The 70705-nt window shown below is 40.9% G+C and overlaps 6 protein-coding genes and 1 long non-coding RNA gene across 12 annotated transcripts; 4 read left to right on the forward strand and 3 right to left on the reverse strand.

Annotated features, from left to right (window-relative positions):
* Positions 1–922: 922 nt before the first annotated feature.
* On the forward strand, positions 923–3358 carry LOC109192284 (mitogen-activated protein kinase kinase 5-like). The gene is made up of 2 exons (XM_019342857.1): positions 923–1756; positions 3278–3358. Exons 1-2 carry the CDS (start codon positions 923–925, stop codon positions 3356–3358), a joined length of 915 nt encoding a protein of 304 aa, XP_019198402.1.
* Positions 3334–4779, forward strand: LOC109192612 (caffeoylshikimate esterase-like). Its single transcript, XM_019343324.1, has 2 exons — positions 3334–4127; positions 4220–4779. Exons 1-2 carry the CDS (start codon positions 3372–3374, stop codon positions 4559–4561), a joined length of 1098 nt encoding a protein of 365 aa, XP_019198869.1. The 5' UTR covers positions 3334–3371; the 3' UTR covers positions 4562–4779.
* A 2117-nt stretch (positions 4780–6896) lies between these two features.
* LOC109192242 lies at positions 6897–11250 on the forward strand. 4 transcript variants are annotated; one of them, XM_019342811.1, is made up of 4 exons: positions 6897–7042; positions 7289–7311; positions 8658–9695; positions 9976–11250. In XM_019342811.1, exons 3-4 carry the CDS (start codon positions 8775–8777, stop codon positions 10753–10755), a joined length of 1701 nt encoding a protein of 566 aa, XP_019198356.1. In that variant the 5' UTR covers positions 6897–7042; positions 7289–7311; positions 8658–8774; the 3' UTR covers positions 10756–11250. The 4 variants fall into 4 exon arrangements, with proteins under 4 accessions (XP_019198356.1, XP_019198357.1, XP_019198359.1 ...); XM_019342814.1 differs by having other exon boundaries at positions 6950–7042; positions 7270–7311; XM_019342812.1 differs by lacking the exon at positions 7289–7311.
* Positions 11251–38315: 27065 nt separating this feature from the next.
* On the forward strand, positions 38316–43609 carry LOC109192578 (patatin-like protein 6). 2 transcript variants are annotated; one of them, XM_019343273.1, is made up of 3 exons: positions 38316–39785; positions 41438–41750; positions 43149–43609. In XM_019343273.1, exons 1-2 carry the CDS (start codon positions 38631–38633, stop codon positions 41720–41722), a joined length of 1440 nt encoding a protein of 479 aa, XP_019198818.1. In that variant the 5' UTR covers positions 38316–38630; the 3' UTR covers positions 41723–41750; positions 43149–43609. The 2 variants fall into 2 exon arrangements, with proteins under 2 accessions (XP_019198818.1, XP_019198817.1); XM_019343272.1 differs by having other exon boundaries at positions 38317–39785; positions 43144–43609.
* A 6285-nt stretch (positions 43610–49894) lies between these two features.
* Positions 49895–55480, reverse strand: LOC109192403 (chorismate synthase 1, chloroplastic). Its single transcript, XM_019343026.1, has 13 exons — positions 55245–55480; positions 54892–55042; positions 54688–54764; positions 54535–54593; positions 53875–53958; positions 53663–53755; positions 53096–53176; positions 52797–52928; positions 52522–52624; positions 51885–51979; positions 51716–51781; positions 50430–50514; positions 49895–50339 (listed from the first exon to the last, which is right to left on the reverse strand). The coding sequence occupies exons 1-13, from the start codon at positions 55381–55383 to the stop codon at positions 50188–50190; spliced, it is 1317 nt and encodes a 438-aa protein (XP_019198571.1). The 5' UTR covers positions 55384–55480; the 3' UTR covers positions 49895–50187.
* A 10486-nt stretch (positions 55481–65966) lies between these two features.
* LOC109192408 lies at positions 65967–69399 on the reverse strand. Of its 2 annotated transcripts, none has more exons than XM_019343033.1 (4): positions 69275–69399; positions 67865–68050; positions 67642–67681; positions 65967–66225 (listed from the first exon to the last, which is right to left on the reverse strand). In XM_019343033.1, the coding sequence occupies exons 1-4, from the start codon at positions 69275–69277 to the stop codon at positions 66137–66139; spliced, it is 318 nt and encodes a 105-aa protein (XP_019198578.1). In that variant the 5' UTR covers positions 69278–69399; the 3' UTR covers positions 65967–66136. The 2 variants fall into 2 exon arrangements, with proteins under 2 accessions (XP_019198578.1, XP_019198579.1); XM_019343034.1 differs by lacking the exon at positions 69275–69399 and adding an exon at positions 69023–69191.
* LOC109192409 lies at positions 67140–67635 on the reverse strand. Its single transcript, XR_002056095.1, has 2 exons — positions 67475–67635; positions 67140–67325 (listed from the first exon to the last, which is right to left on the reverse strand). It is a non-coding gene; the product is annotated as an uncharacterized LOC109192409 (long non-coding RNA).
* Positions 69400–70705: the final 1306 nt, after the last annotated feature.

The raw sequence follows: 70705 nt of genomic DNA on the forward strand, positions 1-70705 counted from the left end.
ATATATAGGTAAAATCTCACGATGAGCGCCTATGCCTATATATCCGAGACGGCGTCCTGTTCTTGAAATTAAAGAGAGCGAGTCCTGGTTGGTTCTTTCGCTACTCACCGACGCTCAGATTCCCAGATTCGCTCAGAGTTCGCTACCTCTTCATCTCCTGATTTCTTGGTACGCATTTCCTATCCTACATTTATTTTAATTTGTAAATGCATTGCGTATGGTGTCTTTAGCGTGCATGCTAGGTTCTGTTGTGTGTTTCTACGATTTCTGACAACTCCGCCTTCCTCATTGATTGTCACCGGTGAAGCGCTCTTTCACTACTCACCGACGCTCAGATTCCCAGATTCGCTCATAGTTCGCTAGCTCTTCAATTCATCTCCTGATTTCTTGGTACGCATTTCCTACATTAATTTTAATTTGTAAATGCAGTACGTTGTTGTGTGTGGTGTCTTTAGCGTGCATGCTAGGTGCTGTTGTGTGTTTCTACGGTTTTGATTGTCACCGGTGAAGTTTGCGTCTCTTTAATATTTAGCCGCACTGTAGAGACCGGCCGGCGTTTATGGCGCCGGCTTGTCCGGCCGGGACTTCGCCAACAAGAACGGAACGCCGCATGCATGCGTCTAAGGTTTCAAGAACCAAAGACAATTTCGCCGCCCCGACGAGGGGACGATGTAATCATAGTAGTCGTCGACGTACGCCGGTGCTCTCTATGATTCACATGTTTAATTTGTAGCTCTCTATCACTATCTTTCAACTTACCAATCACTTGCTGTTAAAGTGAATATTGTTTGCTATCAATGCATATTGGTCACAGACTAATTCCCTTTTTCTTTTTCTTTTTATTTTTTTCTTGTCACAGTGAGCCATGGACGTATTCGGTCCACCCCGACCCCCACCTGAATACCAACCCCGGTGCCATGAAATGGAACTTGGGGAACGTCTCACCGGGAAGGTTACTATAGTTCGCAAAAGGAGGGCCGATGGTGATATGCAGTACATCCTGAAGACAACGCATACCAATTGCTTGGAAGAGCCAACAAACAATGACGAGCTACAAATTCTTCAGCTGGTTGGACGACACCAAAACCTAATTAGAAAGCACCATTCTAACAAAAACTGGTACAATGGCAATACACAGATTCTCCTGGAGTACATCAATGGCCGGTCCCTTAATGGACTACATATTCAGGACGAGGTCCAATTATCGAGGGTCGCAAATCAGATTTTGGAGGCTCTAACTCATATCCACAAGAAATCAATAGCACATATGGCTATTCAACCCGATCACGTGTTGGTGAACCCGAACATGACTGTGAAGCTGTGCAGCTTTGGGCACTCGAAGATCATAGAGGCTGCCATGTGTCGTGTTATCCCCTCCTTGGAGCGGGCGGCAGTCAGGCCTGCCCTACCGAATCACGGGGCTCAATATTTGAGCCCCGAGGCAATACAGGCTGCCAGCTCCAGAAGGGGATTGAATGCCCTAAATCTTTTTCAACAAGATGTTTGGGGTACGGGAATGGTTGTGTGGGAGCTGTTTGTAGGCCACTACCCACTCGCCCAGGTTGATTTTAGTGCTAATCTAGACACTATTCATAGGGCTATTACTGATTCCCTCCCGCTGCAGGAGGTGCCCGGAGCTACGGAGGAGTTAATTGACTTCCTCAATTCTTGCCTGAACGTAAATGCCCAGGAAAGAAGCACCGTAGCAACCTTACACAGCATGCTTTTGTTACTCAGCCGGCAAATGCAAATGCCGGTAATGCAAATTAGGATTAGTATACACTATATAGTTGTTCAAGTTGTAAGTACATTGTATAGTTGTTCAAGTTGTAAGTACATTGTATAGTTGTTCAAGTTGTAAGATAGTTGGTACATTGTAACTACAAAATTCAGTTCCTATACTTCTTTAGCATGTTGATGTTCTGTTATATTTGTTCGAGCATTCAAATTCCTAATTTTAGAAGATCTAACCGACTATAGTGGTTTTTCTCAATTTCGTCCTAAACGACTTTGGTGACCTAATATAGTCCCAGACTTTTGTGTTTTGCTCAATTTAGTCCTCCGTTTATTATTTTGTCAAATTGGTGTTAAATAAAGGGACAATTCAATATTATCAATATTGATCTCTCTTTACTTTTAACCTGCGAAGTGAGAAATCCATCTTTCTTGTACGAATTACACCTATAATTACTCTTAGACCTACGAATCAAATTTTATATTCGCAGGTTTAGGAGGGATTCTGGGAGTAATTCGTAAAAAAAAAAAAAAAAAAAAAAAAAAGATTTCGCACTTTACATGTCTATGAGTAAAGAGATGTCAATATTAAAATTACTGAATTGCCTATTTATTTAACAACAAATGGACCGAATAACAAATGAGGGACTAAATTGATCAAAAATACAAAAGTCTGGGACTAAATTGGGTAAAAACACGAAACTCTGGGACTACATTAAGTCACCAAAGCCGTTTAGGACGAAATTGAGAAAAACCACTATAGTTAAGGACAATTTTGGGTATTAACTCCATTTGATGCAATTGAAAGTCAAACTGCAAAATTGAGAATGAGCAATAATTGAGGAGCATTTTGACAAAAAAATTGTTATAATTATATATATACTCATGTCCCATTTTATCTGTATACTTACTATTTATTGGGTCAAACTAACTTCTTCTTTATTTATTTCTTTAGTATTTTTTACTTATTTTTAAATTTGATTTTTTTTTTGTGTTTAATAATACTTTTAGTGTATTTTCTAAATATATAAATTTTGTATAAAAATATTAAACTTAATATTATGAAAAATTAGATTAAAAATAACTTCAGTTAAGCCTTGTTAACGGAACTAAGACACATAAAATGGGACGGAAGTAGTACAATTTAATATTTCATCTAAATAACAGTCGATAGTAATATACCAAAAATTAAGATCGACCAACACCCTAAGTGAAAGAGTAAAACGTACTGAGAAAAGAATATAAGATATCAAAATAATACTGTATCACTTTTAAAAAAATAAACTTTTCTATTAACAACAAATTAAAAATTTTGTTTTAAATTAAAAGCTCAACTCAAGAAAAATCAATCACAACTAAAATTACAAACTCAATGAACTATAAACCAAACCACAACCTAATAGTCAAGTATAACTATGAAATTCATGTTCTCGATCATTTAATTTGTGGATTATGATTATGGGATTTTCCCTATTTTGTATTAACAAAAAAAATGAAATTGAGTGTAAACTAGAATGGTGAATTCATAATTTTGATATAATAGACACCAAGATTTATCATTGTTGCAAACTTGAAGGATCAAAGTGAAATAAGTAATTCTGAGAATACAGTCAGTAGTGAGTAGATGGGAATGGCTAATGAGTAATGAGTGTCTCCAACGAGAAACTACCAAACGTCATCTCTCCTTTCTTATATCATCTCTTTCCCTGAATTCTCATCTGTCTGTACATTCGCCGGAGATGAACCCTAGTATGAAGCATCCGGTGGCAGAGGCGAACGAGGAGAGTCCATTTGGCTCACTGAGTGCCGACGAGTTCTACTTGCGCCACTCGGTGAGTCACGGCTCCGAGTTCGTCACCAATTCTCGCGGTCTCAAGCTGTTCACCCAGTGGTGGACCCCGCTCCCTCCGGCGAAGGTGATTGGCGCCGTCTGCGTCGTCCACGGCTTCACCGGCGACTCCAACTGGCTGATCCAGCTCACCGCCGTGCACATCGCGAAGCAAGGGTTCGCCGTCTGCGCCATCGACCACCAGGGCCACGGCTACACCGAGGGGGGGCTGAAGGCTCACATACCGGACATAAACCCCGTCGTCGACGACTGCGTAGCGTTCTTCGACTCGTTCCGTGACCGCCACGTGCCGCCGGAGCTGCCTTCGTTCCTCTACGCCGAGTCTCTCGGCGGCGCGATTGCTCTGCTCATAACGCTCCGCCGCGGCGATTCCGCCCCGAAACGGCGCTTCGACGGCGTCGTTTTGAACGGGGCCATGTGCGGCATCAGCGATAAGTTCAAGCCGCCATGGCCGCTGGAGCATTTCCTTGACATTGCCGCGTACTTAATCCCGACTTGGCACGTGGTCCCCACGCGCGGCTCCATTCCCGACGTCTCATTCAAGGTCAGATTTGATATTTTCCTTTTCCGCCATTAAATTCCGTTTTAGAGTACTCATCGAATTTGCTTTCCAATTTCCGTCACGTACGAATGAAGGAGGAATGGAAGAGGAAACTGGCGATAGCAAGCCCCACTAGGACCATGGCGAGGCCGCGAGCAGCGACGGCGCGTGAGCTGTTGAGGGTGTGCAGGGATCTGCAAGCGAGGTTCGAAGAAGTGGAAGTCCCGTTCCTGATCATTCACGGCGGGGAAGACGTCGTCTGCGACCCGGCGTGCGTGGAAGAGCTGTACCGACGCGCCGCCAGCAAGGACAAGACTCTGAATATATATCCCGGAATGTGGCACCAACTGGTGGGCGAGCCGGAGGAGAACGTGGAGCGCGTGTTTGGAGACGTTATACAGTGGCTCAGAACCAGAGCCGGAAACCCCACCAGTTAACACACACGCCGCCGTGCTCCGCCGGCGGAGCATATGGCGCAATTAAATGGAAGTTGGGGGTAATTAGTTGGGCAGTATTGAATAAAGTGGATGGTAGTTGGGAGTCTTTTAGTTACGACTTTCCTTTTTAACTCTTTTATATTATAATATAATTTGTATGGACTACTCCCCATTAATCTCCATTTAACAAGTGTTAATGCGCCAAGCTGTTCAGATTACATATAGTGATTTGGCATGAGATCGAGTCTCAGTGAATGAGAAAGTATGTATGAACAACAGTGTTGCAAGGCCCGATTAATCGCTCTAGGTGGTCCCCAAACCTCTAAAGAGACATAGCGATTTTTTCAACCTTGGTGAATAGATACTACAATCTAATAGAGTCAGTAGTACTTTAAAAAGAAAAAAAAAGTGTTAATGTGATTTCTACCCTATAATTTATTATATTAACATTTAGACCCCACTATTTAAAAGATCACTCTCAACTCTCAAATGCCATGACAACAGTTAACACTTAGCAATCGGAGAATTGTATTAAAAATAGAAAATTTTCATTTTTAAAATTCAAAATTACTGAAAAAAAAACATATATTGCATTGCAGGGACGGAGCCAAAGGGGGGCAGCTGCCCCCATCACCCCACCCCAACCCCATATATAGTTTTTGTATGCATATATGTATATATAGTACATGTTTTAGTATTAGTATAAAAAAAAAACTATAAAGTGATAATAAGAAGTGAGTTAGATTAGGCAGTAGAGTATATATTTAGCCATAATGAGGTTAAGAGTTCAAATCTTGCTATCAATGTAGTTTTACAATTCTTTTTACTCATTGCCCTATGACTTTAACACAATCACATTTTTAACCGAATTTCTGGCTCCGTCCCTGTTGCATTGTAATAGAGCCACTAATACTCAAGATCAATTTTTTTTTTTTTTAAATTACTCGTTTTTGAATTAAAATTTTAGTTTTCTTTTTTGAATGCTAAAATTTTAGTTTTCAATTTAGTTTTTTCTTATATTAATAGTATGGATTCAATCTTTTAATTATCACTGCACCATAGATGTCACCACAATTTAATTTCGATCCTGGATGTGTGATCCTTAATTCGATAGTTTATGAAATTAGAATTGAAACTTTATCGAAAATGTTTGATTATGGTTTTGCATACTTGAAGTTTAAGTTTAAGAATCAAAGCTGATATAGGTTTCTTTACTCTTTTTTTGTTTTGTTTTGTTTTGTTTTGTTTTTTTTTTGTTGTTTTTTTTTTTTTGTTTTGTTTTTTGCATTGTGTTTTAAAGACTTATCAACACTAAAATTCTTTATTATCTTATTGAGATTTTAATAAAACTAAAAGCATGAACACATAACTCTTATCTTTACTTTGTGACATTTTTTAAGTCTCATAGTTTTATCCTTGGTAGCCGCACTGTTGTTGATGGCCACCTTATCATAACCAATCTCTTTCACCCATGAAAGAGCTTCTTTCACCGCTAGAGCTTTCTCCAAACGGATCGTTTAAATACTCTTCATGTAAACTATAATATAAAATAGTTATTTTATTATTTATCAAAATAATATTAACACAATTTGAACTCATTTCATCAAGTAATTAATAAATCTAAAGATGCATATAAAAATATACTTAAACCTCCTATATTATATCATGGGTTAAAAGACATCGTAATTAAATAAATTATGGGAATTTTTATATAATTATATAACCATGCTGCTTTAATCTTTTGTGTTAGGGTGCATGGAGGCGGGAGGAACGTAATCCACCACTTTTGTAACATTTGAATTATTGAAGGGATGAAGAATCGTGGATGTAAAAATAATTAAATGGTTAAATTCACTATTGTATGTAATTAGTGTTGATTTGCTTTGGCTTCGAGCTCTTAAATTAGTTCGCAAATGAACCATTTAACCATTGGAGAAGCACTCCAAAAGAGAAATTGGATATAATGGCGTGTTTGGAAACCCGAGTTCGGGTTCTTAGTGTTTGGTAAGAGAGAAAAAATAGAAGTCAATGGAAAATGAGGGTAAAGTCAATGAAAAATATGAGTGTTTTTTGAAAAATATTTTTTTATTTTTTTTTATTTTTTGAAAAGTCATTTTCCCGAGACAACTTATTCTTCTAAATCAAGTCTTTCAGAACCAATCTGCTATTCGACGTCGACGTTCGCTAACCTGCCAGGTCATCGTCATCGCCATCGCCACCGCCACCACCTTACTGCCAGCTGCCGTCGCACCCCAAAAATATGAAATTTGTTGGGTTTATGGACATATTTAATCATTTTTCAATTAATTTTATTATGTGTTAAATGAAAAAAAAAAAAAAAAAGGCATGGCATGCACGTACTAATGTAACTATACTATATTATATGACATTAACAAACAGAATGAAGCTTTTACCAACATCCCAGTGCCCACCAACTCCAAGATCGGAGACAAAAGTGGCAAGCCACTGCAAAAATTGGAGGTACATGAAACACAAATCCCCTGAATTTTTTTATTATTTTTAAAATTTTTCTTTGTCTAATTTCCATTTCTACTCCCACCCACACTTTTTTTTATCGGCATTTTTTAAAACTCTTGACATTTTACGGTAATATATAGAGCAAGAAATGCCATTTCGTTGGGTTGTAACTGTTCTTGATTGATTCTCTCATTCTTGATTTTGCATATAATAAACAAACCCATTTCCGGGTTTTCTCTTCTGATCCAGCATTTTCACCGTACGAGTTAAAGGTAATCCTTTTACCTCTCCCTCATTCTTCAATGTGTTCGTGTTTTGCGAATTAGAATGGGAATATAGGTATATAAGGTATATTAATCTCAGATGTTTAATTCTATTACTCGATTTGCCAATGCCTTTTTTTTTCCAGTTTCATACCTCCATAGTAAGATTTAGTGTTCGATCTCTTTTTGTTCTTTAATCATAAGGGATTTGTGCCATGAAAAAATGCAGTTATGGTGTTTGATTTTGATTATAGATGGCTAAATCAGTTAAATCTGTAATGGAGGATATGTGTATCTGACAAATTTCTCATGGCTAAATGAAACAGAGATGGTGTGTGTGTTTGATTGCATTTTGTAATATGATTTAGAGCTTCTTTCTAGATCTCAATTTTACAAATTTTTGGGTTGTTCCATGATTGCGAATTTGGGAAAAGTTTGTGCCTTTTCTTTGTTTAGTAATTACCTTTCCCAAATGATAATAGATGATATTTTATACATTACAGAAGGAGTATCATTATTGGCCTCCCAGAATGAAGTAAAAGGCTATGCATTGAGCATTAGTGACTTAAACAAAATTTACAACTTAATTGACCTCTCAGAAGGTGTTTTGTCTCAGCTCTTAATCCATCCTTAGCCTTCTTTGTTTTTGATGAAAACCAAAGATCAATCTCCAAAAGCTTTAAGCTTTTTCCTTCCCCCACTGCATCTCCTTCCTTTCATTGAAGTCTTTACTTTAGTGGTCAGGGAAAGCGTAATCTTGCCCATATTGTTCATCAATCCCTACGCGGTCTAATCTAAATTCTTTATGTTGTTAGACAGCTTCTAGAGTCTATCAACTGGAACTAGATGATAGATAATGTGGTTGTTTTATTCACCAATAAGTGCTTCCAATTTGAAACGAAAAGTTCATAGCCTATTCTACTTCTTGATGTGCGGATTTATGTTGGATGCTTGTAAATGCATGTCAACTAGCATCATGGTTGCAGTAGGCGCCAGGTGCTAGTCAGGCAGCAGAGTAGTGCCTAGCGCCTAGACGGCTGACTAAAAAAACAAAATAGTGCACCTATGTGGGTGTATGTCATATTATATATATATAATGAAAAAAAATTAGCAAGGCCGAGTCGGCCGAGTTAGGCGCCTAGGCGGCCGGCACCCTAGAGGGGTGCTTAGGGCCTAGGCCGATTTTTGCAACAGTGGTCAGCATGTAAACTATTCTTTCCATGCTGACAGTTGTCTGGTTTCATTCTTGAAGATCATATAATGATGTTTCCTTGAAATAACTATGGGTGTTTTAAAGCATTTTCTTCCATTCATTCTCTGCTGGCGCAATTGATGCCTTTATTTATTGTTTTCAGACTCCATTTTATTCTGGTACTGAACATGATGCAAGAATCTCAAAGCACAAACCCCCCTGCGAGCACGGACCCCCCTGCGAGCACGGACCCCCCTGCAAGCACGGACCCCCAGCGAGCATGGATCCCCCTGCAAGTGATGCTGACAAACCAGCAACAATTGAAGAGGTGAAAGAGGAAGGTCCAATGTTTCCCTGCAACCTTTTCGATACAGAAATGGTTCACAAGATAGCACAAGAATTCCTTACAGGATTATCCTCTGCCTGTGTTGACAACACGACAGGTGGCATATTCAAGAGCCCTGGTTCAGTGGCTGTTGATATTAGACGAGAAATGGTGGACTATCTTGTCCACAGAAGTGAAACGTTTGTTGCTGAATCCATTGTCTTGGAAGGGGATGCCAATACCGAAGCACCTACTGATGCTTTCGATATTATCTCTGATATTATTGATGAATTCGCACATTCAAAAAGGAATTTTTTTAGCCGTGTCTCGGGATGGGTTCTGAGTGATAGGAGAGAAGATAGGATAGACGATTTTGTGCAGGAGATGGAAACGAACGGGTTTTGGTTGATCGGGCGGAGGGAGGCGGTTGCACAAACTTTGCTTAGAAACGTCGACTTCAAGAACACCTACCATTGCAGTATGAAGTATAGGTCTGACGAAGAGCTGCAACAACATCTTCCCTCTTGCAATTTCAGGGTTATGAACTGTGACCACGAGGGATGTAATGTTATATTCATTGCAGGACGTGCCGAAGAACATGACTCTTCCTGTCCTTTCAAAATAATCCCATGCGAGCAGAAATGCCCGGAAACCATAATGAGGCGGGATATGGACAGGCATTGCATTACTACTTGTCAAATGAAGCTCGTGAACTGCCCCTTTTATCCGGTAGGTTGTCAATCTACAGTTCCACAGTGCAATATACCTCAACACCGGACCGAGAACCTACAGGCTCACTTGGTCTGCATCTTAAAACTTGTTCACAAGGAAGCTTCTCCCGAAGCCCTGAATAAAAGGGCAGAACAACTGTTGGAGGTGAGTTTTGAGTGTCATACTTATTCGTTTCCCTCTTCCCTTCCTACTAAGTTACCATTTCAGGAAATAAAATACTCCGTAAGCACATTCTTTCCCCTTCTCATTTCCTTTACGGCTTTTGTTAGTTATTTGATTTGATTGCAAGATAGATAGAACTGTTATTATGATCCTGAGAAGTGTTATATTGTTTTTGGCAAATATGTGCATGTTTTATGGAGGACCAACAAAATTTTTGTCTTGCCTTCACTGGTGGATTTATATTCTTTATTCTTACAAACAGGCATCGCCTCGTGCGAAATTAGCAGCTTCTCGGGATGCAAGAGCTTTAACATTTGCAATTAAGGATCTTGAAGGGAAGCTTGGGCCAATAGTGGAAGAAGTGAAGCCAGTTGCAGAGGAAGAAAACACAACAGCTAACAATGAGGAGAGCACTGCTGAGTCCACTGAGAATGCCGCCAAGGATGGAGAATCAACTCTTAAAACTGAAGAGTCACCCGCAAAGCATAATGACCTCACATCTTTAGAAAGCAAGGCGGAGCCTAATGAATCACTTGCCAAGGCCGAAAACGCTCCAAATGAATCACTTGCCAAGGCTGAAAACACTCCAAATGAGTCACTTGCCAAGGCTGAAAACGCTCCAAATGAGTCACTTGCCAAGGGTGAAAACGCTCCAAATGAGTCACTTGCCAAGGCTGAAAACGCTCCAAATGAATCACTTGCCAAGGCTGAAAATGCTCGAGAAGCACCCTCAGAAAACGAGGATACTACAAATAAACAGTCTGATACAGAGGGTTCAGAGCCAATAGTAAAGAGAGAAGAGAAGAGCACTGATTTGGCTGCTCAGGGAGATGCGGGAGTAGTGGAGTCTCCGGTGTCACCCAAGGAACAGAATGCCTCTACTGCTTTACCCCGTGAGGTAGAGTCACCTGCAAAAGCTTTGGACTCTCCGAAAGCTACCACTGAAAATGAGGGGCCCACAGTTCTTCAATCTGAGAAAGAAAAGATCTCAGAGTCTGCCCAAGAAGAAGAAAACCCCAAAGAACAATCTAGTGAAAACTAGATGCACGTGGAGCCATATAATCCAATGGGATGGAGAGAATTGAAGAGTTGCATAGGTACAACTTCTAACAGGGAAGATAATATTATGCGTCATAGGCTTGTAGAAGGAACTTCTCCATGCCACAAGGAAAAACGGAGCAGCTTTAGGTTCTGTTTCATAGCTTTGCTCTGAAGCCTTGGACTTAGGATATATCCCGAAAGCAGAGTGTGCCGAACCAGTTAACTTAGTTTGTCACCTGGGAGAGAGACCTAGAAGCTAATCTCAGAATTATTTCCCTGCTGTAAAAAGATTTTTTTTGTTTTGTTTTGTTTTATTTTGTTTTATCCAGTTTTCTTCGTCAAAATGAGATGGTGTCCATCAACACTTGCAGATTTGTCGTTTGGCTGTGTCTACACACTACCTGTGGTTTTATCTTTTTTTTTTTTGCTTCCCATATATCATCCATTTATGTATTTGTAAACATTTATCCAATTAATGGATGCGAGATTTTGCTCATTTCTTTAATTTGGTTTGCCTGAATTTTACTTGTTTTTCTAGATGTACTGTAGTTGCAATAAGGCATTGTTTTATATGATTCTTGATTTATATGTTAAGTGGTATTTTGACATCTTTGCTTCTGCTTCTCTTTTTAACCAGCCAAATTCGAAGACTGACAGGGTTAACCGGAAGTGACTCATCTTCTTGGAGAATGGAGAAGGCGTGTTTGAGATGCAGATTGCTTTCAGCAGATAAAAGACCATTTCTATGGTGGTCTGCCAGGTTAGCTCTTTACATTGATGGCCATGATTAATCATTGTTGAAAACTTGTCTTTTCGTCCCTTTGAAAGGCACACCAAGAACTAGCATCGAGTGTTTGGCTGATATAGAGATCTTGTTTAGACCAATATTCCTAGTATATTACCGTTAATTAAGATGACACTGTCAACCTTAAACGTGGTCTACAATGCTCTTCCACATTGTTGGATTTTGTCATTTCTGTTTGTTCCATTTGTGCATTCCTCGTTTATATCATTGCTTCCATTGTCATTATTGGTTCGTTTGAGATAAATTTGCAGTTTCACATTCTTTGCGGTATTCTCTCAGAACAAATTTGATCATCACTAACCACCATGCAGAAGCTCTACTTGTTCGGTCTGTTGGTACAGTTTCTCATATTCACACACTTCAGTGTCCATGCACAGCCTGCGCCATCCCCTGGCCCACACTCCCCCGCTCGTATTCCTCCCACCAATAACCCAACTTTACCGCCATCCCCTCCCCCAGGCTCCCCAGCTCCTACTCCTCCCACCCCTAAACCAACTTCATCGCCACATTCGGGTCCTAAACAAGAGACACCACCGGAATCTGGAAGCTCGAGTGGGTTGAGTGGAGGACAGAAGGCCGGGATTGTGATAGGAGTATTTGCTGCAGCTGGTGCTGGGTGGGTTGGATGGAGGATATACAAGAAGCGTAGAGGGAATATAAGGCGGGCACGGTTTGGATATCAAGCCAGGAGAGATGTGCAGCTGTGAGAACTGGAAATTGGAACAATTCTTGCCCATTTTTTTTTTTCCTTTGTAGTTTGTACCACCAGAAGAAAAGAAACATAGCAGCCAGAGGTCCTGAGATCATTCTTGCAAATGTTTGGTTTTGTATTCTTTCCATCTTTTGATACTTGAAGAAATGCATTTCCTTTAATTCTTTTCTGCACTTTTGTATACGCACCTGATATATCTGCACCTAGGGATGTCAATTGTATTCGTATTTGACGGGGAACTCGACTCCCCGTTCGACGAGGAAGGGAACATGGACAAAAGTAGGGGATTGGGGATGAGTGATGGGGGCAGGGATATATATATATATATATATATATATATATATATATACACATATATACACACACGTGTGTGTGTGTTTTTTTTTTTAATTGTAAAATATTTAATAGTATTTTAAATTGAAGATTAATATATATGAGTTATTTTTTTTTAATTTTTAATCTTTTTTATATAAGTTACAGGTGGAGTAGGGGATTTCCCATTTCAAAATAATTCCGTGGAATGGGGATGAGGAGATGTTTTCCTTTCCCGGTACAGATGGCGAGGGGAATGGGAAATGGGGGAGAAAGTTGGGGGTGGAGATGGAGGGTCCGCCCCGCCCTATTAACATCTCTGTTTGCACTCCGTAGAATGAAACTAATCTAGTCGAGTTTTGGTCAGTTTTATTTGAGACAACTCTCCTGCATTATGTATGCATTGGTAGTTGTCATTGGGGTTTTGTGTTGCCAAACAGATTAGCGATATTGAGGACAATAACGTCAAAGGGAAGGACGACATTCCCTTCCCGGTAACTCAACATTCAAATCTCCTGATCACGAATCCTAGTAATATTTTATTCCTCCTCGGAAAAATCACCCGCATTAATGATAGACCTTGTATACATAGTGTTAGTGTGTTTGTTGTTTATGCCTAGTGAGACCCTAAGACAATCCGTTTCAATAATGACGCCTTTAGTTTTGAGTCACGAGAAGGCCTCTTTACAAGATAAGGTTTTGACATGAAACGCATCCCGGGGCATAACAGTAATCCACTTTGTGCTGCCACAAATGCTCCAGTCTCGTCTCGAAACCCACCTTGGAATCTTGGATTTATCATTCTTCCCAAACTCTTGGATTTATCATGGAAGAGTGCATCATCAACATTACACTTGAGAAAGCTCATTGGCAGGGAAGCGAAATTGGAACTTCCACCAAACTGCAGCGCGACTTACTTTCGCCTTTGAGTTCAAATTAAGCAAATTTGAAAATTTGAGTATTGATTTGTTTTTTTCTTTGAAAGTTATAAATGGCACATTTTTAGTAGTTAGGGACCATTTTTTTTTAATAAGGAAAACTTATAGTCACTATCTAATGGTGTACACAGGATAAACTTTATTTATGTGTAATAGTCTACAAATTACAGTGAAGAAGTAAATCGCACTAAGAAGATCTTATGCGATGGACTCGACCATGAGAATGTTGACAAAAATCAAACTTGTGAGCTGATAATCATGTTGGGTGGGAAGTGAGGGGTTTGCTTCTTTTTTTTTTTTTTTTTTTTTTAAATGTAAGTATTTGTTAAGAAAGAAAAGGATAACCCATTACTACTTTTCTTAGCTTGTTTGATTGGATGGAAAATATTTATCAAAAGGAGTCAATCCCCTAAACTTTGGGAAAATGCTTTTTGTTTGGTTCATTGAAATTTATTTTCAGAAGGAAGTACAATTCCTCATATTATTCATGCCATCATCTTTTTGACACGTTTATGCCACATAATATTCATGTCGATACCAACGTTTCAAATTAGCCACATCATATGCCAACTCAAAAATTCGGTTGATTCTCCTGGTAAGCGATTGGCAAATAAGGCGAATTACATAATTTTTTAGTGTTAAATGTTTAAATTGTACTCCTCCTCCTCTATTTCATTTTATCTGTCCTATTGAGGTCAAATCAATTCTTTTTTTTTTTTGTATTATATACTTATTTTTAAATTTAATTTTTTGTATTTAATAGTACTTTTAATATAGTTTCTAAATATATAAATTTTGTATACCAATACTAAACTTAATATTATGAAAAAATAATTAAAATAACTTCAGTCAAGCCTCGTTAACCGAATCAGACACATAAAATAAAACGAAGGGAGTACATTTTTTTTCCAACGAGAAAAACCACATTCACTACTCAGAGTGTTACTGGGTAAATATAGTTTTTATATAATAATTTGCAACTCACAAAAAAGATATAATCAACTGCATTATGAAAACTCCATGCGATGAGCTCAACTGAAAGAATTTTACAGGGCGTTTGGTTGGAGGGATTTTAAATTCCCTTCCCACTTAATTCCACCTAATTCCAAAGGCCATTAAATTCCGTAGTTTGGTTGGAGGGAATTGCAATTTCCCCATTTTCATGGAATTAAAATCTCATGTCCCCCTGGTATTTTAATTCCTGGGAAAAAAAGATAGTGATGAGTCAACATTACCCCTTCCTTTTTTAACTTAAAATTAATGTCTAACAACAATAATGGACATTTTTGACTTTATACTACTTATTCCCTTTCAATTCCCATGTATACCAAACATTGGAATTGAAATTCCCAATAATTCTATTCCTGTCAACCAAACACTGGAATTTAAATTCCCACTTTATTCACAGTAATTCAACTCCCATGAAATTACAATTCTTTTCCCACATAATTCACCCCCTCCAACCAAATGCCCTGTTAATTGTATAAATTTTTTGATCAATAATCTAATTATACAAGTTATTAAAATTCAATGACTTATTTAATACCCATTCCTGTTTTATCACTAGAATACATATAACATTAAACATTTAATTTCTAAGCGAAAGTTACACTTTTCGTCCTTAAGTTATAAGGTAATTGTAGAATTCGTCCCTAAGTGTTGGTCAAATTACACTTTTCGTCTCTAAGTTATTATTGAAGTTGCACTTTTCGTTCCTTTACTAATAAAACATTAAGGACAAAATTTACAATTTTAGTATAACTCAGGGACGAAAAGTGAGCACGAAATGATAAAAATTACAACCAATAATAACTTAGAGACAAAAAGTGAGCATGATCAATACTTATGTACGAATTCTACAATTACCTTATAACTTAGGGATGAAAAGTGCAATTTCTTTTCAATTTGGATTCTAACTTTCAACCATTTCTAGTTTTCTACCTAATTAGTTTGATCTAATACTTACTCCCTTTATACATTTGAGGTCGGTAGAAGAAGACGGGCTCCCAGCCCACGATCCACACACGTATTGGTCCAACTGTCCATCTTTGGGCCACTCACTCATCGCTATCTGGGCCATGGGCCCCATTAAATTAGGACTCATATTCAACCATAATAAAGCGGAGGATAGTCGGTTTGTCTTGTCTGCAATATTAATGTTTCATTCATATGATCACTCCGACGTCTGATGCGTTAACTCTCTACAAATCCCCGCCAATAAAAGACAAAATTTATTACCTTAAAAGCCCACACTTCAATTCACTAAAATTATTGATAGATAATAAATCATTCTTTCAAAAGGGTATGTAAATCAGGTAACTTAACTGAACATGAACCACAAAGGCTAGACGGTGTTAACTGTGCACAAAGGAATCCCCCTCACTTTGAGGTTGCTCCTACACTGCCGCGAGTGAGACTCGATCCTTGGTCATTCTTTCAAAGTTTCACCTCTATAACCAGTTGAGCTGCCCATGCGGGTTTGATAGATAAATCATAATAACTCAGCGTTCACTAGTTGAAAAAGTCCGTACTTACTATTTAGTATTGACAAGGAGCTATGTTGGTTTTAGGGTTTTTGGGTCCAGAGAAGTCTAACACAACCTTGGTTGGTGGATATACCTTTCAATAAAGTTATCTAAAATATTAGGGAATGGATAATTTTAGTAAACGTGTCTCTCTATTCTCTGGGCATGGACTCGCCTGTTTTACATCTCGGAGGGGCCTTTATATAGTAGACCCTCCTTTAATTCGGGCTTTAAGTACAATAAATTGGGCTTTGATGGCTAATTACATCGGAGGGCCGTTGAGCTGCTGTTACTGGGCCTCCCAACGGCTCTTTGACCGGCTTCTTCAATGCTTCTTTAAATGCCCTTTAACGGCTCTTTGTCACTTTCGCCAAGTCTTCGTCCCGACATTGGAGTCGGCTCGTCTACTCGACTCGGTCGGATCTTCTTTCGGGTTTTATTACTTTCTGGGCTTCCGCCCTTTTTTCTGTAGGCCGCATCTTATTCTCTTTGGGCTTCCCAATTCTTCTTGGGCCGGGGTCCACACCCCATCAACTACTTTCACAAAAGAGTGAGACTCTTACATTGTGATCTCTTCTATTCCTCAAGACTGCTACACATGTATTTATTTTTTTATTTGCCTGCATGGGCAGCTCAGTTGGTCACAATGGTGAAATTTGGGAAGAGTGACATGTCGTGTGACTTAAAAGTTGACTTAATTCACAAAAGGAACAAGGTTCAAATTGGCCACTAAACGTAACCTGAAAATGCAATTAGGCCACTGATAAAAAAAATGCAATTAGACCACTGAACACTCTAAATGTATGCAATTTCACCGGATAGCAGGTTACCATCAATTTTAGTAGGTTACCTTTTTACGTGGCAGCTGAGTTGACATTTTTAATAATTTAAAAATAAATAAATAAAAATTAAACGACCAACACCCCGTCGTTTTTTTTTTAAAATTATTATTACAATTTATTAAAAATTATTAAAAGTGCCAACTCAGCTGCCACGTAAGCAGGTAACCTACTATCATGTGAAATTGCATACATTTAGAGTGTTCAGTGGTTTAATTGTATTTTTTTTTGGTTCAGTAACATAATTGCATTTTTAGGTTACGTTCCGTGATCAATTTGAACCTCATTCTTTCACAAAATTATTGTAAGTTAATTGTATGTTGTAATTTTGATAATATGACATGTAAATACAATTTTTAAAGTGAAGAAGTATGTATTTCGTCGTGCTGGGCTATTCACTTGCCGACGTCCGACGATTGCGTCCCTTTGTCGTGTGACTGTCATAGTCTTTCAAACCGCACCGTTGATTACGGGGACCGAATTTGTCGGTAATGGTTCGCTACCGTTGGAATTTTGACTGACTCACTTTCAATTAGGTGATGACTTTGAATTCACCAAAATTATCCATTGCCGGAAAACAAAATGCCCTATAAATTGCATGAGCCACCACTTGGTTTTTCAGAAATACAATTTTAGCCCCAAAAGTTTACTTTCGGAATGTGTGATTCATTAAGATTTTATCATATATATATATGTATGAGACTAGTATTTCATATGTACGATGCGCAAAAATATATGTCCAATATTAATATTTAATGTTAAAATCTTAGTTATATATATATATATATATATATATATATATATATATATATATATATATATATATATATATATATATATATTGATGGGGTGAGAACCCCGGCCCAAGAGATAGGGGCCCAAAGAAGGTAGAGGTGGGCCAGCAACGAGGAGCCCAAGGAGTGATCAGGTCGAGTCCGGGAGTCGGCCAAGGCCCAAGCCCAGGAAAGGACCTGGCTCGAGGAGCCGTTGAAGGCATTAAAGAGGTGACTTTAAAGGAGAACCGTTGAAGCATTAAAGGCCGGGCACAGTCGGGCGGTTACGAGCCTAAAAGAGCCGTTGGTTGACCGAGTAATGGCATCCAACGGCTCCATCCCTTGATTAGCCTTGAAGTCGGCCGTTAAAGGGCCTTTAAGTCGAATGAGGAGGAGCCACTATATAAAGGCTCCTCCATTCTTGTAATAGGCAGGCATTTCCGGACACCCGGGAGAGAGTGAAAAATAACAAAGAGTTCCTGAAGTACTACCGTGATCTTTGAAAGTAGGCATTACTGTTACTAAGAGGTGTATCCTCCGACCAAAGGTTGTGTTGGACCTCCTTGGGCCCGAAAACCCTAAAACCATCACTGGCGCCATCTGTGGGGACTGAAACAAAGAGTCGCGTGTCCTCTTGAGCGAGGCGAGTCCGAAGAACAATAGCCGAATCAGGCATGGCAGGAAGCGAGGAACAGTCGAGCCGCCAAAACAACGAGCGAGAAGCCGACTTGAGAAATCAGCTGAATAGGAGAAATGCTCGAAGCCAAGAAAACGAGGCGACACCGCCGCCTACGCCGCAAAGGAATCCGCAAATACCACAAGTGCTGCTCACCCCGGAGCAGTTGCGCGCAATCGGGCGCGCCTGTGCGGAAGCGAGTCTGGGAGCGAGAGAACAGTCGCACACTCGCCAGCCGCAACGCGAGTTGCAACCGGCTCAGGGGCCGGACAACCGTCGAGTGAGTCGGCGGGCGGAGAGCCAGCCGGTGCAATCCGTTCATTCCCGGCTGGGTCCAAGCACCGGACGACGGTCGGCAAGGGAACGATTAGGCCGGAGGGAGCCCGGTCGCGCCCCGCTAGTCGCCCGCGACCAACACGCCACACGGGAAAAGAGTCGAACCAAAAGGGCCCGGACTGAGACTCGCCGCGTGGAGCAACTCCCTCGCAACCCCGTCCGACCGGCTGAGTCTGAAGTTGGTGAAAGCACGGAATCCACGGGGAATCGCACCTTGGAAAGGGTCGAAGTGGCCAATTTAGTACAAGAGGTACGAGATCTGAAAGAAAGGATGGAGGGAAAATCCAAATCCCCGGGGCGTACGTTGCTGACAGCCTTGCCCTTTTCGGACGAGGTCATGGCCTTCAAGATACCGGGCGACTTCAAGTTCCCGGAGCAAGCCACATTTGACGGATCAGGCGACCCGCGAGAACACCTATTGAGTTATCAAGCTAAGATGCAAGTCTTAGGAGTGCGGGACCCGGTCATGTGCCGTGCCTTCTTACCCACGTTGAAGGGGCCCGCCCAAAGGTGGCTTGTAGGCCAGCCCTCGGGGTCGATCCACAGCTTCGAAGAGCTGGCAGACCGCTTCATGAGCCATTATGCCGCTAACATCAAGCCACAGAAGGATCTGACGCACTTAGGCGACATCCATCAGGATGAGGGCGAGTCCCTGAAAGCCTATCTGGCTCGCTGGCAAAAGGAGATCCAGTCGATAGAAGAAGTGGAGGACCAAACCGCGCTCACCTTCTTCATTGAGTCCCTGCGATCCGGACAGCTGTACCGGGACCTAAGGGACAACCGCCCGGCGACATATGCGGAGGCTATCCAGATGGCCAACAGGAGGGCTAACATAGAGCAGGCCATAAAGCATAAACGGCAGCGCGAGGTCGGTGGGGCTGCCGGCGGAAAAAGGACGCGGGCAGAAACGAGAGAAAGGCGTTTGGACACGGCCCGGCGGCCCGAAGTCAGACGACCGTATGACCGTCCCATCGTTCACACCTATCGACCGGCTCCAGAGCGACCAGTCCACGAAGTGCAGGCGGTCGCCCCGCCTCTGCCCCCGTCGGTTAGCGACCGTGCGGCGGACGAGGATGCGGGTAAGACTTCTAAATATTGTCGCTATCACAAATCTTATACTCACAGCACGGAAGAATGCTACTATCTAAAGAAGATCATGGAGGGGATCATCCAGCACGGAACACCGCCCCCTAACCAATGGAAGCGAAGGTCGGCCGGTCGGGGAGGCGAGGTAACCGCCGCCGACGCGGAGAACAGCCGAGGTAAGCAGCCGGCTTCCGAGGAAGATGAGGCCCAATGGCGCCAGAAGCCGGTCATTAACATGATAGTCGGCGGGCCAGAAGGCGGCGATTCCGCGAACACCCGAAAAGCCTGGGCTCGGCAGCTGTATGTCGGAACAGTCTATGGCCGAGAGGAGAGCTCCAAAAAGGTATGCCGGGAGCCCATTGTGTTCACTGATAAGGACCTGCCGGCTGGGGAGACCCCGCACCGGGATGCGCTGGTCATCGCAATGGACGTCAACGGCGTGGTCGTTCGCCGAATCCTGGTCGACACCGGGAGCAGTGTCAACGTATTGTACCTGGAGACCTTTACCAAGATGGGGTTAACCCGGGAACAGCTCAGACCCGTGAACACCCCACTCGCCGGTTTCACTGGCAACTCGGTAGAAGCGGAAGGGTCCATCACTCTCCCTGTCGAAGTCGGCAGCTATCCGGACGTGCAACAGTTGAGCATGAAATTTATCGTGGTCGATCTAGCATGCTCACACAACGCCATACTCGGCCGCCCGGGTTTGGAAGACCTCGGAGCCTTGATCTCCATCGAGCATTTGTGCCTGAAGTTCCGCACGCCGAACGGAATAGGAACGGTGCGTTGTGACCGCAAGGTCGCCCGCGACTGCTACCTGCAAGCATGTAGAGGAATGGGCAAGCGCGGGATGCATGTCCATGAGATCACCGAGAGACCCCCTAAGAAAACAGTGATACCGCGCCCAGAGCCGGCCGTCGAGCTAGAGGAAGTCGAGGTGGACCCCGCACAGCCAAGCAGGCGAGTGAGGATCGGAGTCGGCCTTTCGGAGAAGTTGAAAGGGGCAATCACGAGAGTACTCCAAGAGCACCGGCTGGTCTTCGCCAGGGGCCCAGAAGATATGCCCGGCGTAGATCGATCGGTCATATCGCATCGACTCGCCGTAGACCCGGAGCACCGGCCGGTTGTGCAAAAGAAACGGTATTTGGCCAACGATCGGAGGGAGTTTGTGAAGAAAGAGGTCAGCACGCTGTTAGCAGCTGGACACGTCCGTGAGGTCAAGTACCCGGAATGGTTGGCTAACGTGGTCCTTGTGCCCAAGCCCTCGACGTGGCGAATGTGTGTAGACTACACGGATCTTAACAAAGCATGCCCAAAGGATCCGTTTCCTCTGCCCCGAATCGACCAGCTAGTCGACGAGACGGCCGGGTCAGCGTTGCTCAGTTTCATGGATGCCTTCAGAGGGTACCATCAGATATTCATGCACCCGGCGGACGAGGAGAAGACAGCCTTCCTAACTCCGGACGGAGTTTATTGCTATCGAGTCATGCCGTTCGGACTCAAAAATGCCGGGGCCACGTACACCCGAATGGTCGCCCGACTATTCCAGCACCTGCTCGGAAAGTCAATGGCCGCGTACGTCGATGACATGCTCGTCAAAAGTCGAGAGGAGGACCAGCACGCGGGAGATTTGGCCGACTGCTTCAAAGTGATGATAAAGTACAATATCCGATTGAACCCCAAGAAGTGCGCGTTCGCCGTCCAAGGCGGTAAGTTCTTGGGCTACATGGTCACCAAGCGAGGCATCGAGCCTAACCCAGAGAAAGTGCAAGCCATTCTCGATATGCAGCCTCCTACTACCATCAAGGACCTACAACGCTTGACGGGGCGACTGGCCGCTCTCAGCCGCTTTCTGAGCAAATCAGCGGATAAAACTGTGCCTTTCTTCGAAGCCATGAAGAAGAAGGAGGGATTCGCTTGGACTAGCGAATGCCAACAGTCGTTCGAGGAGTTAAAACGATACCTGTCGACTCCCCCAGTACTGTCTACCCCCCAGGGGGGCGAACCGCTACTGTTGTACCTCGCTGCCTCGGCCAAAGCGGTAAGTTCGGTGTTGGTTCGAGAGGAGGACCGAGTCCAGCACCCGGTTTATTATGTAAGCCGCTCGCTAAAAGCTGCCGAGACACGGTACACCGCCCTGGAAAATATCGTGTATGCCCTGGCGGTCACCGTGCGCAAGTTGGCGCCTTACTTCCAAGCCCATACCGTCCGGGTCCTGACGGATCAACCGCTCGGTAGCGTACTGCGGAACCCCTTGTCTTCCGGCCGGCTAGTGAAATGGGCCGTCGAGCTGACTCAATACGGAATCGAGTACCAACCCAGGCCCTCCATTAAGGGCCAAGCTCTGGCCGACTTCCTGGTCGAGTGTACGGCGAGCGAGGAGGAAAAGGAAAGCGCCTCGGAGAGCAATCCGGGTGAATGGTGGGAGATGCATGCAGACGGGGCCTCGAGCCGACAGCACTGCGGAGGCGGCGTCGTGCTCATCACTCCGGAAGGATTTCGGCTGTATTACGCCTTGAAATACCTGTTCTCTGCGTCGAACAACGAAGCTGAGTACGAAGCAGTATTGAACGGTCTCCGACTCGCCAAGGACCTGGGAGTCGAGCGAATACGAATTAAAACCGACTCCCGCCTAGTGGTTGGGCAGATCTCGGGCACGTGCGAAGCTAAGAACGCGCGGATGGCGTTGTACAAAGAGTGCGCCATCAAGATGTTGGAGGGGTTTGAAGCCTATGAAATAGAATACATATCCAGGGCGGACAATGCGGAGGCCGACATCCTGTCTAAAATCGCCTTGGACGGAGTGCCGGACCGCCTAATCAAGATTTGCCAGAAAGAGGAGCTAGTCGGCCGAGTGTCGAAATGGCGCCGCTAAACGTCCAGCAAGTAAACATCGAAGAGTGGGATCGAGAGAAAAACCCGGAGATGTTCTGGATAGAGGACATCCGGCGATTCAAGGAAACGGGCGAATTGCCAGAGGACCCGTCAGCCGCCGCGAAGGTTCGGCGGAAAGCCCCCTCCTTCCGGATCATAGACGGAAACCTGTACAAACAGTCGTTCGGAGGACCCCTGCTGAAATGCCTACTCAAGCCAGAGGCCGAGAAAGTAATGGATGAAGCCCATAGAGGAATCTGCGCTGCGCACCAGGGTGCTCACACGCTCGCCCGAAAATTAGTCGTCCAGGGATACTACTGGCCGACCATGATGCGAGACTGTATTGAACGGATGTCCAAATGTGGCGTTTGTCAGGCGTTCGCCAGGAAGGAGACTCGGCCAGCCACCTTCTACACACCGGTCACCACGGCCATTCCCTTCGCTAAATGGGGGATAGACCTGTTGGGACCGCTACCCATCGCCCCGGGAGGATTGAAGTTTTGCGTCGTAGCCATCGATTACTTCACCAAGTGGGTCGAGGCGGAACCCCTGGCCACCATCACCGAGTACCAATGTCGACGTTTCCTGTGGAAAAAAGTGATCTGTCGCTATGGATTGCCCGAGCACATCGTCAGCGATAACGGGCGGCAGTTTGATTGCCAGGCGTTCGCTGATTTCTGCCGTCGGCACGGTATTAAGCATACTAAGGTGTCGGTGGCCTACCCCCAAGCGAATGGACAGGTGGAGAACGTGAACCGAACCCTGGTAGATGGGATCCGAAAGAAGCTCGAGGACGTCCGAGGAAGTTGGGCGGACGAGCTTGATCGAGTCCTTTGGGCCTATCGCACTACCCAACGGCGAGCGACGGGGGAGAGTCCGTTCTCGCTCGCTTACGGCTTTGAGGCCAAGGTTCCCGTCGAAGTGGTCGAACCCACCCACTGGGTTCGCACCTACTCGGACGCAGCGAATGAGGAGAGCCTACGTATTGAGAAAAATTTCCTAGAGGAAAGAAGGGAAGCCGCGGGTGCACGAATGGCCGAATACCAGCAGGCAGTGAAAAGATACCGTGATCGCAGAACTCGCCCGCGAACCTTCCAGGTCGGCGACCTAGTGCTACGGGACCGACAAGCTAGCCAGCCCACCGAAGGAGGCAAGCTCGCGGTCAAGTGGGAAGGACCGTACCGCATCGCGGCCGTAGTACGGACTGGAACTTACAAATTAGAGACCATGGAAGGCAAACTTATAGACCGTATATGGAATGCTACGCACCTGAAAAGGTTCTATCAGTAGTCAATGATAGGCCATGTATGAACTCAAGGATTCCGAGAAATCTGAATAAAGAGCATGGGTTGCAGCCAATCGTCCCCTGCGACTCGGCAAGTATATATAGAAACGCCGGGGCACTGACCCTGAACCGTTTCTGAGAACAGAAAAAGCCTAAAGAGTCGCCTCGACTGAGGGACTCGGCGAGAGAAAGATAGGAAACAAGGGCCCAGACCCTTAGACGTTTCCGTGAAAAAGCCAAAGAGGAGTCGCCTCGAGTGAGCGACTCGGCAAGTATATATAGAAACGCCGGGGCACTGACCCTGAACCGTTTCTGAGAACAGAAAAAGCCTAAAGAGTCGCCTCGACTGAGGGGCTCGGCGAGAGAAAGATAGGAAACAAGGGCCCAGACCCTTAGACGTTTCCGTGAAAAAGCCAAAGAGGAGTCGCCTCGAGTGAGCGACTCGGCAAGTATATATAGAAACGTCGGGGCACTGACCCTGAACCGTTTCTGAGAACAGAAAAAGCCTAAAGAGTCGCCTCGACTGAGGGACTCGGCGAGAGAAAGATAGGAAACAAGGGCCCAGACCCTTAGACGTTTCCGTGAAAAAGCCAAAGAGGAGTCGCCTCGAGTGAGCGGCTCGGCAAGTATATATAGAAACGCCGGGGCACTGACCCTGAACCGTTTCTGAGAACAGAAAAAGCCTAAAGAGTCGCCTCGACTGAGGGACTCGGCGAGAGAAAGATAGGAAACAAGGGCCCAGACCCTTAGACGTTTCCGTGAAAAAGCCAAAGAGGAGTCGCCTCGAGTGAGCGACTCGGCAAGTATATATAGAAACGCCGGGGCACTGACCCTGAACCGTTTCTGAGAACAGAAAAAGCCTAAAGAGTCGCCTCGACTGAGGGACTCGGCGAGAGAAAGATAGGAAACAAGGGCCCAGACCCTTAGACGTTTCCGTGAAAAAGCCAAAGAGGAGTCGCCTCGAGTGAGCGACTCGGCAAGTATATATAGAAACGCCGGGGCATTGACCCTGAACCGTTTCTGAGAACAGAAAAAGCCTAAAGAGTCGCCTCGACTGAGGGACTCGGCGAGAGAAAGATAGGAAACAAGGGCCCAGACCCTTAGACGTTTCCGTGAAAAAGCCAAAGAGGAGTCGCCTCGAGTGAGCGACTCGACAAGTATATATAGAAACGCCGGGGCACTGACCCTGAACCGTTTCTGAGAACAGAAAAAGCCTAAAGAGTCGCCTCGACTGAGGGACTCGGCGAGAGAAAGATAGGAAACAAGGGCCCAGACCCTTAGACGTTTCCGTGAAAAAGCCAAAGAGGAGTCGCCTCGAGTGAGTGACTCGACAAGTATATATAGAAACGCCGGGGCACTGACCCTGAGCCGTTTCTGAGAACAGAAAAAGCCTAAAGAGTCGCCTCGACTGAGGGACTCGGCGAGAGAAAGATAGGAAACAAGGGCCCAGACCCTTAGACGTTTCCGAGAAAAAAGCCTACAGGAGTCGCCTCGACTGAGGGACTCGGCGAGTATTGAGGAAAATGATGGGGCACTGACCCTAAACTGTCGAGCTTAAGATAACGTAAGAAGAAGAAAGGAATTTCATTATAGAGGCCCGAAAAGGAGGCCAGCCTTTACAAAAGGGGAGGGCTATCCCCAAACAAAACCGCCCTACACTACGGGGGAGGGAGTGTCGACATCAATCCCTTCAACTTGGGCCCCTGCCGTTGATCCAGTCAGGGGAGCAGAAGAGGGGTCCTCAGTCGGAAGAGAGGACTCGGCAAGCTCGGGAGGTGTCGCTGAAGGAAGAGTCGCCGGATCAGAAGCTGCCGGGAGAAACGCCAGATCCACCGCCGCCGACTGTCCCTCAGTCGCCGGAAGAGCATCTATCACGGGCTTGAGGCCCCAGCTCTCGGGGGTAAAAGAGGGGTCGCGGACCAGCAGGGCAGAATGGATCTCTGTCTGCGCCTCGCGGAAGCCGAGACGATAGTCGCGTTCGCCCAAGTCTAGGAGAAACTCGTCGCCATCTGGCGTCGACAGCCACTCCTTAGCGATTTCTTTCTGGCGAGCCTTTATCGCCGCCTTCACCTCTGCCTCGAAGGCGGCCGACTTCTTGTACTCCTCGACGGAGGTCGCTGCAATGGTCGCCACCTTGTCTTGCTCCTCCTCCCACTGGCGAGTAACCCTCAGCATTTCGGCGGTGTGCACCTCCACCACCTTGAGATGCTTCGCCTGCTCTTCCTGAAGGGCCTCCTCCGCCTGGTGCAGCTTGTTGGACATAGACCGCATGTCGGTCCAATAGTTCTGTAGCCGCTTACTCATCTCCATCTGGAAGGTGAGGTTCTGCGAAACAGGACGCGAATCAGGTAATGAAAGAAAAGGGGCAAAGGGAAGGCCAGGCAGAAAATACTTACGCGGTACGATTGGCGCAGTGAGGCCTCGAGGATGTACCCATCCCCCAGGGCACGAGTCGCCTCCACGTCCTTAGGCAGCAGGACGTCAGTACACCACTTGCGAACGGAGGAAGTGCCCATCCAGATTTGAGCATCCTCCTCTACCTCATGGCACAGCCGGACCCTCTTGGGAGCCGACTCGTCAGTCTGAGCCGCCGGACGCTTAGAGCCGGAGCTCTCTGTCTGAGGGGGAGGTGGCTGTCGATTGGGCGACACCACTGGCGATGGAGTCAGATCCACCACGTTCTGAGGAGGAGGAGGAGTCGGCCTGGGAGCCGGAGACGGCAAAGAAGAAGAGGCGGCAGCGGTACCAGAGGAGCGTTGGAGCAGTCGACGCCTCATTTTTTCGGCCCTGTCTGCCATTTCAGGAGTCGGTGCAAACGCCTCGTCGGAGCTGGAGGAGTCGGAGTCGTAGGGACCTGTAAAAAGGAAAGAAGAAAGCGTGAGGTATGCCGAATCGGAATATGGCGAGGTAGGAACAGGAGGAAGGGTCACGAAGACTACCTACAGTGGCCGCACCCTCCGGCAGCAAGCCACGCTTGGCCATGGCCCGGACTCGGGACCAGTACTTGACGGAGTACGGCCCGAAGCCCTTCAAGAACTCGCCGCCCAAGACCGCATCGTCGGAAGGAATGGCACGACGAGGACAAGGCTTGAACAGAGCAGCCGGCCACAGGGTCGGAAAAGTGAAAGAAGAATGGGCGGGACGAATAAAGAAATAAAGGAGCTTCCAATCCTTGATAGAATCGGACAACCCCTCGAAAAGCTGTCGCCCCGGGCGAGCGGCGACTTGAACGAAGCCCGGCGAGTGCGAGCCGACCTTGTTTACGGTAAAGAGATACCGGAACAGGTCGAGGTCTGGCTCGCACAACCACCAGTGGCAGAGATTAATGAAGCTGGTGAGGAGCCGGTGGGAGTTAGGTGCTAGTTGGCCCGGAACCAAGTTGTAATGACGATAAAAAAGAGAGAGAAAGGGACACGGAGGGACTCGGAAGCCAAAGGCAACCGAGTGCAAATGAATGCCGACGCAGCCCTCGGGTGGGTCGTAAATTTGCCGGCCCTCCGGAGCAAGGACTATGGCCGAGGGCCCCAGAAGATACCGGGCCATCTCCAGATCCGCCGCGGTAGCAACGGACGGTGGCCCGGAGGGACGGACGATCGGGTCAAACTTGCCCCGCGGCCGTATAACGCCGCCCGGCAAAGCCGCCACCGTCGTTAAGGGCGCGGGGCTCAGCGGAGTAACCGCCCCCGAAGAAGAGGGGGTCGGAGGAACAGAAGACGTCGATGGAACATCCGAGGGAAGTTCCGTACGACGAAGAGAAGACGCCAATAGGGCATCCGCTGGAAGCTCCACACGACGGGGAGAAGAGGAAGACGAAGAAGGGGAAGAAGAGGAGGGAGAAGTCGCCTCGGTATTGTCGACCGAGTAACGACGAGAAGAAGAAGAATGCGAGGAAGAAGACATTACCTAGAAAAGCGAAGGAAATTGGAGGAGAAACAGGGTGGCCGGAGAAGCTCGAAGTTGAAACTGTAAAAGGAAGACTGGAGAAGAAAAGGGGAAGAAAGACGAGGCAGCTATTTGAAGGGCAAGAATGTCAAAGGGCGGCCACGTGCCACCTTCTCATTGGAAGAGCCGGAGGTGACGAGACATGAAGGGACGCCGCATTTAATGCCTCGAAAGGCGGGGCGACGGTTTAGGTCTAGGGTTAGCTCGCAGACGGCGCGTCTACCCTAGACTAGGGTCGGACGTCACATGACCCGGCCTACTAAGCCAAAAACCTGTAAGTGGGCCATGGCCTCTGAGCCCACGAGATACGAGCTGGAAACCTTTAGAGGCCACCTGGTAGAACTCGGCTCGTCAAATGACATCGGTCGAGCTCGCGAAGAAATTCCGGTCGCAGAGTCGGCGACCGGATTCGGCAACTCCCTCAACAGGAGGGTCTCGCCACAAGCAAGGCAGGGGGGTCAGTCTCATAAATCCAAAGACGAGCGACAAAACAGTAAGAAATCGCGAGGTCAGATAAGAAAAGCGTGCTGTTTATTCGAATTGATACGGGGATTACAAGGCCCGGGACTCGGCCGGGGCGAACTACAAACACAAAAAAAAAAAAAAAAAAAAAAAAAACTGGAGAGGAGGAGAAACAAAGTCACGGCTTGGCCTCCTTCCCTGTCGACGAGCGGGCAGTCGGAGGACCCTCCAGAAAGTACTGGGGGTGGAATGGTAGAGGACTCGGCTCAGGCTCTGGCACCTCGTCCAGATACACGGCCGGCTTCCCATCGTCAATCATCCGTAAGGGCCTCTCCAGAGCACTCGGCGACATGGCGACGCCAAAAAGCGGAGGGACCTCCCACACCTCTTCCTCCTCGGGAGCTGGGTTCCCGACCTCCGGACCAGAATCCTCCACCACGGGCTCCATCTCCACATCGATGGTCTCCTTGCACATCAGGTCCAGCATGTCCGGAGGCACCACGATAGGGTCTGAAGCCGAGTCGCCCACCAGACGACCTCCGTTAGCCAACCTTTTCTGCCTCAGATGCTCCAAGCGCGCATGCTCCTTGTTGCGGATGGACCAACGACGATCACCATCTCTGAAACTCATAGCGCCGTGCTTTCACCAAAGAAAAGGTATTCCGATTTGCATCAATTATGAAGGGTCCTTATATAGCCCAGGGTGGGCAAATATCCAGGCGATAATTACGGGGGATTTGTGTAACTGAACCAGATTGGACGGATGATGAGAATCTTTGTCAGAGATTGGTTCCATCAGATCCGCCCGGGAAGAGTGAGATTCGCACGCCAACGGAAAAGATTTTGATTCACCCGAGTTATGGGGAATCTTGCAGGTGTCAGACTGAAAAGGGTCTGACGATGAGATCGACTCCCTAACCAGTCTTCCGAATGAGCACGCAACAAAACGCGACAAAACACAAGTCAAAAATAGTGCTTTTATTATTACGGAAAAGGAGGATACAAGTAGCCAGGAGCTTATTACAAATTAGAGACATGCTCCTAAAAGGATTCCTCCGAGATAGGGCTGACCCCGGAACATAGAAGTCACTCGCCAGGCGAAGGGGAGTCGCCTCCAAAGAATCCCCCCAATGGTCCAGGGGGAGAGGGGCAGAACGAGTCCCAGAAAGCCGGCATGAGCGGCGGCGGAATGGGTTCCTCGTCATCCGGATACGCCTCCAGATAGCGGGCGTAATCCTCGTCGTCCATGAGACCCGTGATCGGCCCGTCCAGGTCGTCCAGCGGGATGGAAAAGGTCATTTTGAAGGTCAATTGTTCAGGGATGGCCACCTCCACAAAGGATCCGTCCTGAGAAGTCACCCTGGCGGTCGCTGGAGTCGACGGACGAGGCAAAGGCGGCGCGACTTCTCGACGTGGAGGGGTCGGCGGCTGAGAGGTTGATGAAGTGGCACCCACAGGGGATCTCCGAGGAGTCGGACGAGAAACCTTCTTCTTGCTTCCCCCCTCGGGGCGAGTCCGTTTAGAAGGCAGCGGACGCCAAGGAGACCCGAAGTCAATTCGCTTCCCTTTTAAAGGAGAGCGACCCATGATGAACTCGTGAGGATAAGAGAGAAGGAAGGAGGCCATTTATAGGTGCCAAGCCTGGATGAGAGAATCCAAACGGATTCGTAAGATCCGCTGATGACTCGGACGTTACGGGAGCTATTAAGGGCACGGATACGGCAATTAAAAGGGATAAGCGGGTACTACTTTTCCAAACCCAGATGGGAGGACCGGGTATGGAAAAGTGAGGGACTAGTTGATGGGGTGAGAACCCCGGCCCAAGAGATAGGGGCCCAAAGAAGGTAGAGGTGGGCCAGCAACGAGGAGCCCAAGGAGTGATCAGGTCGAGTCCGGGAGTCGGCCAAGGCCCAAGCCCAGGAAAGGACCTGGCTCGAGGAGCCGTTGAAGGCATTAAAGAGGTGACTTTAAAGGAGAACCGTTGAAGCATTAAAGGCCGGGCCCAGTCGGGCGGTTACGAGCCTAAAAGAGCCGTTGGTTGACCGAGTAATGGCATCCAACGGCTCCATCCCTTGATTAGCCTTGAAGTCGGCCGTTAAAGGGCCTTTAAGTCGAATGAGGAGGAGCCACTATATAAAGGCTCCTCCATTCTTGTAATAGGCAGGCATTTCCGGACACCCGGGAGAGAGTGAAAAATAACAAAGAGTTCCTGAAGTACTACCGTGATCTTTGAAAGTAGGCATTACTGTTACTAAGAGGTGTATCCTCCGACCAAAGGTTGTGTTGGACCTCCTTGGGCCCGAAAACCCTAAAACCATCATATATATATATATATATAAATTGTAGAATTATATTCATATTAATATTAATGAAGTAAGAATTATAGAAATGATATATTACTAAATATAACTATGGTAACATTTAATTAAATCTAAATAAAATCAAACTTACCAATTGAAGAATGTAAGAAAAAGATATTGTGTATGCATGCGCATGGTAATAATAATGTGAAAGATAACAGAAGTTATAACGGCAGGGATATTTTTGTCCAAATAATTATGTAGTACAACAATTATAGCACAAGGTATAAAAAAAGTTAACAGAAAAAACGGACATAAAACCAGGGACATAACCTGGATTGAAGTTTATTATGTTTTTAGATTAGATATATTTCATTTAAATTTGCTCTACTAACTTATAGGGACTAATTGATATGATTGTAATCAGTAATTGAAAAAAAAATTATAAATGATAAAAATTTACACATTAGTCTAATACTATGATTTATGAATTATTTAAAAAAGTAATATATATGCCAAGTAACTTGTGCTCAGATGACATGTAGTGACTTCTCTTATATGGAAAGTCATGAGATCAAGCCTAAGTAGAGGCGTTGTTAATTCTTTTTAATTTAAAAATGGTTAACTGAAATCTATCAATTTATCAACTTTTTATTGATTTGTGCATATGTTAAATACATGTCGTGCTATAAATCACATGTGAATTAACTTTTTTTATGATAGACTATAGGTATTCAATCATGATATTTTAATTTGACAACTAGCTAGAGCATCACTTTAGGTGAAATATATCATGCTTAACAAATTTAATCATTATCCTTAGTGGTTTTATAATGAGCTTTTGTTGTATATAGGTATTCATAAATATTTTTGGCATATTTTCTGAAGTACTACCTAACAAATTAAAGTTTTCAAAGTACTTTCTAATACATTAATGGGGCGTTTGGTTGATCGATTGTTAGATTACCTTAGATAATGTTAGATTATTGATAATATTAAATTTTTGTGTTTGATTAAAATTGATGTATGTAATATAAATATGTTTGGTTGAAGAGTTATTTTTTATGATATACTCCGAATAATAGTTATTTTACTTTAATAACCTTAACCTATTTTTATGTATTTCAATAAATTTTAAAGTTAAAACAAATAAATAAGAGCAAATATCAATTTTAGTCTCACGAGTATTAGCAAAATGACAGTTTTGATCCACGTGTTTAATTCATACCAATTTTCGTCCACGACTATTGTTTTAATACCAATTTTCATCCACCACTATTGTTTTAGTGTCAAAATTCATCACACTGGTAACCCCCTCCATTCAATACATGTCAAGATCTAAAAATTTTAATGATTATTTTCAACTTAAGATCCCAATTTGAGCATGGATAAAGGAATTTAAACTCTAAGGTTATCCCAATTCGCAGTTCTCCTTCTCATCCTACCTTAATTAGGGAGCTGCGTTACACTTAGTAGAAGGTCGTTGTGCAATTATCGTAACCGTTACCATTATACTGTATAAAAGAGAGCCCATGTAACAAGTATGGGGGGACCTACTCTGATTTCTATACTAAAACTATAGCAACACAATTACCTTTATTCACTTATATAATAACATTTACTACCGCTCATTCTAGACAAGGAAATAAGTGTCATGCTCATCATCATGGTGTAGCGGTTACTTACCATTATGAGACTTAGTATAAGTAGAAGGCTCCTTGCTGAGCAGGGACACTCGAATTTTCGGTACTAAAACTATAGCAATACAATTTACGTTGTTTCACCTATACAATAATATTATCCGGTTACTACCATCAATCAGGTATAGGGAAGAGGCTAACTCCAGCAGCTCTGACAGTGAACCTTATGAACTTATGAAGATTTGTGCGAATATTGATCGAGCAACGAAGTACAAAAATGCCATCGAACAATCTGTCATGTCCTCGAGTGAGAGGTCGCGACTCGACTCCTTGAGTGAGGTCTCGACTCGGTCAATTTTTTTGGTTTTGGACTTCTTAGTGGTCAGGAAAGCGGCTGGATTGGACGATTCAAGAGCTTTCATGGTCTCAAGCTTCTTGGAGGCTTTATCGATGATGGATTTCAAAGACTTGTAAGAGGCGGTAGGTGGTAGATTAGTAGCCATGAGATAGCTTCGCAGATTACGACAGTGTAGATTGAGATGCCGACGACAGTGAGATTGTTGGAGAAAGTTGTAGACGCGAAAGAATGTCAAGTAGGATAAAAAATATATATATAAATAACAAATCGATTGTTAACCTGTTAAAAATGCTAATTGCTATTTTTGTAGGTTCATGAATGAATTTAGAACTTATTTAATGATCTATTTGTACCTTTCTTTTGTTAATATCTACTTGGTCGAGCTTGTTGAATAGAGTTTGCATAATAATCAATTACAATAAAGTCAAATACTTAAAGAAATATATTTTTGATGGAGAATGTTGCATACTCAAAATTAGAGGAAAATGTCAAATAAACTTAAAAGCTCCACGAGTTGTGTCTTACACACTTGAAAGCCTTAGAAGGAACTATGATTTCTTGAACACTTTGATTCTATAAGTTGTTTACTAATGAGCCACATAAGGGGTATTTATACCCATTCAACCTCCTTAATGGATGGTGGAGATCTAGTAACTACATTCAACCTAAGGTTCTAGAATATTTCATACATCTCTATTACTATACAATTGTCATATATATGTGATGGGGATATGGGACCTGGGGGTCCATTTTATTGGCATATTGACCCAAGGGGAAGTGGTGATGATAGGAGATTGGTCCAAGTCCTATTGGGCTAAGAAGACAAGGGGGCGTGGTGGCCCAAAACGGAGGAGAGAGAAAGATTTCCGGGGCACAAACCGCGGGCGGCCGGTCGGTGGTGGACCGGCGGGATGGCCCACCAGACTCCCGGCGGCGAGGCGTGGCCGGGGGGGGGTGCGCCACCGGTCGTGCCGGCAACGCCCCACCACCGCGGCCAGTGAAGGCCACTGGCCTTGGGTAGGTAAAAGGCAAAAAAAGGTGCTGCTGCTGCCAATGGGATTTGAACCCCTGACCTCCTGCATAATAAGCGCATGCCTAACCATCAGCCCACGCCAACCATTATATATTAAGGTGTGACAAATATATATGAGCGATATTTGCGGGCAGGGCAACCTCCACCACCGGCCATGGCCGACCGGCGACTGGCCGGCGGGGGGTCCCGCCGGAGACCTCAGGCCGAGGCGCGGCCAGATGGGGGCAGTGCACCCCCCAGATTGTCAACGGCACCCCCCCCCCCCTTTCCCGAGGGGGTGCTGGGCGGGTGCGCCGAGCATGATGGACCGGGATGGTATGCGCGAGAGTCATGGAAGTATGACGAACGTGCCCGCTTGCGTAGCGATAAATGGGGAAGTGGGGATGGATTGCATGGGACACGTGGACGCTAGAGGAGGAGGGAGGCTTGCTATAAATAGGGGCCCTGGATCTTTGGCTAAGGGCAACTCAGACACGACGGGCACACTAGTTCAGTGGTCTTAGTCTCAAGCTCTCAATTATTCCAGTCAGGTTCGATTCTCAGTAGCAACATTGTTAGCTATAGCCCTTCTTCTGGGCCTGTACCTCGGGCTTTGTACGCATTGTTTTGGGCCTAGCGCCCCGGGTAATAAAGTCAGTACTTTCCTACCCCCGTCCTATGTTCCTATACCCGGTTTATGGTGGACCCGATCCCAATAAAACCATCATTGGCACCGTCTGTGTGGATCGCTACGATTAGCCCGAGTTTGTAGTCTCTACCATCCTAGCAAGGTTTCGAGGTACGCCCAAATGGTTGATTCGCAAGAGGAGCTACCCTATAAGGTAACACACTTAGCACATCGAGACGCTACTCTAGTGAGTACAATTGAACACTTAGTTAGGTAAAGATTGTGTTTATTTTCCCGAACTATGTGCCCCTATGTGCTCTGCATGCTTGGCCCACAGCCACCTCAACTACATGCTCATATGTGCTCTGCATGCTTGGCCCGCGGCCACCTCAACTATATGCTCGTATGTGCTCTGCATGCTTGGTCCGCGGCCACCTCAACTATGTGCTCCTATGTGCTCTGCATGCTTGGCCCACGGCCACCTCAACCATGTGCTCCTATGTGCTCTGCATGCTTGGCCCACGGCCACCTCAACCATGTGCTCCTATGTGCTCTGCATGCTTTGCCCACGGCCACCTCAACTATGTGCTCCTATGTGCTCTTACGTGCTATGCATGCTGGCTCTATGGCCATGGCGGATGGGGCATGTGGGTTATCGCAACCCACATGCGCGGACTTGCCCCCGGCAAGCCGCATGGTTTTGGCGGATGGGGCATGTGGGTTATCGCAACCCACATGCGCGGACTTGCCCCCGGTAAGCCGCATGGTTTTTGGCGGATGGGGCGTGTGGGTTATCGCAACCCACATGCGCGGACTTGCCCTCGGCAAGCCGCATGGTTTTGGCGGATGGGGCGTTTGGGTTATCGCAACCCACATGCGCGGACTTGCCCCCGGCAAGCCGCATAGTTTTGGCGGATGGGGCATGTGGGTTATCGCAACCCACATGCGCGGACTTGCCCCCGTTAAGCCGCATGGTTTTTGGCGGATGGGGCGTGTGGGTTATCGCAACCTACATGCGCGGACTTGCCCTCGGCAAGCCGCATGGTTTTGGCGGATGGGGCATGTGGGTTATCGCAACCCACATGCGCGGACTTGCCCCCGGCAAGCCGCATGGCGTTGGCGGAGGGGGCGTGTGGGTTATCGCAACCCACACTACCCCATCCTACAATCTTCAGTTACCTTCATCCTTAAAAAAAAAAAAAAAAAAAAAAAAAAAAAAAAAAAAAAGGTTGCATGCAGGTGTAGCATGGAGAAGGAGCAAAGACATCCATCGAATATTTAAAAGAAGCATGCAGGTGCATCATGGAGAAATTGACAAAACATACTAAATAAATGCAACAAAGTTGAATGCAGGTGTAGCATGGAGAAGGAGCAAAGACATCCATTGAATATTCAAAAGAAGCATGCAGATGCATCATGGAGAAATCGACAAAAGCATACTAAATAAATGCAACAAAAGAGATGTACAGCGCAAGAAGCATCCAAGAAGTGACAATAGAGGAGTCACCTTGACCTCTCGACACTAGGTGATGAAGCGAAGGCCAGGGCAACGTGCGGTGTGTGGCAGAGGTACGGAGTAATGGCTTGACGCACAACAATGGTGATAATGGAAGGTGACGCGAGAGGTTGAGAAAGGGAAAAAAAGGAGGTGGTGATACCGAATTCTACTTCCTTTAGGCATCAAGATACCTAAAAGAACTGGGGGACTTGTGATGGGGATATGGGACCTGGGGGTCCATTTTATTGGCACAGTATTGACCCAAGGGGAAGTGGTGATGATAGGAGATTGGTCCAAGTCCTATTGGGCTAAGAAGACAAGGGGGCGTGGTGGCCCAAAACGGAGGAGAGAGAAAGATTTCCGGGACACAAACCGCGGGCGATAGGAGATTGGTCCAAGTCCTATTGGGCTAAGAAGACAAAGGGGCGTGGTGGCCCAAAACGGAGGAGAGAGAAAGATTTCCGGGACACAAACCGCGGGCGACAGGTCGGTGGTGGTGGTGGACCGGCCGGCCGGGGGGGGGGGGGTGCGCCACCGGTCGTGCCGGCAGCGCCCCACCACCGCGGCCAGTGAAGACCACTGGCCTTGGGTAGGTGAAAAGCAAAGAAAGGCGTTGCTGCTGCCAGTGGGATTTGAACCCCTAACCTCCCGCATAATAGGCGCGTGCCTAACCATTAGCCCACGTCAACCATTATGTACTAAGGTGCGACAAATATATATGAGTGATATTTGCAGGCAGGGCAACCTCCACCACCGGCCATTGGCCGGCCGGCGACTGGCCGGCGGGGGGTCCCGCCGGAAACCTCAGGCCGAGGCGCGGCCAGCGGGGCAGTGCGCCCCCCAGATTGTCAACGGCACCCCCCCCCCCTTCCCGAGGGGGTGCTGGGCGGGTGCGCCGAGCATGATGGACCGGGATGGTATGCGCGAGAGTCATGGAAGTATGACGAACGTGCCCGCTTGCGTAGCGATAAATAGGGAAGTGGGGATGGATTGCATGGGACACGTGGACGCTAGAGGAAGAGGGGGGCTTGCTATAAATACGGGCCCTGGATCTTTGGCTAAGGGCAACTCAGACACGACGGACACACTAGTTCAGTGGTCTTAGTCTCAAGCTCTCAATTATTCCAGTCAGGTTCGATTCTCAGTAGCAACATTGTTAGCTATAGCCCTTCTTCTGGGCCTGTACCTCGGGCTTTGTACGCATTGTTTTGGGCCTAGCGCCCCGGGTAATAAAGTCAGTACTTTCCTATACTCGGTTTATGGTGGACCCGGTCCCAATAAAACCATCAATATGCTTCTAGAAAATTCTATAAACTAGGGAAAACAGGGAAAGCTATGTGAAAATCCAAGAAAAGTCTAGAATGATGTAGCAATCATTAGAAACATATAGCAAAGTCTATGGTAGGCCAATTTTGACTTATTTGACTATACTATTAATTGTTTGATTTTGTTAAAATATCAATATAAATGTTTGGTTAATTAACCTTTTGCAACTCCAAAATGCTAAAATTCATAAAGCTACTCCAAACAACTTTTTCAATTAACTTTTTGAGAAAAGGAATTATACCAAACACTTTTCTACAATCTATCAACTATTTATACCCTCTAATTAACATAATCAGCTAACAGTCATTTTACCAAACAAGGCCTATATCGTCATTGAACTTAAGGTCTGGGTTTGGATCTTAACAACCATAATATTTCTCTGTAGACATTGACATCCATGGCTACCTTCGTTCTATAAATTAATGAATCAGCTATAACTACATTCAATTTTGTAGTTTCGAATCTTGATCATAACAATTATGATTCTTTCTTTATTGAAATTTACCGTTATGTTTATATGCATTTTTCGATACTCATGGTTGTCAACATATAACCATGGCTATCTGAATTGGGAGACACCTAGTGGCTATATTTTTAAAAACATTATTAAAAAAAAAAACATTTACATTTGAGTTCCACACAAAAAACATGTCACCTTTTTTTTTTTTTTTAATTTTTAATTTTTAATTTATTGAATTCACAAAATCTCACCTATTTGTCAGCATAGTTAAAATTATGATTTGGGTGTGTGTGTTTGATGTTAATAAAGGTAAGACCAAAATCATTAAGTAACGTATGAAACCTATTCGAAGTAGAACAAAAAATGTGAATAGCTCCATATAATTAACATGATATTCAATCTACACAAAAATCATTCTAATTTAGACCAAAATCCATTTTCAACTAGAATTTTAATCCAAACTTTAATTAATTTAGAATATACCCCATAATATTTATTACTAAACTTTTATATGAAGATTTTTACTATATTTATTGATCTAATCATAAAACTTCAACATGAAATCTTGATTAAAAAAATAAAGAAAAAAGTGAGTTCTAATTAAAGTAATCCTTGATCTTCCTAGTAAATTTATTTTTTAGACGTGATTTACGAGATATTGCGAAATTACGGTAGGGTTTTTTCATTTTGGTCCCCGGAAAGAAGCGAAATTGCGAAATTGACCAGAAAGAGTACAAAAAATGGCTGCGTGGTTTTTAAAGCCAACGGAACAGACATACTCCCAGGCTGCAAATGTGTTTTCTTTCTCTCTCATCATATCCTCTGTTTTCTTCTTCCTTCTTTCTCACCCCCCAAAACTCAACCTGAAACCCACCCCCACAACAAAAACTACCAACTTTCGTCAACACTCAGCTTTCAATCATTGCTTTTTCTATCTGGGTTTCCGCAGCCGGACGTGTATCTATATGTATAGGTGGATAGAAATGGTGTCAAGATAGCGGTGTTCTAATCAGGCGAGTTATTGGGTGAGTATAGAGGCTGTGTGTTGACTGGGTTATGGTTTGAATTTTGTGATTGTTTGGAGAAAGAATGGAGTTTGCGCATTCAAACGTGGTCCAAACCGGAGGAGATTTGCAAGAGCCGAGTATAGATACGGATAAGTTGAGCTACGAGATCTTTTCCATTCTTGAGAGCAAGTTTTTGTTTGGTTATGATGATCAGAAGCTTTGGATTCCTAAGACCATCTCTCCCGCCGTTGAGCTCGGCAGAAACGAGGCGGTTTCCACTTCGCCGGCGGGGGATAGGGAGGACGACGGCGTGCAAGCTATCAAAAACCAGAGAGGGAAAATCTGCGTTCTGAGCATTGACGGTGGTGGAATGAGGAGCATCCTCTCCGGGAAAGCTCTAGGTTATTTGGAACAGGCGTTGAAGGAGAAATCGGGGAATCCGGATGCTAGAATCGCCGATTACTTCGACGTCGCCGCCGGTTCCGGCGTCGGCGGGATTTTCACGGCGATGCTTTTCGGGACTAAGGATCAAAACCGTCCGCTCTTCAACGCCGATGATACGTGGAGGTTTTTAGCGGAGAATGGGCGGAGAATTTATTCGTCTAAAGGCTCTAGTTCCAATGGGATTTTCAGGCGACTTTTCAGCGGCGGCGGACCCGGTTCAGCCACGGCCGGTTTGGAGAAGGCAATGAGGGAGGCGTTTGCGGTTCCCGATGGGAAAACCGGCCGGAACTTAACGTTAAAGGACACGTTAAAACCGGTTTTGATCCCCTGTTACGACCTTTCCAGTACGGCGCCGTTTCTGTTCTCCCGAGCCGACGCCCTCGAGACCGACAGCTTCGACTTCCGCCTCTGGGAGGTCTGCCGCGCCACGTCGGCGGAGCCGGGGGTGTTCGACCCGGTTTGCATGCGGTCCGTGGACGGGTCGACCCGGTGCGTGGCGGTAGACGGCGGTTTAGCCATGTGCAACCCGACGGCGGCGGCGATTACCCACGTCCTCCATAACAAACAGGAATTCCCTTTCGTCAGGGGAGTCGAAGACATTCTGGTCCTCTCAATCGGCACCGGTCAACTTCTAGAAGGCAGTTTCAAGTTCGAGCAAGTCAAAGGGTGGAAAGCCAAGGACTGGGCTCGCCCCATGGCCCGCATCTCCGGCGACTGCTCCGCCGAGCTCGTTGACCACGCCGTCGCCATGGCTTTCGGCCATTCCCGTAGCACGAATTACGTGCGCATTCAGGTACATACGCCTCTAACGTGCGCCGTCATCCTTAATTTTCCCAATTTCTTTTTAAATTCCAAAAATCTTCGCATTATATATTAAATGGTTTTGGGATGTTTTGGTCACAATTTGCATGGGTCGACACTCAGACAGGCTGGGGAAGGGTGTCCGGCTGTCTGGGTATGGGTCGAATCTAACGTGCGCCGCACCGTGTTTTGTGCGGATGCAATTTAATTTCTCCCAACTGAAAACCACCACAATTGGTATCTGGTCGCACGGACAGTTCAGTTGGTTTTTGGACCGTGAAAGTTATCTCATTAAGTCATAGTGATTTACTCTCTCACTATTTCGCCTTTTGTGTGTGTGGTTAGAGGTTTCATGGTTGTTGAGCATATAGCCATTAATGTGCAATTCAACTATCAGCTTAAGCTTTTAGTTGAGATGGAGCACATGCTTCAATTATGGTGTCCTTTTTGCCATTCCTATTACCAACAATCCTCTTGCTCTGTGTTTGTCTCTAAATTTTGGATTTCAATGCCAAATTCTTGATCATGGAACATGTTTTTTTTTTTTTTTATAGGATTTACTCTTTTCTTTAGTTAATCAAGACTTATTATTGAGTAATTGTCCTGTATTATAGAAAACGACACCATAAAAGATTCATGTCTGTTGGCTTGTCATCATTTTTACAACTTTACAAGACTTCATGTTTAAGAATTTAAGGTTGCAAAGTACGGGTTATGTTGCATTATTACTATAATAATGATTTAGGCACAAGTGCCATTGCCATTTTCAAAGAATAATACTCCTTTTAATATAGTGTGTGATTCAGCCTCGTTGTTATACAAACACTTTGAGAAACCTGTATGGACTGTTCGGGCAATTTACCTCTTTCACCGAGGCTTTAGGGCAGGTGCGGTGGCCCCTTAATGGGAATGAAACGACAGTCCATTTTCTGATGTTTGGTCATTGAATAAATGGGGATATAACTATAGAAGCGAGATTGTTACCTGATGATAGTTGTCAATTGTTTGTCTCCATGGGCTTTTACTACAGAGTATGTAAAAGCTCCATAACTCCATAAGTAGCAATGGGTGATGGGGAAATTATAGAAAATGAAAGATTGGGTTTACCGACAAACAGTTCCTTGACACAGAGAGGTGAGCTGGAAGGGGGGTGGGTGGGGGTTATTCCATGTTGTTTTACCATTCTGGTGTTTCACCTAAAACTGTTTGATGAACTGTGGGTACTGTTCTTCTGTTCTATTATGGTCCATTCATTGCAAAATTGTACATTGCAGTACTGATTGGACCTCTTAACTCCCTTATCCTTTGTTCTCATTTACTCTTTCCCAGGGCTATCTTTTTCTCTGTTTTTCCCCTTTCACTGTGGGGAAAAGATATAGAAATGTGGAAACTGAGCTTTTTATGGAATTCTCTTTCTCTTATTTTGAGTAGACCCTATAAGGCAAGTCAAAGAAATGATCATTTAGTACTGTAATAAGGAATTTTGGACAGTTCCAAGTTTGAATGATTTTTCCCTTAGCTTCAGTGATTGCAGGTTGCAATTATAATATCCCAATCAGGAAACTATTTGCTTTGTTCTCAATGCATCTTAAAGTTGCTCTTAGTCTGTAATCTTGAAAAATGATGCATCTTTGTTGATGACAGGCTAGTGGGTCGAGTGGTGGTCGTTGTGGGGTGAGTGCAGATGCTGATTCGAGTCCTAACAATGTGAAATTGCTCGTGGGGATAGCGGACGAAATGCTGAAACAGAAAAACGTGGAATCTGTTCTTTTCGGTGGCAAGAGGGTTGGAGAGCAAAGCAATTCCGAGAAACTCGACTGGTTTGCTGCAGAACTTGTGCAAGAGCATCAGAGGAGGAGTTGCCGTATAGCTCCCACTGTTGCGTTCAAGCAAGCTTCCTCGAACGCTTCCCAAACAACGCTCAAATAATAAAAAAACTAAAAGATATAAAAAGACGGTAAGCTTCACCCACTCCTTTTTACTTTACGGTTTCTTTACCAGTGACCTAAGCATGCTGATATCAACTAGGTCCCATTATGTTACAAACATGAACAAAATCATGTAAATGCAAAACTATTAGCCCAGAAATATGTTAGGATTTGTGAATCATAGCCACAAGATGTTAATAATGAAGGCTTCTTGTTTCCACCTTTCAAATAACCCAAGGTTGGTTGCAATAGTGACAGTGTATGGGGGCATAAGGCCAAAAGGTCACAGTGATGGCCTGATTGGAGACTTTCTGTAGTCTGGAAAAGAAATTAAATTAATGAAAGTGACTCTTTTTTCTCATGTTGTGGTTGACTGTTGGGGCAAGTTTCCTTTTTCTTTAACTTTTTCCTATAGGTTGGGTTTGCCAACTTCTCTTTTAGACTAGGGAGTAGGGAGGGTGTGTTAGAGATGTTGAGTATTCTTTCTAAGTTTTGACTGGTTTTTATTTTTTGTTTTATGGTTGTCAAAACAACATGATAAAAGTCCTAGCCTATGACTCTATTCTAGTCAAACAAAGTTAAAGTTTGCTAGCGGCAACTGCAGCTAAGTTGGTTTGGCAATCACAAGATTTCAAGTTTGACTCCCAGTGGGAGCGATCTATTGGCCTTCTTGGTTTGAGCCAGTATGGACAACCTAAACTGATTTACCTCCTTGTGATCCTTTGTCAGTTAGGATCACAAGGCAGGATTTACTCAATGCACACCCTCGGACAGGCCTGCGGGTTTCACCCAAAAGAGTTAAAGTTTGATGTTGTCCCTTAAGACCAGAATTTCAAGATAATGAACTTTGTAGCCACCTAAGTGTTGAATTTTGATTGTTGTTTAGGTGAATAATCTCAAGGTATCAACTTATTAGTCAAAAATTAAGGTTATCCTTTCTACATAAGAATCCCCCCTCCCCCACCCCACCACCCACCCCTAACATGATTATGCACTTTAATATGTTAATTTAAAGCAATATGGTAATTGGCTACATCTTTGTCACCTTCTCTTATAAGGTTTAAGTGACCATAATTGAAGTTTGTTGGCTCCTAATCCTATGATTAAACCTGCTATTATTAAGGGTTTAAAACAAAATTATTAGGCAAAACAGCTTGTCAGATAGAGTGACCTCTAGTCCTTGTATCCAATAGAGAAGAATAGTCAAAAGAAAGGTCTTGTGTTTAAAAGAAGAGAAAGCTGCTGATAATGTAGTCCCAGAATTCAAAAAACTTAATACCCCTACCAATGCACCCAAGGACACTAGAGATAACCCAAATAATTACAAGTGATTAAAAAAAAAAAACAAAAAACAAAAAAAAAAAAACAAAAAAAACCAATTGTCAGTTACAGTACTCAGTAATTTTATGCTCCATTTCTCAGTGCAGGTGGAGACTGGAGAGACTGAAATGTGAGTCTGAACTCTGAAGGTAAAAATAAAAGAAACTGGAAAAAAAAAGTGAAGAAGAACTGTAAAAGTAGGAGCAACTTTTACTTTGGGAGAGAGATGGTGGGGAAGAAAGGGCAGCCTCAACTGTAAAAACTACATATAAAAACAGGGATAGAGATATTGTGTGGGATTCTTTGTCTGCCTGAGGACAGGCATTCTGGTGAGCTTTCCACTCTGAAAAGATGAAAGCAAATGCAAATCCCATTTGAATCCTTTGATGTATATTCAAGAATTTGGAGGCAGGGATAATCTGATTCTTTTTGGGGGGTACAAGTGCCCTTGTCTTTTGTGGCAGTCCTTAAAAAAATGGCTTGTGACTACATTATGAAGAAAAGTAAGAGAATTCATGATTATAGGGAAACTTCAATCTTTGTCTGGTGATTGGAAATGTTCTCCTTTAACTGTGGTTATACTGATTGAGATTGAGATTGGAAAATGGTTTGATGGTACTACTAATGCAAATTAACACTAAATAAAGATGAGTAAATATATTTTTATTTAATTCAGTAGGGTGTCTTCTCCTTTATTACATTTTATATGCTATTAGAGCAACCACAATAGTGGTTTTTGCTCATGGGGAATGGGGGGTTTTGGCTAGATTTTTCTCCAGCAAATATGGTTTTTGGGTGGGGTTCACTTTTGGGGGAAAGGGAAAAACTTGCGCAGATTGATGCGTGTCTACAACTATTGAGATTGCTCTAACAGTTAATCGCGTACCACCGAGGTTCGAACCTATACCCACCTATTTAGAATGCTAATCGAGATATCATCACACTACATGGTAGCAATTGTTATTAGGGGTATAAACGAGTCGAGCTGAGCTCGAGCATGGGTTATCTCGAGCTCGAGCTCGTTAAGGAAGGCTCGGCTCGAGCTCGAGCTCGTTAAGGAAGGCTCGACTCGAGTTCGAGCTCGAGCTCAACAATTTATGCTCGAGTTCGAGCTCGATTTTGTGCTCGAGTTCGAGCTCGACTTTGACCTCAAATTTGACATGTTTGATTTTAAATTCATGTTTCAATTAAAAATAAAAAGGTATATATTGCCGTATCTCGTCTCTGTGTCGTCGTCGTCGACAGTCTTCCAGACTCCAGAATTAGGGCTTGGGGTGAATGGGTGCGGGTGTGCGGGATTGCGAGAGTACTGGAGTAGGGTAAGGGAGTAAAATATTAATTTTTAATAATAATAATAATAATAATAATAATAATAATAATAATAATAATATTATTATTATTATTATTATTATTATTATTATTATTATTATTATTATTATTATTATTATTATTATTATAAGGCTCGCGAGCGGCTCGTCGAGCCACGAGCATAGGATATGTGAGCACGGCTCGAGCTCAAGCTCGATAAGTAAATGAGCCGCTCGAGCTCGAGTCGAGCTTTGACCGAGCCGCTCACGAGCAGCTCGCAAGCGGCTCGGCTCATTTACACCCCTAATTGTTATATAGTGGATCATGGTCTACAGTGCTAGGTGGACCATGGTAGTCAAATGAAATTGTAGTATAATTAAAATGATACTCCAGTGTTGGTATAATGAAACTAGTTTGTGTGAAAATAAAATTGAAAACAGAACAATATTATCAAATAAAAATGAAGTGTAATTAAAATGATAATTACTTCATGAACCACACTGCTACATGCACCATCGTCCACAATAAAATTTGACACATGGTAGTTGGCTCTTGTCATTAGTTTTGTACTAATGAACTGGAATAATAGGACTTTTGCCAGTCATTAGTTTTGTACTAATGAACTGGAATAATAGGACTTTTGCCAAATTTGTCTTTCCACACCCCAATTATCATATCATCCAAAAATATTCCACTAAGCTATGTACAACTAATTTTGTTTTAATCATTGTACCATCAATAGGTTGTCGTTTTGTATGCTAATTAACCTTAATCATGGACTAATTACATCATAAATCCCAAATATGATTTGGTCACCATTGTTGCTAATTACACTTTTTTTTTTTTATTGGGTTTCAATGTCTTCTAATAAGTCCTGAATATCCTTGTAGGCATGTAGCTACCAACTTCCATCATCCCTGAAGTTTAGTCATGGTAGATATGCTCTAATTTACTCATGTAACAAATTAAGTCAATCGATCTTTGATTTGTGTTAGCAATATAATGATATTAATCCAAATTCTTGCAAGCTAGCTAAGAGCAAAATTATTGGTTTAACCTAATTTTGAGTTTTTGATCGAGTTGTCCGAGAGAGAAAATGAAGCACCAATGCTTCTTTTAATTTTTTTTTTTTAAATCAAATTCCAGAATTCAAAAAAAAAAAAAATCAAGTTTTAACACTAGAACTTAATTTTTTTTTTCTTTCTCATTTTATTTGTCTTTCACATCACATTGTTTGTTTCAAAAGGGAGAGTAACAATTCCATTTAACATGACAAGACAAAAATATAGAAAAAAGATTACAAACATAAACTCGGCTAAAATGTCATATGGCATAATTGAATTGGTCAATTATTGTTTCCAATACGTCATACATGGAATTGAATTAGGTTCTTAATTAATGCAACAAATCAGAGTCCATGTTATAGATCACAACAAAGAAATGAGATATGAATTCATATATATATAGTCACAGTCCAACATGTTGTGATATTATAATGCTTGTTGTCTTTGTGAATAATGACAATTATTTGAAGTCTCCCACTATACCTAATAATTCAATTGGATATATAATATAATTATAATGTTGGTGAAGAAACGAAAGGCCTAACTTCATTCCGGAGTCTTCTTTATAGCTATCTTTCTCTTCAACTATTGCAATAGCTCATCATCCCCAACCTATATATTATTAAGGAATCAAATAGGTTACTCAATTGCATATCAAACTACAATTCAGTTATCAAACAATACAAATTCATACAATTCAACTCAAAAATGATATGTTTACTTGTTGAGTGATTATCGAATTTAAAATATTACGTAATATATAGATTCAATCTTTGTATCATAAAGAATAAATTACAAATTGCAATAACAAATCAAATGTTGCCGTTAAAAGAGTCCCTTGAAATGAGGATCGAATGTAACTTAATTAATTAGATTAATTTTATTTTGTGAGATACAAATAAGCACGATAGGATAATAATGAAGGTGGGAGGTGGGGGTGTGGGGCAGGAGAGCATCCCTCAGACACGACAAGAATGAAATTATTTGGATTGTTTAATGAAAATAATTAAAGTAAATTGAAGCGTGACATATTTGAAAGGAGATTAAGACGTGATTAAGATAAAGCGTGTTAGCACCCCGTTACACGTCCTAGTCTTTCATCTTTATATTGATTGGCGGTGTGTGTATACATATGCTTTAATTTAAAGAATTGATAAAAAAAAAAAAAAAATACTCTATTCGATCTAATACCTTGATTTACAAAAAAGTTTGTAAACATTATTCAAAAATATACTTTGGGTGAAGTTTGCTTTGAAACCTTTGTTGATAAAAAAAACCACAATAAAGTAAATTAATCTAAATTATTAGGCGTGGTCGAGTTCAGCCCATGTTCGATTCGAGACGCAACGTTGTAGCTTACCAAAAAGAGATGTGATTAAATGATTAATGTCTACCTACTTATTATCAATTGATTTTAAATAAAATATGTCAATCAGATAACTAAAGAACTCTGTGGAACGTGCTTGACTTATATTCATTACAGGATGGGTGATCCATCGGGAAGAGATCCATCATCTAATGGGTAGAATGCTTATAATACTGAAAAGATGGAAGACATCCCATCTCAAAAAAAGATAAGTTTAATTAATGTTTAATATAATTATATGACGTGCCAAGATTGCTTGCTTGTAGACTTGAATATTATGCTTGCTTGCCAGTAAGAAAGTTCCAATACAAAATGCATTTTTCTTATTAATAGGCAGAATTAAAGCTTGCTTTGCATTGGATGAGAAAGAATGTATCCATTGACTGCCTAACATGTAATTATTAATAATAAAATTAATTTAGATTTTAGATTGAATGATGTCTTGCCGCTGAGTTTGGAATTCTCTTCTTTGACTGAACTCCTAAAAGAATATAGGCATGCTATTTGTTGGCTTTATTGGGGGTGGTTAAACAATACTACTTTATATGGTTTAATTTGTAGTTCGTTATTGGGAGAGGTTAAATAATACTACTTTATATGGTTTAATTTGTAGTTCGTTTTATCTTTTCGAGATAACTTTTGAATATATATATATATATATAGAGAGAGAGAGAGAGAGAGAGAGAGAGAGAGAGAGAGAGGAGAGTTGTAAGATGTATCATGTTAAAATTAAGTTTTTTTTGGATAAGAATTTAACTCTACTTGTATGATTTAAATCAAATTCATATTATTTTTACAAGATTCTATATGTTGTATGTCAAAAATAAATTGTATCCGACCATGCAACGGCAATTATTTGTAGCTTATTACAATTGTAATGGGAACGAACTTAGTTTTGTTTACATAACATATAATAGTATGTGAGTGCCAACAAATCGTGCATGGTTTTATAAGTTTGAATTTCATATTTAAAGATCTCTCATTGTTCTTACCTTAAGATTGGTAAAGGAGATAAATCGTGTCTCAACTTAGTTATGAGTCTTCAAATACTTAGTGTATTAGTCGGTTTTATGCGTAGAGGGAGAAATGGAGCATCCCATTTTCATATATATATATATATATATATATATATATATATATATATATATATATATAGCCCAGTATAGTAGCTACAGAAAATAAATTGCCTCCTCCCAACTCCTGATAACCCATTTGTGAGTGGAGTACTGGAGTGGGAGAAGTCCTTAGCAAATTAAACCCTAAATCAGTAGAACATTTTAGCCATGCCCATTTGCTGCAATTGGCTCAACTCATTTTCATTAAGGTAATGTTTACTTCTACTTGCATCAAATTGTTTACATACATGTGATGGTTTTTAATGGATTAGACTCACTATAAAATTTGATTGATAACGAGAACCCAACACACTTAAAATAATGTAAATGTGCTACGAGTATACTGAATAAACAAAGGAAATAAATCTAGCCCAAGGGGCCGGTCCAACTACCAAGCCCAACCATAGGGAGTGGATTTACCTCGCAGAAGACAATTGACGTACGCATGTGTCGTTGACTGAGGGAGAAGCAAGAGAATAAGAGTGTTGATGATCTGGACGGGACACCCCTCCTTTTATACTATTCTTAGGGTCGTATGTCGTGGACATTTGTGCGGACCACAATGTTGCGCCCTCTATCATATGCTTGTCCCACCAGGTGTTGTGCTTTTCCGTTAAACATTCTGTGCATCACGTCGTTTAGCACATTCGAGATACCCACCAACTGCATGCCCGAATACCGTGCACGTACCCCACCCTTCCAACCGTGCATGTTTTGCTAGTGGATGAGGTAAATTGCAGAACCTATAAACTCTTAAATGTTTGTACACTAGTCGTGTATGGTTTTATGCGTAGAGGGAGAAATGGAGCAGCCCATTTTCATATAGCCCAGTGGCTACACAGAAATAAATTGCCTCCCAAGTCCCAACTCCCGATAACCCATTTGTGACTGGAGTGGGATAAGTCCTTAGCCAATCGTTATGTTGTGCATCCGTATGCACCATGCATGGTGCATACGGATGTCAAAACGACGTCGTTTTATTAAAAAACGCGCGTCTCCCCTTTAAAAAAAATTCAGGTTCGATTCCCAGCAACAACATTATATTGTTCATTCATTCTGGAATTTTAGTTCATAGATTATGGAATTATAGTTCATTGATTATGGAATTATAGTTCATTGATTATGGAATTATAGTTCATCGATTATGGAATTGTAGTTCATCGATTCTGAAATTTAGTTTATAGATTATGGAATTTTAGTTCATTCATTCTGGAATTTTTAGTTCATAGATTAGATTATGGAATTATAGTTCATCGATTATGGAATTTTAGTTCATATGTTGTTGCTGGGAATCGAACCTGATTTTTTTTTTTAAAAGGGAGACGCGCGTTTTATTAAAACGACGTCGTTTTTGCATCCGTATGCATCATGCATGGTGCATACGGATGCACAGCATAATTTGCCGTCCTTAGCAAACCCTAAATCATAACCCTTTAGACATGTCCATTTATTTCAATTCACCCAACTCATTTTCATTAGGGTAATGTTTACTTCTACTTGCACAAGTTGTTTACATGTTTGACTGTTTGATGTTTTTTATTTTTAGTGTAAAGTTGATCGATCTATTCACAAATAATTAATGAACACATAAAGCAATTAGACTAGATTAATGGATAGTTGGATACTTGGATACTAGTTGAAAGGTTTCACGTATAATATAATATTGGAGTGTGTAGTTTTAACAAGTTTAAAACTAGAATTTGTCTTAAGGGTACTTAATTGGTTTGAACAAGGGGTTTTGTCTCATTGTCATTGATAGTGTCCCATTGTCATTGAAGCAACTCAACCGAGGTTAGTTGTTAATTGGCTGAAGGGGATTATGCTAACTTGAGGTTCCATGTTGAATATGCTAAAAGGTTGTACACATTGATGAGACTGAAAGATCAAATTATTTCATATCTTTTAGAGAGTATAATAAAACTATGATTTTCTTGCCACTTTAACACATTTGATGGGAGGCTTTGGTCGTAAAAACATGAAGGATAACAACAAATAAAACATGAAAGAAAGTATAAATTCAATTGGTCTCGGTGAAAATGGTAGAAAAAACCTAAAATTGCCAATTAAAGGCCTTATTCTTCCTACAAGCCCTGCCACTGTGTTTAATCAACAACCTACAATATAATAGAGAGATCCAAAAGCAATACAATTGTAATCGCCGAATAATACATAATAGAGTGTTCAGAGTATAGGTATGGTGGTATGATATAGCCTTCAAACAAAACTTGCACACGTTGGGTGAAGCAAAGCTAAAACATAGCAATGAAGTAGACAGCATTTTGCGACCAACCATTCAAAGGGCAACATTAGCAGCTGCTGGCTCGGAGTTTGATTGCAGGGGCTCCTGTAATGCAGGGTTTATTGGAAAAAGCATGCATTGAGCATATTGTGCCATTAGTTGATCAACAAGCACAAGGGCTACCATGGCTTCCACCATTGGAACAGCTGTAGCATCACCGAGATATCATTTGGTTAGTGCAGTAAATATTGATGATGCAATACTGAAGAATTCTATAGACTAGTGCAGGAACAAACCTCGAGGCACTACACAAGGATCATGTCGACCACGAGCAATGAGCTCAGTCTCGTGTTTGTCTCTTGTCACTGTATTCTGCTTCCTCTGTGTATAATCAAAATAACACATAAATGTGCAAACATCAAACATCTATTCAAATCAATGCATTCAATGAACTGGAAAGCCAATATGTATAGAAAGGTAAGCAAGTATAAACAAGCATCAAGTTTCCAAATAGAATCCAAAATTTTCCAAGTATTGTAAAATTAGTTCTTCCACCACTAAGGGTGTGTTTGGAAACCTGGAAAATGAGTTCTGGAAATCATTTTCCAAGTTTCCAGTGTTTGGATGTGCCTGGAAAATCAAGTCAACGAAAATCATTTTCCGTTGATTTTGGAAAATATGCTTGTTTTGGAGGAAAATGACTTCCCCTTTTTTTGGGGGGAAGTCATTTTCCAACTTTTACACCAACATCATCAACACCATACCACCATCACCACCACTATTGCCGCCGCCACCACCACTATACCCCCGCCACCATCACACCACCACCACAACCACCACCAACACCGCAACCACTACCACCACCACCACCATACCACCGCCACCACCACCACCACATACCACCGCCACCACACCACCACCTTCACACCACTGCCGCCGCCACCACCACCACCATACCACTGCAACCACCGTCGCCGCCACCACTACCACCATACCACCGCCGCCGCCATCACCACCATACCACCGCAACCACCGCCACCATACCACCGCAACCACCGTCGCCGCCACCACCACCACCACCACCATACCACTACAACCATATATTATTAGTTTTTTTTTTTTTTTTGAAAAACTTAGCTATTTTTTATTATATTTAAAATTAATATTATATTATTATATATTATTATACATGTTGTAATATTCTAAATAAAATAATTAAAATGTTTAATTATACAATTCTACTCATTTTCCAGAAAATGAACCAAACACAGAAAAACAGTTTTCCATAATGCAACCAAACACTGGAAAGGAAAATGTTTTCCGGAAAATGACTCATTTTCCAGAAAACATTTTCCAGAAGTCATTTTCCTGCTTTCCAAACGGACCCTAAACTGACAAATTAGTCCATTTCCAAAGGAGCTAAATAAATATAGTCTGATTCACAAGAACTTTAACAAGTCGTTATATCATTTCAAAAGGATGCCTGCTTAATTCAAGAACAAATATTAATATTGAAAGTGTTGAACAGTATCCACTAGCACCATGTGGCAATATAAATACAAAAAACAAGAGGGTAACTTACTGAGATTGTAGATGTAGGCTTGAAAGCTATTCTCATATTAATAACTTCTCCATTTGATATTCCACCCTAAACAATCCAAAAACACAAATCTTTCAATAAGAAAACAAATATCCTTTTTTTTTTCATATAAATGTACATGCCCAAAGTATTAGATCTTAAGAAATAATACCTGTATCCCACCAGATCGGTTGGTTCTTGTCCTGATTTTACCATGTTCATCCATATAAAATTCATCATTGTGTTCACTACCAGTCATGAATGTGCCTGTGACAGGAGGACATTAAAACTACCATACAAGAAGGTATATTTTTCTTTGTTTTTATTTGGTGAGCAGGTTTGCTAGTTCAACTGGCATATAAGATTTCCATTTAGAGACATAACACCTAAAAGCTTCACATTCATATCAATACCACATTTTTGAAGGAGGCAAAATGACTAGCTTTAAAAAGCATCATAAGCTACAAAAATAACATATCAAACTATAAGGGTGCAAATACTTAGTTAGCAAGTTCTTCCAAGATAAGAGAATGTGCAAACTACCAATAACATGTGGTCCAAGTGAAAGGAGTTTGGTTCTCCCTAGTCCCTAAGCATGGTCTTGAGCCTGAGCCCTGTGAATAGAGGGCATTGGAGAGCTCACCCCCTAACAGGGTAGTGATAGCAGCTCAATCCAAAATACTAGGAGCCCAGTGTGGCTAACTGGCCACCAGATACCAGGGGCGCATGGACCCATGGTAACTGCAAGCCCAAATAGTACACAGGGCTCTCCAATGCAAAAGAAAAAGAATGTCCGTCTATATATCTACCTGCAAACCCACTGCCAAACTCAAATCCTTTTGTTGCAGGTAACGACATGCAAGCTTTAGCAAGCTCAGCTTCAAGTTTATCAAATACGGGATATCCAAGACCCTGGTAAAAGTAAACAAACTCATTTGAAGTTAGGATAAAATAAATATACATAGGCACAGTTTCATTTTGTTATCTTCCAAGCAGCTCAGATCTTTTTATCCAATATTCCAAATGCATGTATGCATATGCAACCAAGCCATCTATAAAACATACAAGACTGAAGAGAGCTTACCCGTGGAGCATTCCTGACGATGCAAGTAACTACACCACCAACAGAATCTCCCTTTACACGAACAGCATCAATGGCAGCTATCATCTTTTCTGCGTATTCAGGATCTGGGCATCGGCAAATATTGTTTTCAATCTGGTAACAGAGGGTAAGGAAAAAATCAGATAAATTATATATTAAGTCGCAATTATAATTATCATAATGTAATTTATCACCCTAGAGACAAATTCAAAAAACAGTTCACCAGCACTTTACCATGTTTGGTAACATACCAATGGACATAAAAGTAACTGCTAGTTTACCTGATCTACTGTCACAGTCTGGGGATCAACCAAGTCCTCAGGAAGTACGACCTTATGGACTTGAGAAACATAAGCAATAATCTGGAAAAAAAAAAAAAGTTAACATCTAATAAGTTACTAGATAAACCATATGCAAATTAAAGTTTCCACAATGTAATAACAGTGACTATGAAATAATATGATACAACCCATACTCAGAACCCTGATAAGAGATTCCTAGCCTTATGTAACAAGTAGAACGAATAAAATTGCCATGTAGTATCAATAAACTAACAGATTTAAAGACTTATAGTTTACAGAGCCTTATAAAGATTAAGGAATATATCCCTACAGCATTGAAAAATAGATCTATTAACTTTTGAGTGCTGATCCTCTATAATCTCAAAGGTCATTTTTATCTGTGGAAACATAGATATGAGCTCTTAATTCACATGCTTATAAGATTAAATTTCACCAACACAGAAGGGAGTCTACATCTATATATCAAACCAAGGTAATAATAAGAACATATGCTTATAGTCGAAGCCTGAAGGTATTCCAGGAACCTTGAAGACGAAAGTAACCCACCTCAGTTCCACAGTACTGTTTGAGAATCTTCTTTGCAACTGCTCCAGCAGCAACTCTTCCAATGGTTTCTCTTGCTGAAGATCTGCCACCACCCTAGACAGTCATCATGCATAAAACAGCCAAGAAACAGTTTCAGCATTTATTGATTAAATGCATAAAGATATTGTTAAGCTCCAAAGGTTTAATACATATTCACTTTTGTATAACATTACCTGTACTGATCTTACTCCATACTTGAAGTCATAAGTTGCATCTGCATGTGAAGGCCTGTATGCAAGTGACATTTCGCTGTAGTCCTGAGAATACAAGATAATGAAAACCCAAAGTTACTAGGTAATGTGAAGTAAGAAATTCACATGACAGTATGACACCCCATGGGAAATGTTCAAAACACAAGAACTTTATACTTCTAGGGAGAAGTCAACTCATAGATGACTATTTCATTGGGGACTGAATGCACTCTGGTTTTTCAACCAAAATTAGTGACTTTAGCACAATTCGTAATGCCAGACATGTCTTTTCACACACTTCATATAGAACACTGGACCATTACAGGTAAGCATAGAAAAAACCTTCCTTTTGAAATATAAAGCATAAAGGCAGAGTTTCAACCTTTCAAATAACAAGCACGTAAAAATTATAAAATATATTACTTCATTAAGCCATGAGAAATGCACATAGATACTATCCTAGAATATAATTCAATCAAAATATAGAATCATTGTAGTCTAGACAAATGATACTCTAGCCTTACATTATTTCAGAAATCAGAAAACTATTAAAATACCAGAATGAAACAATCACTAAAAACTTCTAGTTTTATTCCCTCTTTTGAGTGATTGAGTCTAAAAGGCAGTAGTATAAATCCTTACATTTCCTCTCTGATCAGTGTTTGGTACTTCAACTTTAATTGGAGAACCAGTTGTTAACCCTACAGTAAAAACATAAGCCATTAGTACTGCAAATATGTGCATTAAGAATGAAAGGGGCAAAAAATGTAACAGCATTGTTGTTAGTTATCTAACCTTCAGCAACACCAGATGCTATCTTGCAGGTGTCAGTCTCTTTTCTAGGCGTTGTGATTCGACTTTGACCTGGCCTCCTGCGTGCAAAGTTTGTCATATGAGAGAATAAGCAACTATAACACTTAAAGCATAAGCAGTGCTACTGCTAAAGTATATCACTTCAGAGAGGATAAATGAGCACATAGGATGAAAAATAGCCAGCACCTCCTATCAAGCTCCACCTGCATATCAGATTCCGAAAGGGGAAGCCGAGGAGGACATCCATCAATGATGCAGCCAACACCTCCACCATGAGATTCTCCGAATGTTGTAACGCGGAAATAATTTCCAAATGTACTACCAGCAGCCTTTATCTCTGCAAATTGCACAAATAAGTGGATGCATAATTAGCTTTCCTATATCCTTCTACTGTTCAAAATAGAATCATCCAAGTTTCAGCATGCAAATGAACACAGTATGCTAATTTTAAGCTATAAATTTCACTTTGAACAGATTTTCTGACGAATTGAATAGAAACAGTAAGAAACGGATGAGAAATGCGCGGGGAGGGAGCTAACCGAGGCGTTTGGAGTGCGATCGTCGAGCAGGGAGTTGGAGGCTGGAAGATGATAGATTGGATGGTGCCTGGAACGATCCGAGACGTGAAGATGACGGAGCTCCGAGGAATTGCTTGGTGGTTGAGAGAGACGACGCCATTTCTACGTCGTCGTTTTTGCCTTCTTCTACCTTACTTCTTCGCCTACCAGAGACAGCGTCTGCTTTTATATGTAAGCGATGGGTTGGTTGGGTTAGAGCTTAGAGGACTCCTGTTCAACGGTAGGTAAGTGGGTTGTTGTGAGGGGTAAAACGGGTATTTTATGCTTGGGCTCTATTGTGTACGCGGTCGTTGCCACCTACCTGCACTGCCCTTTTTAAAATAAAAATTAAAAACATTTCATGAATCATAATCCTATTACAAGTACGGAGTATTTAGAACGTTTCAAATTATCAATAATTATATCAATTTTTAAAGATTTGATAACTATGAATTAAAATGAGTAAATATCCAAAATGGTCCCTCGACTATAGCTAAATTCATAAATTGGTCCTCGACTTTTAATTTCAACCAATTAAGTTCTTAATTTTGCAATTTTAACACAATTTGGTCATCTGTCTATTTGACTGTTTGTTGACTGCACTTTTTTAGGATATATATGTAATTTCATGGTCCATCGTCGATTTTTTAAGGTTCCGGTTGAATTTCTAGACCGCGTTGTTACATTTGAATCCATAGCCGGCGCTGCACCCCATGCTAGAGAGATTATAGCTTTTGATAGATAGATCGTCGAAGTCCCTTGAGTGGCTCTTCGAGAAAGCCGTGACTCCAAGCGATGTAGGCAAGCTGAACCGGCTTGGGATCCCCAAGCAGCAAGCGGAGAAGCACTTCCCCACTCTTAAAAGGCGCTGTCACCTCCAAGAGCGTTCTCTAAGCTGAACCGGCTCGTGATCCCCAAGCAGCAAGCGGAGAAGCACTTCCCCCTCCGAAACAACGATGTCACCTCCAAGAGCGTTCTCTTGAGCTTTGCACGTGAAACTACATATATATATCCTCAAAGATCGCGGTCAATAAACGGTCAAATAGATGGAGGACCAAATCGTGTCAAAATTGCAAAGTTAAGGACTTAATTGGTTGAAATTGAAAGTCGAGGACCAATTTGTGAATTTAGCTATAGTCGAGGGACCATTTTGGGTATTTATTGTGATTTCGTGTATATGTGATATTCTATTTTATTTGTCAATTTTTTGACTTATTTATTAGATAAATTGTCTTATCGCAAACCTTAAATTCGATTATTCGAATAATTATTGTAATAGCGATATGACTAAGTGTGGTAGGTAAATCAAATAAAAGGTAAAGAACACAAGAATTGTTTGCCTAGTTTGATACACCAGTACATCTGGGCCACCATCAGTGTGTCAAATTCACTATATCATTAGCAAGTCAAACAAATGGTAAGTGAACGCATTCTCACTCAATGTGATATAAAGACCCTATCTGTAGACGCTATAGATGATTGTCAAGGCCGGAGATTTATGCAATTAGCAGTCCAAGAAATCTCTTCTTGGAGATCCGCGTTGTCGTTGCCCGTCTCGCTAACTCACTCACCACTATGCCACAGTTGCATGGAATACAGTCCAAAGATTCAGCTTTGTAGAACTTTCTTCTCAAGTATCTTTTTAAACTCAGATCATCATACTGACTTTAGAAAATGATATATCAGAGTAATCTATTTAGGGCATAGAGAGAGTCTCTTGTGATTCAAATATTGCTTTGTGTACTCTTGTTTTCACTTATTTGAGTCCTCTCTCTAATATATAGTACTATGATTCTTGAAGGACAAGTAATTCCCAATATATTCCAAGTAGGAGAATTGTTGTCTCACCCTTTGAGGTATGTCAAATATATAATTAAGGTCTTTCTTGTAAAATAACCTCAATCAACATAACTATTCTACCAGTTGTTTCCGGATAAATTGGTGTAGTCCAACGGCAAGTTTCCAAAGACTATGGTGTAATGTCTGTTATGTTAGATCATCACTCAGTACTATAACTAGACACTAAACTAACCAATCTAATTTGCTATAATAATTTGCCAATTACATGTTGGGGTTTACAATATTTAAACACTAACATTTTGTTTGTTTAATGGTTCAATTACACGCATTTTACTTGTTTAATGGTTCAATTACACACATTTTGCTTATTTAATGCTTCAATTTTACACGTTTTAAATTCTACGATCTAATTGAACAAAATTTATAAGTTTAATAGTCTATTTAACACTTTTTACTATTATTTATAAGTTATAACAAAGATTGTAATGTTAGTTGTCTCTATGACATTGATCTAGCGGATGAAAAGTGAGATTTAAGATTTGCTTCTAATGATAGGGTGAAGTTCAATGTTTGCTACGAATAATGGGAGTTTGGGCGGAGACAGTTTGGTGTTGAAAATAGAAAGATTGTAATATTAAGCATTAAAGTTAATATTTTTTTAACTAGTTTGGTTAGCGTGAGTGATTGTGCACTCTCAACCAGCTAAATTGCGACAAATTGTTACAATTCACTTGTTTTGGAATGACAACTAAAATACATGGTTTTTCGATGATCGTTAAAAATATATCTATATTCTCAATATGTTATTTTATCATGGATTATCTAATTAGTTTCTACAATCAATCTTTTCACGTGCGCAATGCGTGCGTGATACAAACCTACAATGTATCTTTCATCAATAGATTTGTCTAATATCCCTTAACCCAATTAACTCCCAGATCTCCACTGCGTAATTAACATTGGACTTAGACCTCATATCTAATTATCTCTTCAATATTGCATCATAACCCCTAAACTTCTCGCCTTGTCCAACTTCGGACCTCATCCAATCCTTTTGGTATTTGCACCTTAGCTTAGCCCTCTTAACTCTACTCATTAATTAGCTCAATTCGTCCCCCTAACCTTCTTCTCTACCTATCTATCCCGACAAATCTTGCCCATGGTTTTGATTATTCTCTAAACCCAATTAACTTCCGAGTCGCCACGGACTAAGACCAACCCCATTCTCCTTTGAACAACAACAACAACATTTTTCCAATTGTATTTGTAAATTGTAATGTTCAAAAATAATACTTTCAACTTTTTAAGTTGTAAATTATAAGTCAATTAGATTGTAGCTCAATGACAACTTTGTAGCTCTTCTAAATGGGATGTCGTGCTTCAATAAGTTGAGAAAGTACATACGGACAGATACTCCATTATAATATATAGTCTCAGTATTACTAAAAAAACATGTAATTAAATAATATATACATTAAAAATATTTTTCTATTTTTTTTTTAATTTTTAGGTTATGGATGTGGTTGGACCTTATTTTTATTACTCGAATTTACCTAAATCGACTCAAAATTTAAGTGGGATAAGCCACCTGGATCCAAAGAATTACTGGGCCAACAGTGGATCGGGAAAGAGAGGCCCAAGTTTCACTCGATCATTTGATATTCTTCTAGTCAAATTCTATATATACACGTGTGTAGGTAACGATTGTCCACATATCACTCGAAATGTCACGAATAAAGTAATAAATATCAAGAGAAAAAAAAAAAAAAAAAAAAACTCTCCAAACGTAATCAAATAATAAGTATACCCTAAAAAAAGGAAACCAAGTAATATACCCCAAGAAAAAAAAATCGAGAATTACTTTTGTAAAGGGATAAACATGTTGCATGTGAGTATGATTTCGATTCACGTCATAATAAGCGCGTAGACTTTAACATATGTCTCACTTCATACCTATATATCTCTTCAATATTGCAGATAACCCCCAAACTTCCCGCCTTGTTAATTACACCAGTGGAGATTCTGGTATTTGCACCTTAATTAGCCCTCTTAACTCTACTCACTAATTAATCTAGTTCGCCCCCTAACTTTCTTCTCTATCTATCTATCCCCACAAATTAAACCTTAACTTCCGAATCTCCACTGGTGTAATTAACATTGCACTAGGACCTCGTTCCCCCTGAACAACAACCACCACAACAACAACAATAATAAAAGATTGATTATTATTTTTTAATTGTATTTGTAAATTATAATGTTTTAAAATAATGCTTTTAAGTTGTAAATTATAATAAAAATATGTAACTACCATACATAAATACTAATTTATACATTAAAAATATTTTTATAATATTTTTTCTTTTTTTTTTAAAGGTTATGGATGTGGTTGAACCTTATTTTTATTACTCAAGTCGACAAAATTAATTAACTCAAAATTTAAGTAAGTTAAGCCAGCTAGATCGGAAGAGTTACTGGGTCAGTGATGGACCGAGCTGAGCTAGATCGGTTCAAGTTTCACTCGTTCATTGACACTTTTAATTAATTGTTGTATATACGTATGTAGATAACGATTGTCCACCTAACACTCGAAACGTTACGAATAAAATAATAAATATTAAAAAAAAAAAAAAAAAAACTCTCCAAATGTAATCAGATAATAAATCGACCCTAAAAAGGGAAGAAAAGGTAATATACCAAAAAAGGAGAGAATTACTTTTGTAAAGGGATAAACATGTTGCATGTGAGTGTGATTTCCGTTCACGTCATAAATCGAGCTGAGCTTGTGTGTGCTATATAACCCCACCTCGTAACGCTTCTTCCTCAGCCTTCCCTCATCTGTAGTTTTAGAGAGAGAGAGAGAATAAGAGAATCCATGTCTGCCAAGCACTTGCAGACAAAGCAGATTCAGAGTTTTGCTTCTAAAAGTACGTACCCCATCCATCGCCATTAGAGCTTTGAAAGCAAAAGCGAGCTTTGCTTCGGAAATCACACACATATATACATACAGCCTCAGATCAGCAGCTAGCTATACCATATCTCCCCCCGGCCCTAATTAAGCTACCATACGCCATATCCATGATTGATTAAACACCCCTTTTTTCTCTCTTTTTATGTGTCCTTGATGCAAAGCCTAAATCCAACCCCACACGTACCCATCCTTGCTTCTTTCTCTCCATCTCTCTCTCTCTCTCTCTCTCTCTCTCTCTCTCTCTCTCTCTCTCTCTCTCTCTCCCTCTCTCTAGAGAGAGAGATCCATTGGATTAGGACCCCATTTTCTTCATCCGCCATTCACATACATCTGTTCTTCATCCCCCCTATCCATTTCTTCATCACTCCATCAAGAAAACATATATTCCTGCCAACCTCGTATGTATATATACCATGTTTTCTGTTGTTTTGGTTAGCCCAAAACATTTAGTATGATTCTTGATTTCTCCGAAGAACTCAGGCGAGTACGACATATATATATATATATATATATATATATATATATATATATATATATATATATATATATGGTACAGGTAAACCTACGTGCCTGGCTCCCTGTATGCCATCTGCGGAGCTCATCGAGAGCGATGGGCATCTGTGAATGGCGTATGAGGAGCCAAGCATGTATATATATATGTATGTATTATATATATTCTTGCGTTTTCCTATATATATACTGTTTTCTTCTTCTTTATATCGTAATTTAATTTCTTGTTGAAATTAAAGCTGGTGCAGCTAGCCACCTTCACTGTATATCCATCCTCAGGTATATATATCATTTCATTCTATTTTTACAATTATTTATCACGAATTCACATGCTAAAGTTTCGTCCATTTTTTTTTTTTTTATGTAAATCGATTGTCATGCATCATATCACGAGTTATCACATTTTTAATATTTTATTTTTCCTATGAAGCATCATCAATTCGAAGAATAGCAGCTCCAGTCTCCCGACTTATTTTGAATGTCTGGTTTAGTATGATTTTCTATTTTTTCTTTTAGAAATTTTTTATGATTTTAATTTATTTGTACAAAAATTGAATTATAAATAAGTGAATTGAATGAAATATATAAAGATAAAGGTTAAGTGTGAACATGGTATGATTGAATGTACATTTGTCGTGGGGTTCCATGAGAAAATTGTGAATGAAAGATTATAGAAATTCAGAATGAGTAATTAACATCAAGTGTATATATGAGTTTAATGTTGAAAAGAGAATAACGTATGGGTTTGTAATAACTAATAATTAGCGGGTTGTTTGTTCTTTAATGTTTTCCTATATATCATTAATTTTTCAAATTTTACAATGCTATAACTGATTTATAATATTACATTGTATTTTTTTTTTTAATTTTTAACAAAATTGTGTTTTCATTTTTATTTCATTGATGAGTTGGAGAAGGCGACTCTGAAGTAATCATGCATCACGAAAGTCATAAGAGGGGCATATATATATGATGGAGCGTCCTCATCTCCTTCCGTTCATGTAGTGATTTGAAGCCACGTTGCAATGTAAATGGATGTGCCCTGATGTATTGGAGTGCAGTTTTCGTCTCTTTGAGATTCTCCTAGGATAGATAGCTCAGCTCCGCCCTTTTACTTTTTTATAGACATTGTTGGGGATATATACTTAACTTAGATTGATCTAAATATGTAATTGATGATATATTCAATTTGTACTCTTGACGTTCTTTAATCTCACAAGAAATGTATTAAAGATAACTCATAGGGTTTTCGGGAGCTATGAAATGTTAGCTTCTGCATTAGCTTATAAGCTTGTTTCCACAACAATACCCTTTATGTAGTGTGTTATGCAAACCTATAATGCATCCTCATCAATATAATGATTCTTCTACAAGTGTATATAAATATTCAAGTCTCATAAGTATTCTAGCTAATATCTGTATTTATTAACTTGTTAACCCACCTGTTAACCCACCCAATTATTATCATAACACATATAAAACCACTCCTACAATGAATTTACAATTCCTAAACTCCAAAATAATAACGAAAACATTTACTTAAAATAAAAATATATATGTGAATCGTGTGTTTATTGTTGGTATGACAGTGTTAGTTGTTAGGTTTGGCAATGAAAGGTGAGGCCCAAAAAGATGGAAATCCAGCGGCCGGAAACGATGAAGTGTGATGAAGCTTCGTGCGCCAACAAGTATATATGAGTTTAATGTTGAGAGGAGAATAACGTATGGGTTTGTAATAATTAGCATTAGCATGTTGTTTGTTCTTTAATGTTGTCCTATATATCACTAACTTTTCAAATTTTGCAATGCTATAACTGATTTAATAATCTTCACATTTATTTTGTGTTTAACAAAATTATTGTGTTTAATTTCATTTCATTTTTATTTCATTGATGAGTTGGAGAAGTCGATTCTGATGTAACCATCACGAAAGACATAAGAAGGTGTGTAATAATAGAGTTGTTATCATTGTCATCTCATTTGGTTAATGTAGTGATTTAAAGTTGCGTTGCAAGCTGGATAGATGTGTTTTGTGACACATATTCATCGTGAGGCAAGCTATTCCGTGAGTTGCGATTGCTGATGCGTCGTGACGTATTAGAGTGGAGTTTTCGTCTCTTCGAGATTTTTCTAGATAGCTCCATCATTTACTTGACTTAGGTTGATATAAATATGTAATAATTGATGATTTATTTAATTTGTTGATGTACGTTCTCTCACAAAAGATGCATTAAATATAACTCATAGGGTTTTCTAGAGCTATGAAAAGTTAGCTTCTTATTATTTGGATTATCTTATAAGCTTGTTTCCATGCCAACAATACCTTTTATGGCATGTGTGGTGCAAACCTATAATGCATCCTCATCAATATAATGATTCTTCTACAAGTGTCTATAAATATTTTAGGATCGTCATAAATATTCTAGCTAGTATGTTTCTACAACCGTTCACTTCACGTGCATTGTATGTGAAGCAAACCTACAATGCATCTTTCATTAAGAAACTAGGGGTGAAAATCCTTGCATTGTGTGGTTTCCTTCGTTGCTAAAATTGTCATAATCAATTTTCTGCTATGGCACACATGGTATATCATTGGATGGCAAAAAGTTGTTGTTGGTAACACACCATGACATACTATATACTAGGGTTTACAAATTTAATGTTGAGTTGGAGAAGGCAACTCTGAAATAACCATCACAAAAGTCATAAGAAGGAGCGTAATGGAGCGTCATCATTGGCATCTCTTTCCGTTCATGTAGTGATCGATTTCAAGCCACATTGCAATAATGTAGTGATCGATTTCAATTTAAGCCATGTTGCAATAATGTAGCTTGTTGTGCTTTGTGACACATATTCATCGTGAGGCAAGCTATTGCATGAGTTGTGATTGGTGATGCCCCATGATGTGTTGGAGTGAGATTTTCGTCTCTTCAAGATTCCCTTAGATAGCTCAGCCCTCTACTTTGTTATAACACTGTTGGTGATATATACTTGACATAGATTAATGTAATAATTGATTATATATTCAATTTGTTGGCGTTCTCAGCTCTCAAAAGAGACGTATTGAAGATAACATAGAGGGTTTTATGGAATTATGAAACATACCTTCTTATTATCCTAGATTAGCTTATAAGCTTGTTTCCACGTACAGCAATACTCTTTATGTAGTATGTGATCCAAACCTACAATGCATCCTCAATTCCTCATCATCAATATATATAATGACTTCTACAAGTGTTTAAAACTTTCAAGTCTCATAAGTATTCTAGCTATTATGTTTCTACAACCGTTCACTTCGCGTGCATTGTGTGTGATGCAAATTAAATCTACAATGCATATTTCATCAAGAAACTAAGGGCACGCATGGTTTATTGCTGGATGACATAAATTGTTAAGTTGTTGATAAGTGATAACACACCATGACATATTATGCTAGCGTTTACTTATTGACTTTTTTACTTGTTTAGATATTATATATTATTAGGAATATTTGACCCAGATTGATGGAATTAATACTATTTTATATTTTCCCCTTAAATGTCTTATCCTATATTATTTAGGGCGTTTCGATGTACAATAATTGTTTACTTCATGTGCATTATGTGTGTTACAACCCTACAATTTCTTTTACAATAGCTTGTTACCATATAGGGACATGTCATGGTGGCAATGTTAATCTTAGTAGATTGAAACCAGGGGCAATATATCTGAATGTCAGTTGCTATTCAAAAGTATGTAGATATAAATCACACTAGAAATATCTTATGTATGACAATTTGATCAAATCAAGAGTATGTTAATAAGATATTTTCTTGCAAGTTCACACCTTTTAACATTGATGATTGGAATATATTTCACAACTTTTTGATGAACTGTCAAGGCACCAACTAAACACATCTATAACGTTGACATTAATTTTAGTCAAACATATGAGTGGATGTACACTCACATTTTGCATTTTTGCTTACCAACACATTGTGATTAGTGGGTAATTATTAATGCACACCTTCGAATAGTGACAGTTGTTTCTTTCATATATCATCCAAAAATAATAATAATAATGTTATAATCTTATACATTGTATAATAGACAAACATAAGCAATTGGAAATTAAAGTAGCATACAGAAATAAAATTATTACTAACCAATCAAATGATGTCACCGAACCTTTTTTTTTTAAACATACAAGAGAAATTGATTTTGAGACTTATGAGTCACACGTCTAAAATATATAAATATGTGTTACTCAATATATAACTTTGAACAACAAAAATCAACAAAAAGTGGGAAAGAACAACAAAAATCAGTTAAAAGTTTAAAACATAAATGCTCTGCATTTATTAACTTGTTAACGCACCCAATAATTATCATAACCCATATAAAACCACTCCTCCAATAAATTTACAATTCCTAAACTCCAAAATAATAAAGAAAACATTTATTAAAAAGAAAGAAAGAAAAAAAAAAAAAAATGAATCGTGTTTTTATTGTCGGTATGATATTGCTGTTAGGTTTGGCAATGAAAGGTGAGGCCAGAAATCCAGCGGCACCGGCACCGGCACCGGCACCGGCACCGATGAAGTGCGATGAAGCTTCGTGCGCCGACAAGTGTACGGGAGGATACAGAGCAACGTTTGATGAACCGTTTGCTTTATCAGTGTGTGAATCTCATCCACCTTTCGGAGACGTTTGTGTTTGCAGGAATCACTTTCCAAACTCTGTTCCTGATTATTCTGAATTTTTTGCTGAATATGACACTTAATAAAACAATAATAATAATAATAATAATAATAATAATAATAATAATAATAATAATAATAATAATAATAATAATAATAATAATAATAATAAAACCTTGTAGTTTTGCTTGAGAATTACTATGAAATTTGGAAACCGCGACCCAACTTTATTGTGTTTCTTATTAGCTCTGGATTCTGTTAGTGCGGGTGTGCACAATTTGATAAAAAAAAATTCAGTAAAAATATTTAACCCAATATTGGTTAATCTAATTATTAGTATGTTTTTTTTTTTGAATGCTAATTATTAGTATGTAATAATAATATAATTCATAAATTATACTATTAAATTATTATTTTTTTTTTTTATCATTTGTATATTGATATAATGACTATTTTGTGGCGTGAAACTATAAATTGAAAATTCTTAACCTAAAAACAATAGTTTGATTAATTCAAAATAAGAAGTTTAACTCAGTTAACGCATTTTGCAAATTCAGTTAATTCAATTTAATTATTAACTAAATTAACCAAATGAATACCCTTACCTACTTAGAGGAAAACCTGGTCCAAAACTTTATAGCATGACACAACTTTTACGAGGTTCGAATTTTTAACCTTGCAGTCCGCTTAGCTTACTAATAGGGTATGTTATTTTTGCAGAAAAGAAAATAATTGATCACCTAAGGCTAAGGAAAGAATAAGATAAACTAAAGGCAAAATTTTAAAATGGTACAGTACAATTTATCCACAAATGGGTTAAAGAAAGTAGTACTTCTATAGTTCTATTTCAACTCAATGTGTACAAAGCATACAGATGTTTATGTCAAAGCAACGATAGTAGCCAGTAAATCCCAGAATCACCAATTGGTGCTGCTGTCTGGATCGCGGGATTGGTAAAAATCATCCGGTCTCACCACATTCACGTCCTCAAAATCGTTATTATCATCTAAAAGATGGAAAGGTACATGTGAATAATCAATTAAGTCAACCAAGACACAAAGCAACACTATGTATTGAAGGATAACAAGATTGCAGAAGTAACCAGAAATGAAGCAGTGTGTGTTCCCCCCGACCATGACCCTCCATGCACGCGCACAAAAAATGATAGAGAAACCAATCAAACCATAGAGAAGCCTTACCAGGAAAGGCTTTAAAACTAAACCAGAAAATGACAGATAGACAGTAATTTACTCCCTGATTAACAAAGATAGCAAAACAGCACCACTTTCAACCCTAAAGTTCTTGTATTTGAGTTAACACCTTGTTATATAATGCATGACAAATACAGAGTCACTCGACAAATTTCCAGATTCATGATCTTTCTGGGGCCAAATCCTCCCCAGTTTAGTTATGAATTCTCTTCCGCTATCGTTGCGGCTCCCAGCCTCCCATTCATTTGAGTTCCAAGTTGCAACTTGCAACCATAAATTATATATAGCAAGAGCCCCCTAGCGGTAAGACAAGGAGAGGGAGGACTAAAATAGTGCAGTTGGAGATCAATGTTTAAATCATACTACTTAGCAATGTTCTAACAACTTCCACACCAAAATCCAAATAAGATTCTAACTACTTGGCCTAGGCACAAGGCAAAATTGCAAATCAGTACTCCAACCATCTATGTTCAACTGTGATAATGCTGGGAGGTGTGATTATTTAGAAAGTTCTATATTTTATTAGAATTGTATTAGAAAATTTAGATATTAAGAAACTACTAAATAATTATTTAGCTTATTACTTAAGTTATTCGGAAGCTACCAAATAGTAATTTGGTTTATCATTCTTACTATTCGAATTAGTTTAGGCAATTTAGTTATTTGGAAACTACCAAATAATTAATCATTCTATATTTAGGAATCCTTGTAATCAACCCTATAAAAGGGAGTGTTATTTGGAAGAATGGACAAGCAGAAATTTAATCCTAAAATAAGGGACTAACTGACTAAGGGAGTTTTGGGTCTCAAGCAAACCAAACGTTCTCTTTTCCTTTTCTATTCTTTGTTCTTTTATTTTGTGTTTTTCCCTGTGATGGGAAAACATAACAACAAACTGTTTGATTTTTTTTGGGTATACTCAGGGTTTCCACCTCCCCTCAGTGGAGATTTAAGGCTGCTCCATACCCAAAGCCAAGGATCGAACCCTTGACCTTTGGTTAAGGATGGATGAGTCCACTGAACCACACCCCCCCAGGTTACAACAAACTGTTTGATGTTACAACTAATATGGAGCATGGAAACTCTAAAATAAGGAGTAACTCACTCTTTAATATGTGAGTTCCTATCTAGTGAGTGCATATGTACTATATATTCTAATCACATAGGAAGCATACAATTTGAAGTGAAGAGTTTTGAAAGAAAAAGAGAACCTTGTTTCAGAGTCAGTGCCACTACAGCATCATTCTCAACCTGAAAAGCATGCGGATTGATTACAAATTTGAAAAGTAAATACTCAATAGTCAATACAACAGCACATGATGAAATATGGTCAAAAGCATAACCTATTCACAAACAGGGGAAAAGGGCATCTATTACATTAGAAATACTAAAGAAGCTTGTATGTCATGAACTCAAAAGAAAATGGAAATTTACCTTCTGATCCGCCAATGACTTTGTGTCATCCAAAACCTCCCTAGTTTCCAATAGAATCAGGCGCTGATCATTTACAGGTTGATCTATAAGAACCCGCAATTTCTCCTTGATTTGTAAAATTGTCTCAGTTGGTTCACACTGAATAAAGTAGGTTGTCCTACTGCGCTTGACACGGATATACATTGCCTGCATTCATTTGGACAAACTAATAATTTAACCAATCCCAAATTTCCCAATTATAATAATCTATTGTGATTCCTGAAATTAAACCTATTCCATTTTTTTCTTATTGATTCTGAAAGAATGTCTAAGAAACCTTTAGAACACTCATTAACCCATATTAAACCAAACTGCTCATCTGTCAGCAACTAGGTGAATTTCTCATGAGTCATGACAAATGTTGATTAACTTTTTGAAGCTGCCCACTTCTCCTAACTGATTGCACAAGATATTACACCTATAGTCAACATCTTGACTTCCACCAGATCATATGCACATCTAAACATATGTATTTCGAATTCATTCATACACAAACAGCATACATAATATTAAAATCCACATATGCTTTCACATAAAGGCTGCTCATCCAAAATGTGTCTTATTGCATCCACATTTTGAAGAGGCTTTAAAAATTTTGTACTCCATAGTAAAAATTAATAGTACTTTGTAACATTTTAAGAAAACCTACTACTATTTGGTACTCAAAAGCTTAGGTGGGGAAGCCTAATCCTCTAGGGCTTCTCTTAGGCTTTTTTTGTAAAGGGATATCCCTCCCAATGGCAATCTCTCGAAACAAATTTTAACCTTTTTCTGCCATGCTGGGAGTCAGTAGTCCCTTCCATTAGACTCAAACCACATTGAATAAGAGAACGTACTATATTTGAAGCTCATTTATGACACCATTCAATGAAGCAATAAGTTGCCATATTCTTCAGCTACTTGCTCCTTTGAAAAACTAAAGAAATTATCCGATGCATTGCACAGATTAACAACTAGGTCTCTAAACATGGTTGTGTTGTGCTGTGTCACTCAAAACTCACCAAAATTCAACTCAGTCCTTGAGGGGAATCCTACCACACTGTTTTTACACACTGTAGTGAGTTCAATTTCCATTTTATCTCATTTAATTCATCAATTTATTATAAATCCAACTCCGACCTCGGGAGGAATCACACCACACTGCTTTTACGCATTGAATTTAAGTTCAACTTCCATTTTCTCCGATTCGATTCTTCAATGAATTACAATTCCACAATTAACAAAGCAACAACAATAACGAACAAATATTTGCAGCTGTGTTTATCAGATCTATGAACAGAAATAGGGAAGAAAATTGTATGAGCACGCGAAAAACATCAGTGTATAAGAAAATTAGTTAATTGTAGAAAGAAAATTAAGATTAGCGCTAACCATGGTGGAAATTGCCGGCGGATTTTGACCTCGATGGCGCTGATCTTTGGAGGTGAAGGCGAAGTAACAAATTCACTTGGAGATTGTTATGACGGTTTGACCCTAGAGTTTGGATAATACCGTTTAGCGCCCATAGTTTCCCATTTTTAATTATTTGATCCCAAAATAGGCTCACGGGAACGGGGAATCTCCTAACATATGCTTAACTTGAATTACCCGATTATTAAGATTTCACTATTTTAGTTCTCTACTTTTAAACTTCTCAATTTCAGTTCAAATTATATAAATTTTACTAAAAATAGTGTTTTGTTTAAATTAAAATAGTCTTCTTTATAATCATTTTGGTTAACAATTGCATAGTTATGAGTGTAATTGACTAATTGAGCAAGCTTGAAACTTAATGACCTAAGTAGTAAAATTCTAATAGTCGATGCCTCAATGGATCAAATTGGGTATTAACTCGTTAGTATTTTGAGTCGGATATTTTATACATTGAACTCATATCCGATTTTCATTATTAATTACTATGTAAAGTTAAGTGTAGATAGTGATATTTGACTTAATTGCTACACATTCAAAAATATATTAATAATAGGTTTTGGTGAAAGTATTTTGCATGTTTGGTAGTATGATGGGATTGGAATGATTATCAATATTGTTGTTTGGTTATATACGATCCTATAATGAGAATAAAGGTTTAAAAAATACAAGAACAAAAAGTCAAGACAATTTAATCTAATATAAAGACATCCAAATTAAAGCACCAATATGAAAAAAAAAAAACAAAACAAAACAAAAATCTAAAAACACTAATTCAAACTTAAAAATCAAATTACCAATTAGGAGGGGAATAATGAAATTAAACTCTTATTTTATTATGAAATGAAACCCTTATTTTATTATGAAATGAATTTTCTAATTATTAAGAGGTAATCAATTCCATAGTAGTTGATGTAGTAAATACAATTGTATTATTAAGTGTTAAACATATTGTACAAGATATAGGTATAAGCCGGTTTCGAGGATAATGGCTTCACCTGTTTGCTTGTTGGTATAACTAATAGAGCCCGGACAACGTGACAATGGGTCAGAGGTTTCCGAGATCCGTCGCTGTCGTCTTAGTAAACAACCAAAAGTTTCCCTTACTAGCAATAAATGCGGTATTTATAGGTAGGTGAGGGAACAGTTCCCCGCATGCCTGTCGCGTGGAACCCATGAATGGGCGAAGAGGGTGGCCCTAGTGCTAAGCTCCACGTGCTGCAGGATTCTTGGCAAGATTAGACAAGTCAGATTGCCTTTAAATGATCGGCCCTGGTTCAGATGGTCGGGAAGAGGGGCCGAGCAATACCTGTAGCTAGGGTAACCTATGGTATTGCTCAGAAAGTTACACTAACCGGGAAGCAAAGCCCATGGTCCTAATAATGGCTAGTT

The sequence above is a fragment of the Ipomoea nil genome, unplaced genomic scaffold, assembly GCF_001879475.1.
Source record: "Ipomoea nil cultivar Tokyo-kokei standard unplaced genomic scaffold, Asagao_1.1 scaffold1770, whole genome shotgun sequence".
NCBI classification, from domain to species: Eukaryota; Viridiplantae; Streptophyta; class Magnoliopsida; order Solanales; family Convolvulaceae; genus Ipomoea; species Ipomoea nil.

Coding starts and splice junctions, on each gene's coding strand:
- LOC109192284 (XM_019342857.1), top strand. CDS start 923: ATGGAACTTGGGGAACGTCTCACCGGGAAGGTTACTATAGTTCGCAAA. Junction 1,757..3,277: donor GCCGGCAAATGCAAATGCCG/GTAATGCAAATT, acceptor TTGATATAATAG/ACACCAAGATTTATCATTGT.
- LOC109192612 (XM_019343324.1), top strand. CDS start 3,372: ATGAGTAATGAGTGTCTCCAACGAGAAACTACCAAACGTCATCTCTCC. Junction 4,128..4,219: donor TTCCCGACGTCTCATTCAAG/GTCAGATTTGAT, acceptor GTACGAATGAAG/GAGGAATGGAAGAGGAAACT.
- LOC109192242 (XM_019342811.1), top strand. CDS start 8,775: ATGGATCCCCCTGCAAGTGATGCTGACAAACCAGCAACAATTGAAGAG. Junction 9,696..9,975: donor GGGCAGAACAACTGTTGGAG/GTGAGTTTTGAG, acceptor TCTTACAAACAG/GCATCGCCTCGTGCGAAATT.
- LOC109192578 (XM_019343273.1), top strand. CDS start 38,631: ATGGAGTTTGCGCATTCAAACGTGGTCCAAACCGGAGGAGATTTGCAA. Junction 39,786..41,437: donor CGAATTACGTGCGCATTCAG/GTACATACGCCT, acceptor TGTTGATGACAG/GCTAGTGGGTCGAGTGGTGG.
- LOC109192403 (XM_019343026.1), bottom strand. CDS start 55,383: ATGGCGTCGTCTCTCTCAACCACCAAGCAATTCCTCGGAGCTCCGTCA. Junction 54,765..54,891: donor CAGGTGGAGCTTGATAGGAG/GTGCTGGCTATT, acceptor CTTTGCACGCAG/GAGGCCAGGTCAAAGTCGAA. Junction 54,594..54,687: donor AGCATCTGGTGTTGCTGAAG/GTTAGATAACTA, acceptor TTTTTACTGTAG/GGTTAACAACTGGTTCTCCA.
- LOC109192408 (XM_019343033.1), bottom strand. Junction 67,682..67,864: donor AGTCATTGGCGGATCAGAAG/GTAAATTTCCAT, acceptor CATGCTTTTCAG/GTTGAGAATGATGCTGTAGT. Junction 66,226..67,641: donor GGCACTGACTCTGAAACAAG/GTTCTCTTTTTC, acceptor TCCATCTTTTAG/ATGATAATAACGATTTTGAG.